The following is a 67,216-nucleotide window of genomic DNA, read 5'->3' as shown; positions in this document are numbered from 1 at the left end:
AAAGTGTTTGAGAGGGAAAAAATACCAACCTGGAATACTGTATTCTGCAAAATTATCCTTCACAAGTGAACAAGAGGGCTTCCCTGGTGGCTCAGTGGTAAAGAATCTGCCTGCCAATGCAGGAGACACCGGTTCAATCCCTGATCCAAAAATATTCCCCATTCCAAGGAGCAACTAAGCCTGCGCACCGCAACTATTGAGCCTGTGCTCTAGAGCCCGGAAACCGTGACTACTGAGCCCATGCGCCCTGGAGTCTGTGCTCGGCAACAAGAGAAGCCACTGCAATGAGAAGCCTGCACGCTGCAATCAGAGAGTAGCCCCAACTCGCCACAACTACGGAAAAGCCTGAGCAGCCATGAAGACCCAGCACAGCCAAAAATAAATAAATAAAATTATTTTTTAAAAGCGAACAAGAAATAAAGATTTTCTCGGACAAACAAAAAGGGGGGGAATTTGTTGTTAGTAGACCTATCTTGTAAGACGTGTTAAAAGAAGTTCAGCAGAGAAAAGGAAAATGGTAACTCAGAAATTCAGATCTACGTAAAGAAAGGAAGAGGACTGGAGAAGAAATAAGTGAATGTAAAAGGAAAACATTTATTTTTCTTATTTTTTTTAGAAAAATTATTTTTCTCATTCTTAAATAACCTAACAGTTTGTTCAAAATAATAATAGAAACAATGTATTTGACTATGTATGCTTGTGTGTGTGTGTGTTAGTCGCTAAGTCCTGTCTGACTCTTTGCGACTCCACGGACAGTAGCCCACCAGGCTTCTCTGGCTGTGGAATTCTCTAGGCAAGAATACTGGTGTGGGTTGCCATTCCCTCCTTCAAGGGATCTTCCCACCTGGGGATTGAACCCCGGTCGTATGCTTATATACATATATATGTATGCCTATGTATCAGTGAAATGAATGACATCTATGATAGGAGGGGCAGGAAGAGGCAGGGAGGAATTAGGAATAGTTTGTTATTATGAAGTATTTGTACAACCCATGAAGTGTTATAGTGTTTTTGAAAGTTGTAAATATATAGTGCAAAGTGTAGGGCAACCAACTAAAAACCATAGGGGCAGAAAAGCATAATGATATGCCAAGAAAGGAGAGAAAATGAATTCATATAAAATACTTAAAACCACAAAAGGCAGAAAATGTGTGGAAGAAACAAAGGAACAGAGAACAAAGGTAACAAATAGAAGATAATAACAAATATGAGCACAACTATGTCAATAATCCCCTTAAAGATAAAGATGGTCAGAGAGGGTAAAAAAACAAGACCCAATTATATATTATCTACAAGAATCTCACTTTAAATATTATAAGTACCCATATAGATTCACAGCAAAGGGACGGAGAAAGATATATCATGCTAACACTAATCAACAGAAAAGTGGAGGGAGTTCCTGGTGGTCTAGTGGTTAGGATTCAGTGCTTTCACTTCTGTTGCCCAGGTTCAATCCCTGATTGGGGAACTAAGATCCCACATGCTGCAAAGCATGGCCAAAAAAAAAAGTGAGGATAGATATATTAATTTCAGACAAAGCCAATGTCAGAGCAAGCAAAGTTATCAGGGATAAAAAGGGCATTCAGTTCAGTTCAGTCACTCAGTCGTGCCTGACTCTTTGCGACCCCCTGAACTGCAGCATGCCAGGCCTCCCTGTCCATCACCAACTCCCAGAGTCCACCCAAACCCATGTCCATTGAGTCGATGATGCTATCCAACCATCTCATCCTCTGTCGTCCCCTTCTCCTGCCCTCAATCTTTCCCAGCATCAGGGTCTTTTCAAATGAGTTATCTCTTTGTATCAGGTGCCCAAAGTACTGGAGTTTCAGCTTCAACATCACGCTTTCCAATGAACACCCAGGATTGATCTCTTTTAGGATGGACTGGTTGGATCTCCTTGCAGTCCAAGGGACTCTCAAGAGTCTTCTCCAACACCGTTCTTCTCCAAACACAGTTTAAAAGCATCAATTCTTCTGCACTCAGCTTTCTTTATAGTCCAACTCTTACATCCATACATGACCACTGGAAAAACCATAGCCTTGACTAGATGGACCTTTGTTGGCAAAGTAATGTCTCTGCTTTTTAATATGCTGTCTAGGTTGGTCATAACTTTCCTTCCAAGGAGTAAGCATCTTTTAATTTCATGGCTGCAATCACCATCTGCAGTGATTTTGGAGCCCAGAAAAATAAAGTCAGCCACTGTTTCCACTGTTTCCCCATCTATTTGCCATGAAGTGATGGGACCAGATGCCATGATCTTAGTTTTCTGGATGTTGAGCTTTCAGCCAACTTTTTCACTCTCCTTTTTCACTTTCATCAAGAGGCTCTTTAGTTCTTCTTCACTTTCTGCCATAAGGGTGGTGTCATCTGCATAGCTGAGGTTATGATATTTCTCCCGGCAATCTTGATTCCAGCTTGTGCTTCCTCCAGCCCAGCGTTTCTCATGATGTACTCTGCCTATAAGTTAAATAAGCAGGGTGACAATATACAGCCTTGACGTATTCCTTTTCCTATTTGGAACCAGTCTGTTGTCCCATGTCCAGTTCTAACTGTTGCTTAATACTCCAAGAAGATGTTTTTTAAAAAAAAAAAAAAAACACTTATTTAGCTGTAGCAGGTCTTAGTTGCCAAGTTGCCCCATGGCATATGGGATCTTAGTTCCCCGACCAGGGATTGAACCTGCGTCCCCTGCGTTGCAAGGTAGATTCTTAACCACTGGACCACCAGGGAAGTACCCAACCATCCTTCACTTGTATGGGCCTAGCAACAGTGTCAAAATACATGCGGCAAAAACTGATAGATCTGCAAAGAGAAATAGATGACTCCACTGTAACAGTTGGAGACTCTAACACTTCTCTATCAGAAATGGACAGATCCAGCAGGCAGTAAGGACATAGTTGAACTCAACCACACTGTAAATAAACTGTATATGATTGACATCTATAGACTACTTATCCAACAACACATTGGTCTCAAACTCACACATGGAACAATCACCAAGGTATACCATATTTGGGGCCATAAAGCACACTTTAGTAAGTTTAGAGGATTAGAAATCATACAATGTCTACCCTTAGACCACAATGGAATGAAACTCGAAATCAACAACAGAAAGATAGCTGGAAAATTCCCAACTACTTGGAGACAGAGCAGCATATTTCTAGTAATACATGGGACAAAGGAGAAATTTCAAGAGAAATTTTCAAATATTTTGAAATAAATGAAAACAAAAACAACTTATCCAAATTTGTAGGATTTAGCAAAACCATTGCTCAAATTTATATTAACAAATGAAGATAGTATTAGAAAGAAGAAAGATCTAAAATCAATAATCTAAATTTCCACTTTAGGAAACAAGAACAAAAAGGGCAAACTAAATCCAAATTCAACAAAAGAAAAGAAACAGTAGAAAAGAATAGGAGCCAAAATCAATGACGTTGAAAATAGGAAGTCAACAGAGAAAATCAACAAAACCAAAAGCTGGTTCTTTGAAAAAGATCCATAAAATTGATAAACGTCTAGCCAGAGTAACTAAGGAAAAAAAGAGAAGAGAAGACACAAATTACTAATATCAGGACTTGTCTGGTGGTACAGCAGATAGGAGTCTGCCTGCCAATCCAGGGGACACAGGGGCTTCGATCCCTGGTCTGGAAAGATTCCACATGCCGCACAGAAACTAAAGCCCGTGGGCCACAAATACCAAGCTCACGTGCTGTAACTGCGGAAGCCCCTACACCTAGAGCCTGTGCTTCGGAACAAGAGACGCCACCAAATGAGAAGCCTATGTATCGCAACGAAGAGCAACCCATACTCATCACAACCAGAGACCGCCCACCTGCAGCAATGGAGACGCCACTGACAATAAATAACTTCTTAAAAACTGCTAATACCAGAAATGAAAGAGGGGACAACAGTACAGCTCCCATGAACATTAAAAGGATAATACAAGAACATCATAAATGGCTTTATGCCCACAAATTTGATAACCTAGATGAAATAGACCAATTCCTTAAAAGATACAATCTGCCAAAATTCACACAAGAAGAAATCTGAATAGGTCTTTTATCTGTGAACGAAATTGAATCAATCGTTAGTAACCTTCCAAAACAACAAGCAACAACCTTCCAAAACAACAAGGCCCAGATGGGTTCATTACTGATGTCTACCAAATGTTGAAAAAAGAAATTTTAACAATTCTCTGGTCTCTTCGAGAAGATAGAAGTGGAGGGAATACAGTCAGCTCTCTGTATCCCCAGGTTCCACACCTACAGATTTCAATTAACTGTGAATTGAAAATAATCCAAAAAATAATTTTCCAGAAATCTCCAAAAATCAAAATTTGAATTTGCCGTGTGCCAGCAACTATTTCTATTGCATTTACAATGCATTTTCAACCATTTCCATAGCATCTACATTGTATTAGGTATTATAAGCAATCTACAGGTGATTTAAAGTATGTTGTTGTGGAGAAGGCAATGGCAACCCACTCCAGTACTCTTGCCTGGAAAACCCCATGGACGGAGGGGCCTGGTAGGCCATAGCCCACGGCGTCGCAAAGAGTTGGACACGACTGGGCGACTTTGCTTGCTTGCTTGTTGTTTAATCAGTAAGTCGTGTCCCACTCTTTTGTGACCCCATGGACTGTAGCCCGCCAGGCTCCTCTGTCCATGGGATTTCCCAGGCAAGAATACTGGAGTGGGTTGCCATTTCCTTCTCCAGGGCATCTTCCCGACCCAGGGGTTGAACTCAAGTCTCCTGCATTGGCAGGTGAATTCTTTACACCAAGCCATCAGGAAAGCTCATTTTAAAGTATATTGGAGGGTATATTCATACATAGGTTTTATACAAATACTAAGCCATTTTATACAAGGGACTTGGGCATCTGTGGACTTTTATATCTGTGGGGGTCTTGGAACCAATCCCCTGTGGATACCAAGGGACAACGTACTTCCTAACTCAGTCTATGAGATCCTAATACCAAAACCAAAGACATTACAAGAAAGAAAGAAAAAACCCTACAGATCAATATCTCTCATGAATATAGATGCAAAAATTCTCAACAAAATATTAGCTAATCAAATTCAACAATGTATAGAGCTTCTCTGGTGGTTCAGTGGTAAAGAATTCATCTGCCAATGCAGGGGACACAGGTTCAATCCTTGCTCCAGGAAGATCCCACCACATGCTACAGAGCAACTAAGCCTGTGCACAACCATTGAGCCTGTCTGTGCTCTAGAGTTTGGGAGCCACAACTACCAAGCCCACGCACTGCAACGACTGAATCTCAAGCACTCTAGAGCCCATGCTCCACAATAAGAGAAGCCACCACAATGCGAAGCCTGCACACCGCAACTAGAGAATAGCTCTCCACTTGCTGCAACTAGAGAAAATCAACGAAGACCCAGCACAGCCAAAAAAAAAAAAAGAATTCAGCAATGTATAAAAGAACTATACACACAACCAAGTGGGATTTATTGCAGATATGCAAGGATGGTTCAACATTTGAAAATCAATTAATGTAATTCATCACATTAATGGGCAAAAATCACATGGTAACATCAATAGAGGCAGAAAAAGCATTTGACAAAATTCAATACCCATGCATCATAAAAACTCTCAGCTTACTAGGAATAGAGTGTACTCCTCAATTTGATAAAGAACATCAACAAAAAAGGTACAGCTAACATACTTAATGGTCAGTATCTTGACGCTTTCCCATTTAGATTAGGAACAAGGTAGGTATGTCCCTTCTCACTACTGCCTTTCAACATCATACATAGAAATCCTCAAAAAGGAGAAGAGAAAAAGAAAAGGAAAAGAAAGATTAGGAAGTAAGAAACACAGATTAGGAGGGAGGAAGTAAAACTATCTCTGTTTGCAGATGACACAATCATCTATGTAAACAATCTGAAAGAACCAACAAAAAACACTCCTGGAATTGATAAATGATTATAGAAAGGTTGCAGGATACAAGGTTAATATACAGAGGTCAATTGCTTTCCTATATACCAGTAATGAACAAGAGGAACTGTAAATAAAAATCAGTGTTATTTATATTAGCACTCAAAAAGAATGAAATACATTAAGTATTCATATAAATCTAACAAAATATGTATAAGAACTATATGAGGAAAACTGCAAAACTCTGATGAAAGATATCAAAGAACTAAATAAATGGAGAAATACCCATGTTCGTGACTAGGAAAACTTAATATTGTTAAGATATCAATTCTTGCTATTTTCATCTATAGATTCAAAGCAATCCGAACCAAAATCCCATCAAGTTATTTTGTGGATATGCGTGTATGTGTGTGTGCTGTGCTATGCTCAGTCATGTTAGACTCTTTGCGACCCCATGGACTATAGCCTGCCAGGCTTCTCCATCCACGGAATTTTCCAGGCAAGAATAGTGGAGTGGGTTGCCATTTCCTACTCCAGGAGATCTTCCCAGCCCAGGGATCGAACCCATGTCTCTTGCATCTCCTGCATTGGCAGGTAGATCTTTACCACTGCACCATCTGGGTCAACAAACTATTCTAAAGTTTATATGGAGAGACAAAATACCCAGAATAACCAATACAATATTGAAGAAGAAGAAGAAAGTTCAAGGACAGATAGTACTCCAGTTTAAGATGTATATAAAGTTACAGTAATCAAGACAATGTGGTATGGTTGAAAGAATAGACAAATAGATCAATGGAATATAATACAGACACCAGAAATAGACCCACATATATATAAATCAACTGATTTTAGACAAAGGAGCAAGGCAATACAAAATGGCAAAGATTGTCTTTTCAACAAATGGTGTGTGGAATTCCCTGGTGGTCCAGTGGTGGTTAGGCCGGGTGCTTTCATTGCTGCGTGCAGGGGGTTCAATCCCTGATTTGGGGACTAAGATCCCACAAGCTGCATGGAAAAGCCTCTCCTGCAAAAAAAAAAAAAAAAAAAAATGGCGCTGAAACAACTGGACATCAACATGCAAAAACTTCAAAAATCAATCTAGACATGGATCTTATATCCTTTACAAAAAAACTAACCCCAAATGGATCACAGACCTAAATCTAAATCACAAAACCATAAAACTATATATCTTCTATGTGTAGAAGATAACATAGGAGAAAACCTAGGTGACCCTGGGTATACTGGTGGTTTTTTAGGTATTGTATAACACCAAGGGCATGAAAAGACATCATTAATAAACTGGAATTTATTAAAGTAAAAAACTTCTGAGAAAGACAAGGTCAGAATGAGAAGACAAGCCACAAACTGGGAGAAAATACTTGCAAAAGACACATCTGATAAAGAACTGTTAGCCAAAATATATAAAGAACTCTTAAAATTCAACAATGAGAAAACAAACAGGGCAGTTCAATCTCTGGTCAGGGAACTAGGGTCCTGCATGCCCTGTGGCACGGTCAAAAAAGAAAATGAAAGGAAAACAAACTGATTTTAAAAATGGGAAAAAGATCTGAACAGACATCTCACCAAAAAAAAATATTCAGAGGGCAACTAGGCATATGAGAAGATATCCAACGTCATGTCATTAAGGAATTTCAAATTAAAACAATGAGATTAAAACAAAGAAAACACTTCTTAAAATGATCAAAATCCAAATAATGACAACATTATTTGGCAATATCTAATAATGTCCAATATATTTATACCCTATGATAAAGGAAATCTACTCCTAGAAATCTACAGGAAAAATGAATTCATATATCTACCAAAAGATATGCACAAGAACATTTGAAACTTTTACTCATAGTAGTCAAAGACTACTAATCATGAAGATTAGAAAGAATAAGTTGTGGTATACTTATACAATGGAATGGGCTTCCCAGGTGGCACTAGGGGTAAAGAATCCATCTGTAAACGCAGGTGACATAAGAGACAAGGGTCGGTCAGGAAGATCCCCTGGAGGAAGGCATGGCAACCCACTCCAGTATTCTTGCCTGGAGAATCCCATGGACAAAGGAGCTTGGTGGACTACAGCCCATGGGGTCACAAAGAATCAGACAGGACAGAAGTGACAGCATGCACGTATGCATACAATCCAATTTTCTGTTGATGGAGGGGGCTGTGTTCCCTCCCTGTTGTTTAACCTGAGGCCAAACCAAGGTGGAGGTAATGAAGATAACGGCGACCTCCTTCAAAAGGTCTCATGCACGCACTGCCGCATCCAGGGCCTCCAACCTTGCAGCAGGCCACCATCGACCCACACCTCCGCCGGAGACTCCTGGACACTCACAGGCAAGCCTGGGTCAGCCTCTTGTGGGGTCACTGCTCCTTTCTCCTGAGTTCTGGAGCGCACAAGGTTCTGTTTGTGCCCTCCCAAGAGTCTTGTTTCCCCAGTCCTGTGTAAGTTCTGGCAGCTCTATGGTGGGGTTAATGGCAACCTCCTCCAAGAGGACTTACGCCATACCCAGGTCTGCTGCACCCAGAGCCCCTGCCCTTGCGGCAGGCCACTGCTGACCTGTACCTCCAAGGAGACTCTCAAACACAGTTCTGGCTCAGTCTCTGTGGGGTCTCCGGGTCCTGGTACGCAGAAGGTTTGTTGGAGCCCCCTGAGCATCTCTGGCTGGTAAGGGGTTTGATTCCAAACATGATTTCGCCCCTCCTACCATCTTGCTGGGGCTTCTCCTTTGCTCTTGGATGTGGGGTATCTTTTTTTGATGGGATCCAACATTCTCCAGTCAACAGTTGTTCAGCAGCGAGTTGTAGTTTGGGAGTTCTCGCAGGAGACTCCTCCATTTTACGCCACACATGCACCTCGTTATCAAAAGTCGCCTTCTCCTTGCTCCTCTTTCCCTCACTGTGATCCGATCTGGAGATGGAGGAGCAGCAGCAGGCAGAGGAACAGCAGCAGCACCAAGGGGCAGGAGACACCAGCGGGGGAAGGGGGGGTCATGGGGGCAGCGGCTCAGGGGCCCCACCATGGTAGATGCCTCACCCGGAACAGTGCCTCCCACAGCCGGAAACCCTGCTGAAACAAAATTCTCCAAGCCAGCCTTCAGCAGTATGTGAATCATGAACTTCCAGATGTTCAAGTTGGATTTAGAAAAGGCAGAGGAACCAGAGATCAAATTGCCAACATCCATCAGATCATTGAAAAAGCAAGAGAGTTCCAGAAAAACATCTACTTCTGCTTTATTGACTACGCCAAAGCCTTTGACTGTGTGGATCACAACAAACCGTGGAAAATTCTTAAAGAGATGGGAATACCAGACCACCTGATCTGCCTCCTGCGAAATCTGTATGCAAGTCAAGAAGCAACAGTTAGAACTTGACATAGAACAGACTGATTCCAAATCAGGAAAGAGTACGTCACGGCTGTATATTGTCACCCTGCTTATTTAACTTATATGCAGAGTACATCATCGAAATGCCAGATTGGATGAAGCACAAGCTGGAATCAAGATTGCTGGGAAAAATATCAATAACCTCAGATATGCAGATGACACCACCCTTATGGCAGAAAGGGAAGAAGAACTAAAGAGCCTCTTGATGAAAGTGAAAGAGGAGAGTGAAAAAGTTGGCTTAAAACTCAACATTCAGAAAACTAAGATCATGGCATCTGGTCCCATCAGTTCAGTTCAGTCGTGTCCGACTCTTGCAACCCCATGAACCTCAGCATGCCAGGCCTCCCTGTCCATCACCAACTTCCGGAGTCCACCCAAACCCACGTCCATCAAGTCGGTGATGCCATCCAACCATCTCATCCTCTGTCGTCCCCTTCTCCTCCTGCCCTCAATCTTTCCCAGCATCAGGGTCTTTTCAAATGAGTCAGCTCTCCGCATCAGGTGGCCAAAGTATTGGAGTTTCAGCTTCAACATCACTCCTTCCAATGAACACCCAGGATTGATCTCCTTTAGGATGGACTGGTTGGATCTCCTTGCAGTCCAAGGGACTCTCAAGAGTCTTCTCCAACACCACAGTTCAAAAGCATCAATTCTTCAGCACTCAGATTTCTTTATGGTCCAACTCTCACATCCATACATGACCACTGGAAAAACCATAGCCTTGACTAGATGGACCTTTGTTGGCAAAGTAAAGTCTCTGCTTTTTAATATGCTGTCTAGGTTGGTCATAACTTTCCTTCCAAGGCATAAGCGTCTTTTAATTTCACGGCTGCAATCACCATCTGCAGTGATTTTGGAGCCCAGAAAAATAAAGTCAGCCACTGTTTCCACTGTTTCCCCATCTATTTGCCATGAAGTGATGGGACTGGATGCCATGATCTTAGTCTTCTGAATGTTGAGCTTTAAGCCAACATCTCCTCTTACACTTTCATCAAGAGGCTCTTTAGTTCTTCTTCACTTTCTGCCATAAGGGTGGTGTCATCTGCATATCTGAGGTTATTGATATTTCTCCTGGCAATCTTGATTCCAGCTTGTGCTTCCTCCAGCCCAGCGTTTCTCATAATGTACTCTGCATATAAGTTAAATAAGCAGGGTGACAATATACAGCCTTGACGTATTCCTTTTCCTATTTGGAATCAGACTGTTGTTCCATGTCCAGTTCTAACTGTTGCTTCCTGACCTGCATACAGGTTTCTCAAGAGGCAGGTCAGGTGATCTGGTATGCCCATCTCTTTCAGAATTTTCCACAGTTTATTGTGATCCACACAGTCAAAGGCTCTGGCATAGTCGATAAAGCAGAAATAGATTTTTTTCTGGAACTCTCTTGCTTTTTCATCTGCTTTTTCAATCCAGCAGATGTCGACAATTTGATCTCTGGTTCCTCTGCCTTTTCTAAAACCAGCTTGAAGATCTGAAAGTTCACGGTTCACATATTGCTGAAGCCTGGCTTGGAGAATTTTGAGCATTACTTTACTAGTGTGTGAGATGAGTGCAATTGTGGGGCAGTTTGAGCATTCTTTGGCATTGCCTTTCTTTGGGATTGGAATGAAAACTGACCTTTTCCAGTCCTGTGGCCACTGCTGAGTTCTCCAAATTTGCTGACATATTGAGTGCAGCACTTTCACAGCATCATCTTTTAGGACTTGAAATAGCTCAATTGGAATTCCATCACCTCTACCTCCAAATCCATCGTAGTGATGCTTCCTAAGGCCCATCTGACTTCAAATTCCAGGATGTCTGGCTCTAGGTGAGTGTGAGTGATCTCACCTTCGTGATTATCTGGGTCCCATCAATTCACTGCAAATAGATGGGGAGACAATGGAAACAGTGACAGACTTTATTTTTTGGGGCTCCAAAATCACTGCAGATGGTAAGTGCAGCCATGAAATTAAAAGAAGCTTGCTCCTTGGAAGAAAAGTTATGACCAACTTAGACAGCATACTAAAAAGTGGAGACATTACTTTGCCAACAAAGGTCCATGTAGTCAAATCTATGGTTTTTCCAGTAGTCATGTACAGATGTGAGATTTGGACTATAAAGAAAGCTGAGTGCCAAAGAATTGATGCTTTTGAACTGTGGTGTTGGAAAAAACTCTTTGAGAGTCCCTTGGACTGCAAGGAGATCCAACCTAAAGGAAATCAGTCCTGAGTATTCATTGGAAGGACTGATGCTGAAGCTGAAACTCCAACACTTTCCTAATGCAAAGAACTGACTCATTGGAAAAGACCCTGATGCTGGGAAAGACTGAAGGCGGGAGGAGAAGGGGATTACAAAGCACGAGATAGTTTGTTGGATGGCATCACCAACTTGATGGACATGAGTTTGAGTAAGCTCTGAGAGTTGGTGATGGACAGGGAAGTCTGGCACGCTGCAGTCCATGGGGTTGCAAAGAGTCGGACATGACTGAGCGACTGAACTGACTGATGCATACAATGGAATACTACTGTATGGCAATGAAAAGGCATGAACCACTACTACGTGCAACATCATAAATTAATCTCAGACACAATGGTGAGTGAAAGAGGCCAGATGTATAAATATATATACTGAATGATTCCATGTATATGAACTCCAAAAACAGACTAAACTTATGGCAATAGCTCAGAGTATTAGTGACATTTGGAGGGGAATACTTACTTTGAGAGAGCTTGCTCAATGCTAGAAATATTCAATATCCTGATCTGGGTGGTAGTTACATTATATATATGTGTGTATGTATGTATATATATATATGTATATGTGCGTATGCATGTGTATATATATACACATGTTACATATATACTATGTATACATATGTAAAAACGCATCAAGTTGTATTCTTTAAGATGTGTGCAGTTTACTATCTGACAGTTATACCTCAATTAAGAAAGAAAAAAATAAAAGAGGACAGTAACTTCCTCACACTCAAATAAGAAGCAGCAGCTTTATGTCACTATCTTTAAAAAAAAAAAAGAAAACAGAACATTTCCAAATACACATTATGATACATAACTTTGAAAACAGTATGTTCATCTGTATACCATCTAAAATTATTCCATGTACACTAGGAATTGAAGTGTCACACTTTGGTTAATGCATTCCAGGCACAGCAGGGATTTTATATGAACTAGTGCTGGGATACTGGCAACCCAGGGAAAGCCTGGGGCCAAGTGGAGAATGTGTAGCTAGGATTATGCCTTGTCACCAGCCTGGCTGGGGCTGTGGAATGCCGAGGCTCTGCTTGGAGGCACAGGGCAGAAAAATGGGAGCAAGGGGGTAATGAATTGGGAGGGGGGGCGTAGGTAGGTTCCCTTATGCTCTGGGCCGATAGCCCATAGCTCTTGGGCCCATAGCCCAAGTCTAGACTCCTGACCTCACCAGAGATGCAGTAGATGTAAAACAAGCCAGTCAGTTTCCAAGTGGGAAGAGTGCCAGCCATGATTTTTGCTGCCCAAGGAACGAAAAATCAATAATAATCATTCTTATGATTCATGTTCACCCTGTTTTATTCCAAAACACTTTACCGAAAGGCTCCCTGGCTTAGCCAAGAAGTTCAGGGCCAGGAGCCAGGACACCTGGACACTAGATCTGTGTGGAAGACTTGGAACTTTCTTGGGGTCTAAGTTTCTCCCATTGTAAATGTTGCAAGTGACATTGTGGAGTATTTTACAGTTTTACATACATCATCTTACTCAACCCTCAAACCCTGGCGAGAAAAGCAGAGAACATAGGACTGCTATTCTAATTTTACAGACAAGAAAACTGGGATCAGATGAAGAGATTTAATCAAACTCACACTGTTTAGGTGGGAAAGCCCAGAGGCTGGGAACCTGGGACTTCTGACTCCAAACTCTTTGCTGTTTTGAAGTCAAAACAGGAAAGTCATTCCCTGCAGGTTTTAAGTTGGAGAAGGAAATGGCAACCCACTCCAGTGTTCTTGCCTGGAGAATCCCAGGGACGAGGAGCCTGGTGGGCTGCCGTCTATGGGGTCGCGTAGAGTCGGACACGACTGAAGCGACTTAGCAGCAGCAGCAGCAGGTTCTAAGTACAGTGTGACACGTCTTGGTACTTCACAAAATGCCCTCTGTAAGGTTTCAAGGGCAGAATTGGGTTTGTGGGGAGGGGGAGGGGGGAATAAAAAATAATACCAAATGATGAATCAAAAGTAAAGACAGGGCTTGCGATGAGAGGCCCTGAAGCTTAAGCTTCATGAGCAACAAGGTAAATCGGCCCCTCCTACCCACTAAAAAATCCAGACACACCAGATCTTGACAAGATTTTCCTCCTGGCTTGTGAAACGTGGCAGATGTGGGCTGTGGAAGTCCTGGGAAAGGACTCTCAGTTCTCCCAGGAAATAAGAGAAATTACAGCTGCAGCGAGGCCGTGGTGTGCGGATGGAGAAGGCTGTGTGACAGGGGAAGAGTCCAAAGGGGTCGGCGGCCCAGCTGGCAGTGCTGCTGTGGTAGACTGGCATCCCTGGAGCCGGGGGCGATGGCGCCGCCCCGGAGCGATGGCCCAAACCGTAGGCTCGCCTGATGGAAGCAGGCGTTCTTCAGACTGTCTTCGGGCTTCCTGCGTCCAGATAAACCTTTCTCGGTGGAGAGGCAGAGACAGACAACCGCAGCCGACGGCAGTGGGAGAGTACACGGTGGTCGCGCCCAGGCCGTTCGATCTCCGGCCCGCAGGATGGTGGAGACCGAAGGCCTACGGGGAGGCTGCCCCGCTGCGGCTCTGGCGGCGAGGCCAGGGTGCCAGGCTCCCCTCGCGGCTCCCCGCCGCCGCCGGGGGGAGGAGGGGCAGGGGGGGCAGCGCCCGCGGCCTGCTTTCCCAGGGCTGGCCAAGCCTTTTTGACAAGCTGATAGCGTGCCGGGGATTGGCTGGTCCGGGCGTGACGCCGGTTAACAACAAAGGTGGAGTTGGAAGAAATTAGATTAAAGGAGAGGGGGGGAAAAAATTAAAGGGGGAGCAGGCTGGGGGACTGGAGGCAGAGACCGAAGGGGAGATGCGCGAAACGCGGTCTCGCGGCTCCGATTCGCCCCGGAATCCCCTTCGCCTAAACCCACCGGGATTTTTGCTCTCAACCCAGACTCCCGCGGCCCAGCTACCGACGCGGGGGTGGGACGGATGGTTACTGCTTCTTGAAAAATGCCCCCAACTCACCCTGACACCCCCTTGCTATGGCCCAGGGGGAGAACTCTTTGCTCGGACTCCTCGGATCCTAAACTCGGAGGAGGTGAGGGGCATTGAGAATAGCGAGAGGTTCGCTCTAAAACCCGGAAGGCCCTCGCGGGGCACCGAGAACGGACGAGGCGGGGCACTCCCCCGGTTTTCCAATGTGTTGCAAACCTAAGAGCTTTTCTTGCTTGCTTTGTTTTTTTTTTTTTTTTGTAACACCCTTCCCCCCTTTTCTCTCCCCCCCACCCTGCTTTGGCTCCAGGGTTGCAAAAGCAAAGAGCAATAAAAAAAAAAAAAAAAAAGAAAGAAAGAAAGAAACCCGCGCATACACTCAGACACACACCAGTGGCGACAGGGGAGAGTTGGAAAGACGCAGGAGAGAAGCAGGAGGCAGCGGGGAGGGAGCAATGGGAGCGGGAAGCCGGCAGGTTCCCTCGCAAATCCCCCTCCGGCCCCACGTCGCCTCGCCGGCCCCGGCAGGGGAGCGAGGAGCCGGGCGAGCAGATGGAGGAGTGGAGCTCGCTCTAGGCAGCAGGCTTGGCCGGAGAATGGAGGAGCCGCCAAGCGATCGGCTGATTGGAAGAGAAACGCAGAGCGATGGAGGCGGGGGTAGGAGGACGATTTCTCTGCGGGGACTGGCGGCGGCGTATACGCCCGGGTCGGGCGCTGCAGAGCTTGGCTAGCTTTCAACCCGCGCTCGCCGGCTCCAGCCCCGCGCGCCCCCACCCCCAGCCCTCCCGGCGGCTCCGCAGGTGAGTGCGAGCTGGGGGCAAAAAGACTCGAAAGTCTCTACACGCCCGCCCTGCCAAAGGGAGGGGGGAAAAAAAAAAGAAAAGCATTTTTCCTTTTCTTTTTTTTAATTTTCGTGCAGCCCCCAGCGCGGTGGGAGGGAAGGGGTGAGGCTGAGTCGCCCGGAGGAGGCGGAGGGGCCAGGCGAGGCCGGGGTGGCCCGGGAGGCGGCGGCGCCGAGGCGGCTCTGACGGGCGAGCGCTCGGAGCGGCGCTGCGCTGCGCCGAGGCGGGCGGGCGGGCGGGCGGAGCGGGGCGGGCGGAGCGCGGCGCGTGGGGCTCGCCATTAGCCGTCGCTCCGCTTCGCCATCTCGGGCTTTGTCTGGCGGCTTGCTGCCCCGGCGTCGGCTGCGGCGGAGCTGCGGCTCAGCTCTTCGGCCCGCCGCACCCCTAAGGTGCCCTTGGCCCGTGCTCCCATTCACACGCTCGGTAAGTGAGCCCCGGCGCCGCGGATTTCGGGGGAGAGGGGTTGCTGCGAGTGGCGGCGGCGCCGATCTCCATGCGCCCGGGCAGGCCTGGGGAGCCATGCCGGGCTGGATTGAACCAGCTCCCACAGCGGCTCCTCCGCCGGAGCCCGCCGCTTTCTCGCCGTTTGCGGGATTTAAAGAGCAAAGAAGATTTTTTTTTTTTTCTGTTTTAATTTGCAAAGAGGACATTTTTTTAGGGATTTCTTTTTTTTAAGTTTCGTGTGTGTGCTGCTAAGCAGCGAGTCAGGCTCCGAAGCCTGGCACGGCGATTGGCTTGCGTGCGCCCCAAGCCGGTGGCTACGCTCCGGGGATAAGGGTGGGCGCGAACTGCCCGCTCCAAGAGGCGGGCGAGTGAGCGGGTGAGGGCTGGAGTGGAAGCCCGAATCTGAGCTGGGGGAGAGAGCTCTGGAGCCGGGCTGCAGACACCCCCGGAGCCTCTCCAGCTGCCGGGGGGCCCTCCGGGCACCCTCTCTGCGGTCGCGCCTCGCGCCCTCCCTCCCGCGCCGGCCGAGCCTGCTAGTTCCCCCGCGGGTCTGGCGAGGTCGCTCTCGGCGCCCGCCCGTCCGCCTCGGCTCCGAGCCCCGCCGCCATCCGGGCGGCTGCGTGTCTCCCTGCCCCGACCCCCCCCTCCCCGGCGGCAGCAGCAGCCGCCGCCGCCGCCGCCGCCACCACCACTACCCCCCTCCCCTCCTTCCTTCCCTCCGCCTCGGCCGCCCGGGTCCCCCCAGCTCCCGCCCCTCCTCCCAGCTGCCCCCCGCGGAGCCCGCCCGGGCAGGCTGTGGGAGGGAGCGGAGCCGGCGAGGCGGGCGGGCTGGCGCTCGCTCCCCGGGGGTCGGTGTGCGCTCTACGGGGAAGGACGCGCTCGCTGCCCCGCTTCTCCCGCCCCCCCTCCCGCTCCTCCTCCTCCCTTCTCCCTCCTCCTCCCCGCTCCGGCGGCGGAGGCTGCGGCGGCGGCGGGGGGTGTGCGAGCTGAGGCCGGGGCCGGCGGGCGGGCGGCGGGCGGGCTGCCTGCAGGCGGAGGGCGCTGTGCTTTGTGCTTTTCGCCGCGAGGAGCAGCAGGCAGCAGCCACAGCCGCAGCCGCCGCCGCCACAGCAGCAGCCGCCGCCCCAGCGCCGCCGCCGCCGCGCCCGGAGGAGGAGCCGCTGCCGCCGCGGGAGGGAGCTGCGGCTGTGCCCGGCCGAGCGGGGGAGGGCGCCGCCGCTCAGAGCCGGGGAGGGAGCCGCCGGAGCGGGAAGCCCGGAGGCCGCGCTGCGCCGGGTAACCGAGGCGGCTGAGGACGCGCGCAGGGTCGGGGCCGGGGCCAGGCGGCGGGGAGCGAGCCGTGGGTGCGGTGGACGCCCGGAAGAGACCCGGGGCGACCTCCAGGCAGAGAACTGGGCGAGAGAGGACCAGGGCAAATGGAAAGGACGCCGAGAGCCGGGGGAGGGGAGGGCAGGAAGCGAGGCCCAAGCCGAGCCCCGGCCGCGGGCGGAGGAGCCCGCGCTTCTCCGAGCCGGCAGGCGCAGTTCTCGCCGGCCGCCGGAGGGGGCGGCGGGGCCGGTGAGCGCTGCTCCCCCGCCTCCCGGCCGCCGTCCTCCCGCCCTCTCCTTGGCTCGGCTCCCCGGAGGCCCGGGCGGGGGCGCCGGCGGGGCTGGGCCGCAGGCTCGGGGGAGGAGGCGGCGGTTCCCGCCGTGGTCGCGCCTCTGCGCCGGGCTCCTCCGTGCGCGTCGGGGTGGCTGGGCGGTGGCGGCGCCTCTGGCCGGGGTGGGTGGCTCGGGGGCGGGGGGCAGGCCAGGCCGCTTCTCTCCGGCTGCTTGCCCGCTCAGGCGGGCGGGGACGGCGTCGGGTGCCCGAGGGGGAGGGCGTCGGGAATCCGGATCCGGTCCCCGGGGGCGGTGCGGCCGCTGCGCTCCGGGGCTGGCGGCGGCTGCGCTGCGTCCGGGTCCCCGCCGGGTTGCGGAGGCGGGGGGAACCGGCCGGGGGGAGCGGGAGGAGGAGACTGCGGCGCGTGCCCGCTTTCGCGGCCGCGCGCGCCCTTTACCCGCCCTTCCTCCTCCCCCGCCCTCCAGCCTGGGGCCTCCCCGGGGCGGGGCGCACAGAAGAGGAGGAGTTTTTTTTTTTTTTTTTTTTGGCCGGGGTGGGGGAAGGAGGGCGGAGGGCGGGCGCTCGCTGCGCGCTGGAGCGCGAAGCAGTGTCTCGCGTGGGCAGCGGAGGGCGCACGCCCAGGAGCGGGGCTGTAGAGGCTGTAGGGGCTGGGGGTGGGGTTAGGAGCTAGAGGAGTGCACTCTTACCCCCCACCAACTCATCAAGTCTTCTGAAGTCTTGGCTGGGTCTCTCTGAGAGTGTGGGGTTATGTCCCCCTCCCCTTTCGGGGAGGGAATGATAGACAGTCCCCCACCTCTCAGCCCGCCTGAGTGGGGACTGGTGTCTCTTCTAAAGGGTGAGGTGGCTTTGACCCCGGCTTGCCTGGCCAGCACGACCGAGGAGGTGGCTGGACGGCTGGAGAATGAACGGAGAAGCCGACTGCCCCACAGACCTGGAAATGGCCGCCCCTAAAGGCCAAGGTAGGAGCCCCACCCTCAGCCCTCTTTAACTTAAAAGCTCCATTCTCATATAGGTCTGCGAGGCCCACTCCCCTTCTAAAGGTTTTCTCCTATCCGGGTTCTCTGAACTGAAATGGGAGGAAGCCGCTTGACTGTCAGACACCCCTCACACTGGGTGTTTGGCTAAACTGAAATTATTCGGCTTTCAACCTACAAACTGTATTTTTCACACTCCATTTCCCCCCCAGGTTAGAGAGGGAGGAGGAGGAGGCCTGTTCAAGTCTTCCTTCTGGGATCCCCAGTCACCTCGAGTGTGTCCTCAGCAGTGTCCTGGAATGAGAGGAGAGACAAGGGATATGGGAGGAAGGGGGAGATAGAGGGATTGGGAAGGCTTTTCAGGGTTTTGTTTTGTTTTTTTTAATTGTTATTAAGAGGGCATAGTTTTTGGTGAGGCAGGTTGGAGAGAAAGAGTGTTTTGATGGCTGGAGACCTCAATCATACTAACTAACAAACATACTAACTCTACCCCATCCAGTGAGGATCCAGTTGTAGGGTGGCTGGGTGGGTAGGATGAATCTGAGCATCTGGCAATGCCTATGGGGCACTGAGGGGAGAGAGGATTATGGGTTCATGTGACCCTCCTGCAAAAACCCTGACCCAGGTGACCAGATGTGAATGCAAGTCAAGAGCCCTTTTGACTCCTAGCCGTGGATAGCTATCATCCTAGCTCACCTTCCCCAGTCGCCCCCTCCAGAGAGCCCTCAATGGAGCTGCATTTCAGTGGCTGGAAATAGCTGGTCCAGACTCCTTTTTTTTTTTTTTTGCTTCCATGGGGGATTGGGCTGAGAAGGCAACTCAGAATTCTAGGGGTGGGGGTGGCCCTGGAGCAGGGCCCACCTTTTGCCCACCTGCTGGCTTTGCCTCATAGCTGCCTTGTATGGCTCTACCATTGTTTTACTTGCCCCAAAGTCTCCTTTGGTCCTTTCTGAGAGAGAGGATAGGATGGTGGAATACTCACATCTCTAATGGTAGTCTCCAGCTATGCTAGAGCAAAACATTGGCGTGGGTTCTCCTTACAGCCCACACCCCTGCCTCAGTCTGCACATTTAGGGTAGCCATGTAGAACTGGGACTGAATTTAGCTTCACGTTTAGGTGTGTGGCCTCCTTGTTTCCCTTTCTTCTGCAGTAAGCTAGCTGTTCTCCAACTGGGTCCCAAATCACCGTGGCTTCCTTTCCCTCCCCTCTTCCCTATGATAAATTGTAACCTATGGCAGGCTGGCACGTTAGAAATGATAATAGCTTTGAGGTAAGCCAGACTTGAGTTCAAGTCTGGTTTTCTAGGCATGATGTTGTCTGGACTGGAGTCCCTGCTCTAATCTGTATGGCCACAGCTTTTCCTTAGGGCCAGGCCATGTGTTTTCTGTGCCTTCAGATGGGAGATAACCATCTGAAGGGTCTGAGATGCTCTGAGAAGGAAGGGTTGAGTGCTTAAGGACTGGGGAACGGATGGGGGCTGGCATGAGCCAGGCATAATGGCCTTTCTTACCCTTCCCCAGACCGCTGGTCCCAGGAAGACATGTTGACTTTGCTGGAATGCATGAAGAACAACATTCCATCCAATGACAGCTCCAAGTTCAAAACCACCGAGTCACATATGGACTGGGAAAAAGTAGCATTTAAAGACTTTTCTGGAGACATGTGCAAGCTGAAATGGGTGGAGATTTCTAACGAGGTAACGGATTCCCCCTCCCTCCCCAACACATTCGAACACACATCTCCACCTACCCTTGCTTCAACCTTCTTGGTTGGGGAGATGAAACAGAAGTCTATAAACAGGAAGGAAAGAGACCCAGCAAGGTGCTCGTGTGGTCGCCTTTGTGCATTTTGGGAGTTGGCACGGTTGACAGCACTGGCCAAGACCTCTCAGTTCTGCTACTTTCTAAGCTATGTGGTCTTGAATACTTACCGTCTTAGAGCATCTTAGAGCATCTGTCACCTGAGCTGTTCTGGGGATTGAATGAGGTGCTGACATGGACAACCATTTCGAGGTCAGGTGGTCACTTTGTTGCTCTCCTACGATGTGTACCGACTGCCCGGATCTCTACAGTAAACATGGGCCAGTACCTGGGTATCAGCGCAGCCTGAGCTGTGTCGCTGTTGACCCCAGCCCTTCTCCTTTGATAAACTTCAGTCTAGTGGAAAATAGAGAAGGCCTATTGGAAAACGAGGCTACGCTCCTGGGTGGCATTCCCCTCTTCGGTGCTTCCCCTTACCCTCACCTTCTTTCTTCCTCCAGGTGAGAAAGTTCCGTACATTGACAGAATTGATCCTCGATGCTCAGGAACACGTTAAAAATCCTTACAAAGGCAAAAAACTCAAGGTGAGTTTCCAGGTGGAGGAGCACGAGAGTTCAGAGAAGCAAGGCCCAAAGAACAGTGTCTCACCTAGACTGTGTCCTTGTCCCTCCTTCCAGAAACACCCGGACTTCCCAAAGAAGCCCCTGACCCCTTATTTTCGCTTCTTCATGGAGAAGCGGGCCAAGTATGCTAAACTCCACCCGGAGATGAGTAACCTGGACCTGACCAAGATTCTGTCCAAGAAATACAAGGAACTGCCGGAAAAGAAGAAGGTGGGGGGCGGGGGGCTAAGGTGTGGAGGGAAGAGGTGGGGAGAAGCTGGAATGGTGTAGGTTATCTGGCCGGGGGGAGGGGGCGGCAAGGGCTTAGACTGAGGGATCTGGCGTCAGGGGCGTGGGTGGGTCAGCAGAATAGAGTAGGGCCATGGGGAGCCCACCTGATCATCGCCTCCCGGGCCCACATACCCTCAGGTGTGGGCACTGCTACAGATGTAACCATGACCAAGACAGACACCCGTAACATTCTTTCACACACATGTCCTCACTGTTAGGCCTGCACAGCCGTTCACTTGTGACGTTTCCCCACATGGTCTCATTTGATACTCATAGAGGTGACTCCAGGAGACAGAGTGGTCCGGATTTTGCGGTCAGAGGAACTGGGGTGCGGGAGGGCGTCGTGTCCCAGGACCATGGTTTAGTGCACAGGCTCTCTACCTAGCCGTCTTCTCTGGGCAGGTAACAGGAGCATCCCCAGGTTACATGGACTTCCTCCCCCTTACACACATTGTCCTTTGTGGCCCCATGCTGTCCCAGATCGTCAAGCCCATTAACCTTGGGCAGAGGCTGCCCCAGCCTCCCAGGCAGGGGTGGACATGGTCAGCACAGTGAGGTCCTGTAGTCCCTGGGAGAAACAGGCAGCACAGCATCGGAGGAGCCTGCAGGTAGGACAAGAGTGAGAGGCGGTGGGCAGAGAGAGACGCACAGAGGAGATACTGTGCGGTGAGATGGAGCCAGGGAGAGATGCTAGTGAGGGACAGCAGAAGAGACAAGAAGGCACACTTGCTGGAGAGGAGACAGTTGTAGGCAGCCGGCTCTCGGGAGGGCACCAGCCCTGGGAATAGCCCTTGTCCCAGTCTGCACACCCTGGCTTTGGGCTCACATGGCTTGGTCCTGTACCCAAAAAAGGAGCTCGCTTGACTGGGTTGATCCAGCTGCCTGCAGCTGCTGCCTGAACCAAGCCGGAGTACAAATCGCTGGAGCTATTCTTGACCCTTCTGATGGGGCCATTGCAGAGCTGACTGTATACATAACACCCAGACGTTCCCACGGGGTGAGAGGGAGAGGCAGAGGGTCTCAGGACCAGGGTGGGACAGAGGAAACTCCGAGGTACAGTGGACAGGGTGCCGGCCTAGGGGACACAGTGGGCCTGTTCCCCTGACTGCCACTGCATCGCCGTGTGTGTGCCCTTCGGTAAGTCATTTTCATCCTCTGGGCCTGGTCTTGATCTGAGGCGTGGAGGGTGAACCTGATCTGGGTGCTGCCTTCTGGCTCTGAAAGCTGCCGTTTCTGTGAGAGGAGAGCTGAGACTGGGGTGAAGGAAGCAGGGCTCTGCTCTCGGTTTTTTTGTGGACACCTCAGAGGGAAGTAGAGCTGCCTAGCTTCTCGCACCTGATGAGAGGCAGAGGTTGGGCTCAAGCAGCATGTGTCCCTGGCTGCCTCCAGCGCTATTCTGGTTGTGAATCTGGGAAGAAGAGGGAGAAAGGAAAGCCGGATGTTGGGCTGGGGCAAGAAGGGGAGGTAGAGGAGGAAGGGAAAGAGACAGGCTGGAAAAAGTCCAAGAGGGAGGGGTGTGGGGAGGCAGGAAGGATGCAGGGATGGAGATGGGATGGTGGGAAGGGAGGACCAGGGTGAGAGAAGGAAGGGAAGGCAGGCCGGAGAGGAGAAGGACTGGGCTGGGGGAGGGAGGGCACAGGGAACCAAGAACCTGGAAGAAGGCATTGGAGGCAGGGAGAGTGGTCATGACAGGGTTGTGGCGGGGATGGTGTCAGGATTGCCAAGGACAACCAGGGACCCAAAGGCAGCGGGTGGGGGAAAAAAATCCAGATTCAGGAGACAAGAATTCACTCTGGGCTGCGGTCAGTTAAGTCTCTCCTCAGTGCCTTAGAAATGGGACTCAGCCTGCCCCTGGCCCCGTGGGCCACCTGAGAGGGCACACTAGTATTAGCTGCCACAGACAGAGAAGGAGCGAGTGACAGGCAAGGCCTACACCCTCCCCTGACTCCCTCGCTGGGGGTTTCCTTGGTGTTGGGGAAAGGCAGAGGTGGGGAGTATCTCGGGGAATCCCAGCGCTGTCACTGCTTAGCAAGTGACTGGGTAATGCCACGTGTCCACCCCCATCCTGGGACTCTCCCTTTCTTAAAGGGAAGGGATGGGATGTGTTCTGGGAGACCCCTGTAGCTCCTAGTGTCTGGGCTACAGAATCCCCCCCACCCCCACCCCACCGGAAGGCAGGCCACCACCTTCCCCGCCCCCCCACTCATGACATTCTCCATACACATCACCAACAGGGAGGCAAAATAGCTAGCAAGGAGGACTTGGTGGGGTTTGTGGCTCAGCTCTTGGGTCATGGATGACCCCATCGCCTCCTCCCCCCAGATGAAATATATTCAGGACTTCCAGAGGGAGAAACAGGAGTTCGAGCGAAACCTCGCCCGATTCAGGTAAGGCAGAGGAGGCCACAGGGTGCTGGGTGTGGCAGGAGATGGGGGTCAGAGCCTGGTGCTCACCACCCTTGAGGCATGGAAGATGGATGGGTCACCTGTCGACCGTAGTGGTTCAGGCTCAGGGCCAGGGACTGGCAGCTAACCGCTGGTCCACTCGGCCCCAGCTGATGGGCTAAGGAGCCTTAGCAAGGGGGGCAGCTAGCTGGGCAGGACCCCCTCCCCCACCACTGACTGTCGCTCCCCGTGCCCTGGCTAGGGAGGATCACCCAGATCTAATCCAGAATGCCAAGAAGTCGGACATCCCCGAGAAGCCCAAAACCCCCCAGCAGCTGTGGTACACCCACGAGAAGAAGGTGTATCTCAAAGTGCGGCCAGATGTGAGTGTCCGGCCAAGGGGTGGCGGGGAGGGCGCACGGTGGTGGCAAGGGGGGAGCCGCGCCGGGTCGGCCGGGCACGGTGCCGGGGAGCAGGAGAGGAGGCCCCTCCCCAGGGGTGGGCTGCATGGACAGGGCCTGGGCCAGCTGGCGTGTGAGTGCGTGTGTGTGCGTGTGCGAGCCTGTCCCCTTGCACCCAGGCGGGACCCTCCGCCTCTCTGCCTTCCCCTCCTGGCCCGTGGGGGACACTCGCGTGACCTCCTGTGGCCTGAGGGGGCGGGGGCCTCTGTGTCCCCCTCCCCTTCCCCTCCCCCCTCCCCCTGGCTGCCTGCGTGTGTCTGACGGCTTTTGGTTTGCAGGCCACTACGAAGGAGGTGAAGGACTCCCTGGGGAAGCAGTGGTCTCAGCTCTCGGACAAAAAGAGGCTGAAATGGATTCATAAGGCCCTGGAGCAGCGGAAGGAGTACGAGGTTAGGCTTCCGCTGCGCTCCTCCCCGTCCGGCTCTTCACGAGCCTCTGCCCTCTGACTCTGCGGCCTCCGCACTCTGCGGGAGGCGGTCACTGCCCCTCTCGTCACTGAGGGAGGGGCCTTCTGGGCCCCTCACCTCTGCCCCTACCTTCCCCGCCCCCCCCCACCCCCCCCATGAGATCTCAGGCTAGGGCAGGGCAGGGCACCACGTCTCGTGTGACACAGCAGATGCACGGCCACCCCCCAGCTTGGCTCCCTGCCTCCCTTCCCCAGCGGCTCTCCCCCACCCCCCCGGCCCCGGCTAACCCCACACCCCGTTGCCCTCCGTCCCCCTCCCACCTCACTCTGCAGGAGATTATGCGTGACTATATCCAGAAGCACCCCGAACTCAACATCAGTGAGGAGGGCATCACCAAGTCCACCCTCACCAAGGCCGAACGCCAGCTCAAGGACAAGTTTGATGGGCGACCCACCAAGCCACCTCCGTGAGCGCTGCCCTGGGGTTGGGGGGTGGGGTGGGGAGCCGGCCGGCAGCTAGGGAGCCGGGCTGATGGAGGACCTTGGCCCAGGCTCTGCAAGTCAGGAGGCCGCTGCCCTGGGCCTCCCCCGTCACTCACAGGCACGCTCTTCCCTTGCTGCTGGTTGTGACAGGAACAGCTACTCGCTGTACTGCGCAGAGCTGATGGCCAACATGAAGGACGTGCCCAGCACAGAGCGCATGGTGCTATGCAGCCAACAGTGGAAACTGCTCTCCCAGAAGGAGAAGGACGCCTACCACAAGAAGTGCGACCAGGTGCGCCGGGGCAGCAGCCAGCCCTGGGGCGGCGGGACTCCCAGAGAACCTTGGAGTTGTGCAGCACGAAGTCTGCCCCTGGGCCCTTGCGTTCCATGCGGTGTTGTGCTCGGTTTAGTGTCTGCTGATTAAGGCAGGGTCTCGGGCCTCATGCCTGCCAGCTGTGGAGGGAGACTGGGCCTGGCCGGGCTCTGGATGTTTTGCTGAGAGGCTGCTGTTTGTCCCTGGAGCATAGGAGGTCTCCAGCGAGGCTGCCCCCTGACTGACCTTGACTCCCCTTCCTTCCCCAGAAAAAGAAGGATTATGAGGTGGACCTGCTCCGTTTTCTAGAGGTGAGTGTTCCTTCGGGGAGGGCAGTGGACAGAGAGAGGGCAGGGAGTGGTTGGCGAGCAAGGCCCCTAGGACAACACAGACACGGCCTGGGGACTACACATTCAACCCCATGCTGCCTCCTCTTTTTCCCTGATCAGAGCCTGCCCGAAGAGGAGCAGCAGCGGGTCCTGGGGGAGGAGAAGATGTTGAACATCAACAAGAAGCAAGCCACCAGCCCAGCCTCCAAGAAGCCCTCCCAGGAAGCGGGCAAGGTGGGCAGGGGACATGACCAAGCAGCAGGTGGGGTGGAGGGGAAGAGGCGGGGCTCCCCGTGAGCACCCCGTGGACCCCGACCCTCTTTGCACATCTACAAGGGCGGCTCGGAGAAGCCCAAGAGGCCCGTGTCAGCCATGTTCATCTTCTCGGAAGAGAAGCGGCGGCAGCTGCAGGAGGAGCGGCCCGAGCTCTCAGAGAGCGAGCTGACCCGCCTGCTGGCCCGCATGTGGAATGACCTGTCGGAGAAGAAAAAGGTCAGGCTCGCCAGACCAGAAGGGGCTGCCAGGCAGAGTCTGGGCCGCTTCTCCCCCGGGGGCTAGCTGCACTTCCTCACCCTGCCCCGGGTGTGTGTGTGAGGTGTGAGCCACACAGCGGCCTGAGCGCAGATGGTGGGGCTGGGAACCCAGCGAGCCGGAAGGCGGGAAGCTGTCAGCTGTGGGCTGTGGGCTCCCTGGGGAGCAGGGCCGCTGGCGGCTTGAGCCCCTGGCTGGAGACATCTGCACCAGCCCACGCCTCCGCTCGCCCCACCCCACCCCACCCCACCCTTGCCGTTGGTGGCGGCTGCTGGTGGCGGCTGCGGGGACAACCTTCCATTGCAGGACGGGCCGTGCGCGCCCCCTGGGGGTGGTCGGAAGGCTGACGCCTCTGCTGTCCCTCCACAGGCCAAGTACAAGGCCCGGGAGGCGGCGCTGAAGGCCCAGTCGGAGAGGAAGCCGGGCAAGTTGCCGGAGTCGCCCAAGAGAGCCGAGGAGATCTGGCAACAGAGTGTCATCGGCGACTACCTGGCCCGCTTCAAGGTAGCAGGCAGTGGGAAAGGGGTCTTCTTCCTTTTCTTTCTTTCTGGATCAGTAGTTGCTTTACCATTAATCTCTTCAGAAAGGGGTTGTTCTGCCACTGCCCACACCGTGAGCCGCCCCAGGTGACCCCTCCCACTTCTGACACCGTTCTCTGTCCCCAGAATGACCGGGAGAAGGCCTTGAAAGCCATGGAGATGACTTGGAACAACATGGAAAAGAAGGAGAAACTGATGTGGATTAAGAAGGCAGCCGAAGACCAAAAGCGATATGAGGTGGGAAAGGGGCTTCTGGTTAGCTCAGTGGGGCAGGATGGAGCTGGGGCCACCGCCCCCCACTTAAAATCTCAGGAGCACCCTCTCGGGTGGGCGGCTTTCCTTACTGTGTGGGACTTGGAGCCAGAAGTCCCGGCTTGGGTTGTGTGACCCTGAGTAAGTCTCTTAACTTCCTTCTCTGAGCCTCAGTCTTGTATCAGTAAAATGAGAGTGAGGATACCAATCACGTGAGTGCAATTATGAAAGCACTTTCAGACGGCAGGACCTGCCCGACGAAGGCGTGAGTTGTTAGGAAGTTGCTCCCTAGCTGTGCCGCAGTTTCTCTTTCTTCCTGGCACTTAAAAGGAGAGTCAGCTAGGGACTGCAGGTATGAGGCAGGAGAGATGATAAGTGACCTTTCTGGATGTACTCATAGAGAGAGCTGAGTGAGAGGCGGGCACCCCCGGCTGCTGCAAACTCCTCCAAGAAGATGAAATTCCAGGGAGAACCCAAGAAACCTCCCATGTGAGTCTGGAGGCTAGAGTCCATCCTCAGGGTGGGGAGGGTCAGGGTGGAGGGGCTGCTTGGTTGATGTCCTGACCCTCCCTGTGACACCCACACCTCCCAGGAATGGTTATCAGAAGTTCTCCCAGGAGCTGCTGTCCAACGGGCAACTGAACCACCTGCCGCTGAAGGAGCGTATGGTGGAGATTGGCAGCCGCTGGCACCGCATCTCCCAGAGCCAGAAGGAGCACTACAAGAAGCAGGCCGAGGAACAGCAGAAACAGTACAAAGTGAACCTGGATCTCTGGGTCAAGGTGAGAGGGCAGGGGACCCTAGGAAGCATCATGCTGGCTGGTCTGCATTCATGATTTCATTCAGCGTCCCAGCAGTCCTTCAGGGTAATGATTGCTATCAGAGATAAGGAAACTGAGGCTCAGAGAGGTGAAGTAACTTAGCCCAGGTCACACAGCCAGGGAGTAGGAAGATCCAAATCAGACTGCCTTTTCCACCCTCCAGCTGGGACCAGGGGATGTCTCCAAGACTCTGGCTCAGCCCCTAGCCTCTGAGCTCCCCTTCTGTGCCTTGCTTAAGCAGTCAGATCTGTAAAGTGGGGAGAGTCACCAATGTCCTCCCCAGTCACCCAGCTGGGTTGGCCAAGGACCCAGGGGAAATAGCAGGGTTTAAGGGTTCCAGACATTTGGTGAGCCCCAGATTGCCTTGGCAGTGGCTCTGGGCTTGGCTTCTGGGGAGAAGTGATTAAGCCAGTCATCCGGGGGCGCTTCTCTGAGTTGAGGAAGGTCCTGACTCTGGAGCCTCTATTTGGGTGAAGCACAGGACAGACATGAAAGCAAACAGTCTTGGGATGGGATAGCTTAGAAAAGGCTTTGGAGCATCTTAAGCAGGAATACTGAGCTGTGTTCTCAGGTCCTTAGGGTTCTCTGCAGAGACCCAAGGAGACTGGGACGGGCGCAGGTGGCATGATGGTCAGAGCTGAGCCCACTGCCTGGCGCTTGACCAGTGTGCTCCGTCAGCAGTAGTTTGGGTCATGTTCCCGCCCTCACCTCCTCCTCTGTCTCCCCCAGAGTCTGTCTCCCCAGGAACGTGCAGCATATAAAGAGTACATCTCTAATGTGAGTCTGGGAGCAGGGTGCTGTTGGGATAAGGAGGGAATTTGTGGCGGGGGTGGGGGCTAGGGGGTTGCTTCCTGGTGGCTCAGATGGTAAAGAATCCGCCTGCAATGCTCCGCCTGCAATTTGGGAGGTCTGGGTTTGATCCCTGGATTGGGAAGATCCCCTGAAGAAGGCAATGGCTACCCACTCCATTATTCTGGACTGGAGAATCCCATGGACAGAGGAGCCCAAGTCCATGGGGTCACAAAGAGTCGGACACGACTTTCACTTTCTGGGGGGAGCAGCACAGAACTCCTGGCTACTCCCTTTGCCCATGTCCCCCGTCCCCTCCTACAGAAACGTAAGAACATGACCAAGCTGCGAGGCCCGAACCCCAAGTCTAGCCGGACTGCCCTGCAGTCTAAGTCGGTAAGGAGCCCCTCCCAGGAGGGGCTGGGGTGGGGGTGTTCGAGGTGCCTGGAGTGGCAGAGCAGGGACCACTGATGTGCTTCCATCCCTCCCAGGAGTCTGAGGATGAAGATGAAGAGGATGAGGATGAAGACGAAGAGGATGATGAGGAGGAAGATGATGAGAACGGGGACTCCTCTGAGGATGGTGGGGACTCCTCCGAGTCCAGCAGCGAGGATGAGAGCGAGGATGGGGATGAGGTGGGGTGGAAGGGGCATGGCAGGGGGGGTGGGGGGGTGTGCTGCCAGGACGGCCCCCTGGTGACTGCACTTTCCTTGTCTCCCAGAACGAGGAGGACGATGAGGATGAGGATGACGACGAGGACGACGACGAGGATGAGGACAACGAATCCGAGGGCAGCAGCTCCAGCTCCTCCTCCTCGGGGGACTCCTCGGACTCTGACTCCAACTGAGGCTCAGCCCTACCTGGGGCTCCCCTCCCCGACTGATCACCTTTGTTTCTCCCCCATGTTCTGTCCCCTGCCCCTTGGCCTCCCCCACTTTCTTTCTTTCTTTCTTTTTTTTTTTAAAAAAAAAAAAAACAAAACACGGTGGGGGGTGGGTAGGCGCTGGAGGCGCCCAGGCCAGAACTCTGCGGCCTCAGAGACATCAGCCCTGGGGGGCCCTCCAGGGAGCGTACCCATCAGACTGAGCCACCACCGGACTGGCCCAGCCCACCCCCTCTTCTGCACTTGCGGTTTCCGGCATGGACAATGGACCCGGGAGTGGGACGGGGGTCCCAAAGAGTTCAGTGAGGCCCCCTACACCTGCAGCCCGACTCAAGGCAGGGTGGAAGCTTGAGGAAGACCCCTTTCTTTCCAGAGGGGCTTGCAGCCTGGACCCCTACATTGGAACTGGAGGCAGGGAACATGGGAGAGGAGGGCGGGCGCCTATGAGAAATAGGCCTTGCCCCATGGCCCTCTTCTTCCCTGCCCCCTGCGGGAAGGAGCTGCCTGGACCCACTCACTGGGGCGGGGGGGAGGGGGCAGAAGTGTTTTTTATATATGTGTATATATTTTTTTTTTAAGCTCTGAGCTGTCAACGAGACGTTTCCTACCGATCTCGGCTGCCGTCTCTGTTGTCATTTCTGGGAGAGGGAGGGTTTAGAGGGTAGGTTTGGGGCTTTTTTAAAACGGTCTTGACGTGTATGGAAAAGTGTGTGCGTGCGCGTGCGGGCATGTCTGTGTGCGTGTGGCCTGTACATAGCATGGGTGCACCTGTGGATGTGTGCAAAGGCACGTGTATCTGTGCGTGTAAGAGAATGTAAAAGGGTTTGAGGGTTATGGAGACACTGCCCCTGGTGGGGATGGGTTGGCGTGGCCCTTTTCTCCATATCTTCTGCTTTGCCTGATCTCTGATTCAGTTCGGGGGTACTGAAGCCACTCTGGTGCTTCCTCTGCTGGTTTCCCTCAGCCAGGGCCACTGGCGCTACTGCTAGTCTCCAGCATCCATCAGGACAGTGGGGAGGGGGACAGGCCAGGTGAACCTTAAATATTTGATTTGGTGGGAAAGGCCTCTCCAGCTCATCTGAGGGGTCACCCAGCCACTGTCGGCTCTGAACCTGGGCTTCAAGAGATGTGTTGGAAGCTCTTAACTTATACACCCCTCCTGCCTCCCCCGCATATCCTCCAGCTACCCCACCCCCATTTCCTTTGATTTCTCAGGTCAGCTCCCTTCCCCACCCCATCTCTCCAAACCCACAGCTGAGGGAGAGGTCTGCAAAAGCTGCTTTGACAGCTGTTCTAACCCTTCCCAGCCATCCCCCAGATTTTGGAACCCTGATTCCTACTCTCAAAAAGCCAAGCCACCTCGTCTCTGTGGGTTTAATTTTTGTTGTTGCTTTTGATCAAAAAAAATTTTAAACAATCATGTCAGTGACCTATTTAATTGGGGGTTTGTGCTTTTCCACCACCACCCCCCCCCCACCCCCCCACCCCCCTCCCCGAACGAAAGGCAAGAGGAAGAACTCTTGTCTGGGAGGTGTGGTGGGAAAGGTGGGTCCTGCTCACAGAGGAAGGCAGATAGATAATCTGCTTTGCCTCCAATGTGGTGCTGGGGGTGGGAGGAGCTAGTGGGGGATACTCCCTACTCCCCACTCCCCTTTCTTTGTCCTGCTCCTGGAATTAGGTACAGGGGTTCATAGGTTCTATTTCTTCCCAAGAGCCCCTGCAGAGAGCCCCATTTCCCTGTTCCTGCAGAGTGCCCCTGCGCTGTTTTAGTGGAATGTGTTTTTCATTTAAAAACAACTTTGAATGGGGCACTTTTTTTCCCCGTTTTAAAAATTGAAAAATTCTTACAGTACAAACAGGGCTGTGGGGGTGGGGGTGTGGGTGCTGTAAGAGGTCACTCTGAGTGCATTTTGGCACTGGGGTGGGAGGACCCCTGCTCTTCCCCCCACCACCCCGTTTTTTTCTAATATTTAAGAAGTGTTTTTGTAGGTTTCAACAACAACCACAACTTGAATTTGTATCATGGGAGGTGGGAGGGAATGGCTTAGAGGTGTCTGCCTAAGCTTAAGGCCAACTGTGGAAGTTTTGTTTTCCCTTTTTTTGTACAATAAAGTAAAAATACAAAGATTTGACTGCTGTCTGATCAATGGACTCAGTGAAGTGGGAGTGGTGGCAGAGGTGACCCAACAGGCTCAGTGTGGTAAGACCCTTGAAGGCAACTTGTTTGCCTCTTCTTTCTAGAACCATCTTCCTCATTCCTGAAGGCTCCATAGCAACCTACTTTCACATTGTTTTGTGCTACTGTTCTTGCACTTTCTCACTTCACTTTGTTAACTTAGGTGGTTAGACCACTAAGGACTGAGAATTTGGAAAACAAATTTTCTCCCAGCATGCACTGCCTTGAAAAATGGAGGTGATGAACCATTAGGGTCAGGGGTTCACCCTGGTCATGCAAGGGCTTATCATTGAGCCCTCAGCCTCACCAGGGTGAGGAAAGACTTTCCTAAATGACCCAGACCTCTGATGGGAAGTGGGCTGGGCCAAGATGACTCACTCTCTGAGGTTAAGGAAGACAGCCTTCCCTCCACAGGCCTTGGCTGGATTCCCAGAACCACCAAGGGCTAAAGACCCAGGCCCATTGAAGACCTCTCCCTTTACCCCACACCCCTCTCTCACTCTGCCAAACTTCTGAAAAGCTCCTTGCCCCTCATGGCCTTCTATTTCCTCACCTTCCATTCACTATTCTCCTGATTACACCCAGTGGACACTTATGGGTCTCTTGACTTCTTGGTCTAGTCTGCTGGCATTGGCTCCTCCTCCTCATTGTATCATAGGTGTTCAAGTCACTCTATGAATTTCCAGTTATCACCCATAGTAACCATTCCAAAAAGTGGCCTCTATAGAGATGTCTCTTCAAAGCTGCAGACCAGTACAGACTTCAGTGTATCCTCTGGGATATCTTGCAGGTACCTCAAGACCCCAGATGAGCACTAAACATCTACTCATTAGTATCAGCCTTAACTCTTCTCCCTATTTCATCTCTCAGTGAAGGGAGGTGAAATTTGCTCACCGAGACCTGTTTGTTCCACTTCTTGTCTCTCTCAAATCTGTCAACCTGCTTACATCCCATCCTATTCAAGGCCATCACCATTGCTCATCCTCTGCAAAAACCTAAAACTCATCTTCCTGCTTGCACTCTTGCCCCCTACAGTCCATTCTGCACACAGCAACCAGAGCTATCATTTAAAAACAAATCTGCTAACTTCTGCACTTCCAACTTGCCTTGTCTTACCATGACCCTACAAGGCCTGGCCTCTGTTTTCCCTCTCCCTTCCCTCACTCCACTCTCCCTAATCACTCACAAGGATCCAACCAAGGGATATGTCTTTCGCTCCTCAAACATACCTACAAGACCTTTGGACTTGCTCTCTCTGCCCAAAATGCCATTCCCCCAACACTACAGATAGCTTGTTTTTTTCATCCTTCAGACTTAGGCTCAAATGTCACCTCACAAGCCTTTCCTGACCACCCTCTCTAGAGAGGCCTTCTCCTACATCCCCTTGTTTCTGTATTTGTTTACCTGTTCATTGTCTATCTCCCCAAACCAACACATTCAGTTTGAGATATGTTGTAGTTATGGTGGGATTAGCTGGTGGAGACAACTTATGTGTTCGTTCATTATAGTAATCCCAGAACCTATTCCCAGGTAGTTCAGTGGTTTAAAAAAAAAAAAATCTGCCTGCCAATACAAGAGATGCAGCAGATACAGGTTTGATCCTTGGGTCAGGATGATCACCTGGAGGACGAAATGGCAACCCACTCCAGTATTCTTGCCTGGACAGAGGACCATGGCAGGCTACAGTCTGTGGGGTCACAAAGAGTCGGACACAACTGAGCGACTGAGCATACATAGCATACATTTGACAAATCAAGAAATATTCATTAGGGGACTTTCCTAGAGGTCCAGTGGTTAAGACTTCCAACACAGGGGGCCTGGTTCAATCCCTGATCAGGGAACTAGATCCCACATGCTGCAACAAAGATTTCAAATGCTGCAACTAAAAGCTCCCACATGCCACAATTAAGACCTAGTGTAGGCAAATAAATAAAAATATTTTTTAAAAGATCCCGCATGCTGTGCAATACAGCCAAGGGAATAAGAATGGCCCATAATAATGTCATATATATATGTATTGTATATTATATATAGCCTCTTTTTGCCCAAGTCTAATTGCACAAACCATCCCAGACTCAAACACACCACACTCTTCTCAGGCCTCTACACATTCTGCCTATATACATAACTGTTCCCTAGAATGCTCCTCTTAACCTCTCTTTCTAGTTAATTCAAGGCTCCACTTGAAAGATCACTTCCTCTAGGGAGCCTGCCCTGAAGTCCTGACAAAAAGATTTCTACCCGTTTGTTTCTTTGGCTGCCTGAATGCCTCCACATTCAACCTTTTTTCCACATCAGGCTTTGCTGGGTGGTAAGCTCCACTAAGACAAGGTCTGTGTGTCTCTCTGGCTTGCTGCTGTAACCCCAAGGCCTCACCCAGAGCGTGGACCAGTGTAGTCCTTAGTGTTTATTGACTGGTGCTAACTGTGGAGACCGGGCACGTGCCCAAAGAGGTCACCACCACAGAACCACTCAGGCCAAGTGCCAAATGAAGAGTACAATCCAGTTTTAAAGGAGTTTGTTGTGAGGGTGGCCTGGGTGGAGAAGTGAGGAAGGATTTAGGTAAACAGGGAAGAGACAGGAAGGCTTCCTGGGCATACGTAAATTCCTTACGGCAGGGTATATTGGACATATTCTGAGACCAAGAAACAGATCAGTATCGTCGGAGTGGAGGATTTCTGATTCACACTAAGACACTTGAAGTACTGGCCTCCTACTTGGCTCTAGACGCAAATTCAAATACCTTCTGAGAGTCTCCACCAGCTAATCCCACAGTATAACTTCCAACGAATCTCAAACAGTGAGAACTCATCCTTCTCCTTTATCCTCACATTGCCCTTCCAGAGTTCCCCATCTTGGTTAACAATGTCTTCAGGCTCTCTCTCTCCTTCATCCCACACATCTCAAGCTATGACAAAAACCTACTACTTTTAAGCTATCCAGACTCCCCACTCCAGAGCATCTGCTCTAAGTCTGGTCAAACAGTTCCCCTTGAGGACTTCTGACAGCCTGTAGGGTTAAATCCCACTAACTTCTCAGCACACCCTTAGTCCTGTGTGGTCTGTTCTGCTTACTTCCTCACCAATTCCTATGTTTCAGCCAGTGCAAGAAACCTTTCCTAAGAAACTCTTTTACATCGTTTGATTCCTCCTCCTAGCCACCTCTGTCCCCTATGGTGTTTTTTTTTTTTTTTTGGCCATGCCACACAGTGTATTTGATCTTAGTTCCCCAACCAGGGAGGGATCAAACCTGTGGCCCCTGCATTGGAAGCATAGTCTTAACCACTGGTTGGTCAGGGAAGTCCCTAGCTCTCTTATTTTTATCACACTGTTGGGCAATTACTTTCCTACAGGTCTGTCTACCCCACAAATTGTGAATTTCTTGAGGAAGTGTGTCTTATCTTTGCATTAACACACAAAAACAGCTAAGATTCACCAAACACTTACATTGAACTAAGTTTCTCATGTACTGATCTGTCAATTCCCACAACCTAATAAGTACTGTCATCATACTCAGTGACAAGAGAGGAAAGCGAGGCAACAGAGAGCTCATTTGCTCAAGTTCATTTGTCACGTCCACAGATTTGAATTCAGATGATTCCTGGTCTTAACCACTTAGGACTAGGGCCTCAATAAATGCTTGCCGAAGATTAAAGAGTCAATGATGGTCCCAAAGCAAAGATTTAACGCTTTCTTCATTTAAACTCATCTTCTGCGGGAAGAGGGCTGTCATACACCCGTTCCAGGACTCCAGACATAGAGTAACCGAAACGGCAGCGCCGGTCTAGGCATCTACTGCGGCTGGGAAAGGCTCTTTGCTCCAGAAGAGGGACTGTGAGAGCGCGCGGATATGGGTACACATAGGGGAGAAGAACTGGGTCTGAGGAAGGGTCTGGCCACTGCCTGGCAGGCTAAGGAGAGGAGAGGTGGGGGGGGTCCAGCGTGGGTTCCGGAAGCAGGAAAGGCGAGCAGGTGTGGGATCTAAATTAGGATGAGGGCGGGGAGGGCACTCCGCTCAGAATGGCACAGTTCAGCCTCCGCCCTCAGCGGAGGACCCTCATCTAGGGCGTCTGTTGGTTCTGAGGCCCGGAGTGGGCTGAGATCAGCCCAGAAACACGGAGAACCGAGGCGCGGACGAGGCCCCTCGGTTTTCCGCCCTGAGGTGATAACTGCGTCCCACTTCAACTCTGGCTTCTCCACATAAGTAAACTCCGGGGTGGTGGCGCTGGGGGTAAAAGAGCCGGGAGCCCGGAGGGAAGGGCGGGGGAGCCTAGGCCGGAAGGCGTCCCAGGCGCGGCTGGAAGCCGGCGCTCTCTTTCGACGCCACCCGCTGCCCCCGCCCCGGAGCCGGCCGGGACGGCACAACGTCTCCGCCCCCAGCGCACCGCGCACCTCACCTTGAACGCCGCTCCACCCACCGAAATCCTATTGGGCCGGCCGGGCCTAGGCAAGACGGCGATTGGCCGAGGTGGCTCCCGAAGGCCCCGCCCATATCCCCGCCCCCGTCCCCGTCCGCCGGTACTTTGGACGGCGGCGTGGCGCCCCTCCTCCCCGCCCGGTCCCCGCCCCCTGGAGCAAATGCTGCCGAGCTGCGGCCGCCGGGCAGATGCACGCGCTCGGGCCCTTCTAGCAGGCGCGAGCAGTCGCTGGGCGCGCGAAAGCGAAAGAAGGAAGAGGAAGGGAGGGCGGGGGCGGGGTGTTGAGGAGGGGCGGGAGGAGGAAGAGGAGGAGGTTGGAGCGCGCTCGCGCTTGGCCTCGCGCCCGCGCGAAGGGAGGGGGAGAGGGGCGCGCGCGCGCACGCTCGCGTTCTCGCTCGCTCCATCCATCCATCCTCCGGTCGCGGCACGCGCGCGCGCTCCGGGCTCGCGCCGCACCCCCCGCCCGGGAGAGGCGGGCTGGAGTGGGGGGCGGGGGGAGGGGCGCGCGGACGGCGCGCGGACTGCGCGCGGGCGGGGTGAGGTGAGGAGGAGGAGGCGGCGACGGGACGAGAAGGGAGGGGAAGGGGCCATGGCCGCCCGGTGAGGCGGCGAGGCGGGGGGGCGGCCCGACCCCCCGGCCCCGGGCCCTGGGCCCCGGGGAGAGGCGAGGACGGACCGACGGACATGGGGCTCCGGAGCAGCCGCCGCCGCCGCCGCCGCCGGAGGACGCGGCCCTGAGAGGCCGCCGGGCCCCGGCGCGGCCCCCCGGGCGGGGTGAGTACGGGACGGAGACGGGGACGGGGGAGGGGCCTGTGGGGGGCGGGGGGCGGGGCCCGAGGCGGGGCTTGGGCCCCCTCCCCCCAGGTCTGGGTCAGCGCCCCTTCCCCTCCCCCCGGGCCGACGCGGAAACGCCCGGCTTCCCCCGGCTTCCCGGCCCGGCCGGGGCCCCTAGCTCTCCCCCTGTCTGGGTCCCCCCTGGGCGGGGCAGGGCCGGCCGGGGAGGGGGCGCGGGGCCTTTGTTAGGGAGCCAGGCCCCAGCCCCCGGGACAATAGAGACACCCTCCCGGACTCCTCTCCCCGGCCGGCCGGGGCTGTCGGCGGGCGGGGAAGAAGAGGGGCCGGGACGTGTCCCACTCTGCCCACTCTCTAGGGGTCGGTCTGTCCCGGACCGGCGCCGGCCTCCGGCGACTCGGCTCTCCTCCCCCCAGTCGGTATGATGCAGCAGCAGTGCCGCAGGGACGGGGGAAGAGCCGAGGCCCGGCCTCCTACCCTCCCCAGTGCCCCCGGCTCGTTTGTCAGTCCCCACCCCACTCTAGGCCGGCAGCTCCTTAAACTCGTACCCACCGTTCAGAGGGGCCCCGGACTGTGTGCTCTGTTTCTGAATCCTTTGGTGGGGATTCCTGGACTTTGGGGCTCTTGGAGAGACTTCCGGGCTGGTCCTGAGGGAGGGAGGGTGGTTATCTCAAAGAAGAACAGGTAAGGGGAGTGCCCACTCCTGGCATGCCATCCCACCGGATTCTACCTCCTCTTTCTTGCTCATGGTGGCTAGGATGCCCTTTTAGCTCTAGGTTTCTGTGGGCTCTGCTCTCCGTCTGCAGTGGCAGGCTTATTTCAAGGGAAGACAGAGTGGGGTGAAGGTTGTAGGGTCCTAGGGCCATTCCTACTTCTGGTAGCAGTACCCCCCCAAGTGGACATCCTGGCTGAAAGCAGAGGTGACTCTGAGGAGAGCCTGGAAGGGGGGGGGGAGTGTATTTAGGAGTCTGTGCAGTTCTTTGCCACACCCTGTGGGTTTGCTTTGAGGCCTTAGAGTTCCTTCTCCTCCCCCTGCTGCATTGCACCATGGGTATGGAAGAGGGGTTTGAGTTTTGGGAACCTGGGGTGAGCTGCTGCCTCCTGTAGACCCAGACTCTGATTGGCAGTAAGAGTCCAGGGCCTGAGTTCAGGCCTGGGAAGGACTAGGCCGCCCTTGGGTTTCAGGCCCTGCAGGACCATGCAGACTTAACCGAGGCCCTAGGGAGAGGTAGATCCTGATGCCACCATTAAAGCTCTGGGCAGCGAGGTGCGATGGGGAGGTGGCAGCCATTGGAGGTGCCTTGGACTCACACCAACATCCCCCCCCCCCCCCATGTGTGCAGCCGTGTTGCCGCCCGCTGTGCTATGAGCAGTCAGAGCACCGTCTCCACAAGAGTTCACAAATGAAAATGGAGGAAATGTCTTTGTCTGGCCTGGATAACAGCAAACTAGAGGTGAGGGCTCCCCCACGTGTGCCTCCAGTTCTTTCTCTTGATGTCTCTTCTTCGCTATATCTGGCATCCACACCAGAGAGGAATTTGGGTAGTCAGCCTTGTTCTGTAAAGGGAAGAGCCAGCTAAGAAGGCCCAAGGATCCAGAAGAAGAAAGAACTCAAAGTCAAGATGGGGAAAAATGGCAAAGGAAGCTTTATTTTTGGCCAGAGCGAATTGGCAGGAGATTTGGTTGGTGAGAGTTGCCCTCTGTCCATGGGACTGTGACTCTTGTGACCCTGGATGTTCTCCCCTGGGCCCAGGCCATCGCTCAGGAGATATACGCGGACCTGGTCGAGGATTCTTGTTTGGGATTCTGCTTTGAGGTACACCGGGCTGTCAAGTGTGGCTACTTCTTCCTGGACGACACGGACCCTGAGAGCATGAAGGATTTTGGTGAGCGTCAGGGTTGAAGGAGAGCAGCCTAGCCCTGCCCTGGGAGTGCTTTGGAGGGTCCTCCTTCAGCAGCCACACCAGAGGTAGAACCTGGAGCTCCTGGGAGCTTAGGCAGGGGCTCTGAAGAGGCCACAGGGCTGTGGGTGGGAATGAGAGGTAAGCGTCCCTTGCCTGCCCTGATCGCTACGTCTCTCCTGTCCCCAGAGATCGTGGACCAGCCGGGTTTGGACATCTTTGGACAGGTTTTCAACCAGTGGAAGAGCAAGGAGTGTGTTTGCCCCAATTGCAGCCGCAGCATTGCCGCCTCCCGTTTTGCTCCCCACCTGGAGAAGTGCCTAGGAATGGGTCGGAACAGCAGCCGAATCGCCAACCGCCGGTGAGGGCTTCTCCCTCTGCTAGAACCAGAGTGCCCATCTTTCACAGCCCATCCCATGGTGGAGATCCCCCCCGCCCCGGGACATTTGGAGGGTATAGAGGGTGGGTCGTGCCTGGCCCCAGACGCTCCCCTGTACGTCTGAAGTCAGGGGCAGAGAGAGATGGCAGCCTTGACCCTTCCTTTTCCCTCTTCTCGGCAGGATTGCCAATAGCAACAACATGAACAAGTCAGAGAGTGACCAAGAGGATAATGATGACATCAATGACAACGACTGGTCCTATGGCTCAGAGAAGAAAGGTGTTTGGGCATCTGGGGAATTGGGAGGGCCATTGGGGTGAGGCAGGCAGACGGGAATTGGGTGTGTAACAGTCACAAGTTGTTATCCTGAATGAGGGAGGAGAGTGTAGCTTTGTAACTTTTCTTTAGGTGCCCTTAGATTGGGAACTTAAAGTGACCCTGCCCTTTACCCTTTTGTCCTACACAGCCAAGAAGAGAAAATCAGACAAGGTGAGAGCCGGGGCAAGCATGAGGGAGATTTGGGCCAAGGACAGATACCCTCCCCTTTGGGCAGGGAGTCCTCGGGTGTCTTGACTCAAGTCTGAGGTCACTGGGTACCTCTCTGGGTTCAGGGCTAAGGGTGTCTGGTGGGCAGGAGGGCAGCAGAGGCCCGGGGTGGGGGGGGTGGGTGGGAGGAGGGAGTATGGGTGAAGGGCCTCTTACTGGTGGGGAAGAGTAGGAATTTGAGGATGTTTCTTTGTCAAATCTTTTTTCCTTCCCTGGGTTCTCGGCTCCCCCTTATCGTTACCCTTTCCCCAAAGCTATGGTATCTCCCATTCCAGAACCCCAATTCCCCTCGAAGATCCAAGTCTTTAAAACACAAAAATGGTAAGTGGGGCTGGAACAATGGGAGTGATTCTAACTATGTCTTCTGGGACTTGTTGCTGGAGGGTGGAGGTGGAGGGGCAGGGGGATCGAGGGAGGGCCTGTGATCCTTCTATCACCCCCACTTCCTCTCTGGTTATTTTCAGGGTTCTCTGTCTGTACCTCTGCATCAAACACCCTTCCCCTTCTTTTTTCTTCTTCAGGGGAACTTAGCAATTCGGATCCTTTTAAGGTGAGTAGGGGCTACCCCTCGTAGATTCCCTCTCAGTATTTGCCTCGTTGTGAGTTGGGTGGGCTTGGACAAGTGGGGATCAGAACACTAACTAGATGGAGTGTTTAGGTCTTGGGTATTCATGTTCTTTGTGGGTCCTAATTCCTTACCCTGGTGCAGTTGGGGTGGAAGAAACTGTTGGAAAACTGCGGGCAATCTTAAGGCCTTGTGACTGAGGGGGGGGTGAGAGGGACTGACTCCACACCCCCACCCTCCCTTCTTTGGCCATCCCTCCTCTAACCTGTACCTCTGGTTCTCACCCAGTATAACAACTCAACTGGGATCAGCTACGAGACCCTGGGGCCAGAGGAGCTGCGCAGCCTGCTCACCACGGTGAGGGATCAGAGAAGGGGGGAAGCCCTTGGGAGCAGGCAGAGCCACAGGCAGTGGTCAAGGCCCTGGAAGAGGCTGGTGACACAGCAGTGAGGGCATCTAGGTCTCTCTCTTGAATTAGGTTTCCTAGCTAGTGTGGTCTGGGACTGTCTGCCATGGACGCCCTGGGGCCATTTCTGAGCACACAGTCTAGCATTTGTACAGAAGAGAGTGTCTAGTGGCTATAGAATAGGCTTCCCCTGTCCCTCCTTTCAGCTTATATTCCTCTTCCAGCAATGTGGGGTGATTTCTGAACACACCAAGAAGATGTGCACAAGGTGAGCTCAGAACCTAGGAAGGGGGCCAGGGGGCCCTCCGGCGCCCTCACCCTGGGCACGGGTCGGGAGTACCTTGGACTTGAGCAACGGGACTCCCACCCTCCCCCTCCCCTCCTCTAGGCCTTAGGCCACAATCTGGGGCCTCTTCATTCATCCCTTCCCTGTCTGTCCATCCCTCCCGCCTCTGCTGAGGGGAGGGGCTCCGCCTGTGTTCCTCAGACCCTCCCTGCCTTGTCAGGGTCTGATCACTCTCTCCCTGCCAGGTCCCTACGCTGCCCTCAGCATACAGATGAGCAGCGGCGAGCTGTGCGGATTTATTTCCTTGGACCCTCAGCGTGAGTGACCCTCCAGGAAGGGTGGTGGGTTGGGGAAGGTGAGGGTGATGGCTAGCATCCCTGAAGCGCTTCTCTGACCTCTTCCTCCCCAGTGTCCTTCCAGAGGTGGAGAGTTCCCTGGATAATGACAGCTTCGACATGACTGACAGCCAGGCCCTGATCAGCCGGCTTCAGTGGGACGGCTCCTCTGATCTCTCACCCTCTGATTCAGGCTCCTCCAAGACGAGTGAGAATCAGGGGTGGGGTCTAGGTAAGTGAGACAGCCAGGCCCCAGGGGCTCTCTGCCTGAAGCGGCGTGCGGGGGGACCTTGCGTTCCCCTGCCACAACCCTCCTCTCAACCCTTTTGCTGCTTTCCTCTTCAGGTACCAACAGTTCCGAGTCACGGAAAACCAAGAAAAAGAAATCCCATCTGAGCCTGGTAGGGACTGCCTCCAGCCTGGGCTCCAACAAGAAGAAAAAGCCAAAGCCACCGGCGCCCCCGACGCCCAGCATCTACGATGACATCAACTGACTTGGGTACAAGGGGATAGCCTTTGGCTGAGCAGAGCCGTCTCTCCCGACCCCCACCCAGGCGGCACAGCCTGGCAAATGGACGGCTGCTGGGGGTTTGGGCTTGGGAAGCTTGGTGGGCGAGGCAGGCAGAGGATCCAATTATGCACCCCTGGGGGGTGTCAGGGTCTTCTGCGATGGAGCACGAGCCCTCAGCGTGCAGGACTCAGACCTGGACATATTATGCCTTGGACATAAGTTTGGTGGGGAGGCGGTTTTCCTATTTATTCTGTGAGTTACTGGATGTCCAGCTAGGCCAGGGGCCTGACCTGGGCACTGTGCCAGGGCACTGCCGCCCCCCCACCCCAGGAACTGGACTAAGCCCTGCCGAGGAGCATCGTGGCTACCCGGGAGGCCGTGGGTTGGAAGCTGAGCCTGGAGGGGGCCTCCCCCAGCTGCCCTCAGCAATGTGAATGGGTCCGGTGCTTGGAGCTGAGGGACAGGGCTGGGCGTGTCCTGTCTGTGTGCAGAATCTTATCAAAAGCCCCCATCCCAGGGGGAGGCAGGCATGGCGAGCTGTCTGCTGAGGTAGGCGTCCTAAACTAGCGCCGCCTTCCCTGCCCCTCACAGGGGCAGCCCTTTCCCCTCAGTCCCCGGGGGCCTCCTTGGCAGCAGGAGCTGTCCTTTTGTTGTTGGGTGCCAGGAAAGGGCCTCCAGCCTCTACAGCTTCAAGGAACGGGCACGGGGAGGGTAGGAAGAGGGAGCTGTGTATCAGGATGACTCCCCCCCTACCTCTCCTCCCTGACCCAGGGCTGGCGAGGAGTGGGGCCCCAAGGTGAGGTGCTGCTTTATTTGAAATGTTTTCTTACCTCATTCCCTGCCCCAGGAAGGGGCCCAGCCTCACCCTCCTGGGGTGGCCCCATGTTCCTCCTGCCTACCCTGCCCCACTGCCCTCCCGGGGCAGCCCAAGTTCCCAACTGCTGCTTGCCACCCCCCCTCTTTCACCTTGACCAGCTCCAGTTCCTCTCTCGATGCTCCTGCCTCCAAAGCCTGCCCTGTCTCCCCTTCCTTTTGCCGCTTTTAAGTTATTTATTCTGTACTTGTGGTTTGGGGCTCTGAGGAAAATCCTGATCTTTTACCTCTCCCCCCTTGCGAGGAGTGGGGCGGGAAGAGAGGGTGGTCTCCGTGTTCTTGGCTGTCAGCGGAGGGGGTGGGGTGCCATGCCTGGGCAGTGCCCCCCTGCGGGACTGTCGTGCCAGTGTGCCCACCTGCCTGGTCTACATCCTGAAGAGATGTATCATTCAACCTCCACGCGGGCACCATCGCTCCCAGGAACCGAGCTGGAGGACTGCAGTCCAGGTTGGGAGCAGAACTGATGGCCCCAGGGATGGAGCTGACCCTGAACCGTGTTCTCTGGCACTCGCTGGACGTGACCCCTGCCCTCCTTCCAGAAGGAGCCATCCCACATTTGGGTAGTTAGTACCCAGGACTGACCGGACTGATCTGGGTTAGGGACCCTAGAGGGTTAAGGGAACAAGAGATGGGGCTGCAGTACCCTGTCTGGAACCCCAATCTCCCCCTGGGGTGGCTCTGATTGTGGCTGACGCCTGGTTACAAATTGATTTTTAACCCAAGAATTATGATTATTTTTTAAAAAGCCAAACAGATTTTGGCAGGAGTTAGAATAAAGCCTGGGGCCTGGACTCCTCCGTTCTCACCCCTCCACAGCCTTCTCCCTCCACGGGGAGGCCAGAGGGCAAGGAGGATCTCAGTCAGCCTCCAGCCCGCTCCCAGATGAAGACCTGGGAGCGGGCTGGAGGTGGAGGGAGGAAGGCCGCAGGCCACTCTCCCTTCTGAGAGGCAGTTGCAGCTCAGGCCCTAATACACCCTTTCCCCTCTGGCCTCTCCGTTTCCCCCTTCTGGTTGGAGGAGGGAGAAGTGGGAAGTAGTTTGGGAACTGGTTTGTCCACATCCACTTCCCTATTGTTCCTTGGCCCGCCCTCAGGGCAGAGCCCCCTGCCCAGGCTGGGTTAGAGATGGGCTTGGTCCAGCAGGGACCCTGAGGGAGCAAACCCCCTTCCTTCTGGGGAGAGTGTGCCCCCCTACCATGTAGTTGAACAGGGGCTAGGAGCTCCCCACTCCCTTCCCTCTAACAGCAGGCTGTGTGGGTTTCAATTCCCATCCTTCCCACCCCGGCTAGGTGTCGTCCACCCTGTATCCTATCATGTGTCTGAGTGTGTGGGGGGGTTCTGTACTAATTTCCATGGCCGGTGGCTTTTCCTTCCATGCATCACTCCCCCCCGCATGCCCAGGGGCCACCCGCCTGGCATTACCGCATGCTGGGGTCATTGGGGGAGGGGGGTGGGGCTCACGCTGTCCTGTGGTCTTGAGATTTTTATTTTTGCATATGTAATCCATCCTGTACAGGTAGCTAACTTTGTAAACGCTGTGTATTCCCCCTGCCCCCATGGCTGCTGGTGTAAATAAACTGCATCTCCCGTTGGTAGCCCGGCCTGCCCACCCTCATTCCCATGTTGCTGGGGGCAGAGCAACCAGCGTTTTCTTCATGTCACAGCAGACTCCACAGCCACAGAATGGAACTTTATTCAGTCACAGATACTGACCCTCCATCCAAGAGCCCCAGAGCAAGAGCCTGGGGCCCAGTGCTCCCTACCCAGAGCTGTCCTTGGGGCTGGGCAGGGTAGGACACTGGCTGGCAGCCAGAACTGCCTCTTGCTTACAGCCTTAGGCCTAGGGTAGCAGCAGCTGTGGCCTGGCCTCTCCCGGTGCTGGGGGCTTGGCTTTGTGCCCCAGTCCCCTTCCTGACTGAGCTCTATAAAGGACTATTTAAAGAAAAAAAAAAGAATATAAGCAAAGTGCTTTGAGAAAAAGGGAGAACACTGGAAACTGTCCAGAACACAGAGAACACCCTATTCCTGCTAAGGGGTGGAGGGAGAAGGTAGAGGCGGCCAGGTGCCCACAGGGAAAGCTGACACAAACTTCACTCCTGCCTGTATTTTAGGCTCAAAAGAAGGATGTTCCACTAGGAAACCCAGAGAGACTCCAGGTTTCCTACAGAAATGCTGGGGCCATGCTGAGCTGCCCTGGCAGGCAGCCCTGGGGGCAGAGGAGCAGACATGCAGGATAATGGAAAGAGCTAGGGCCACGGCTGGGAGGGAATCCTCAGAGCCCTGGCTCCCTGTTGAGCTGGGCCACCAGCTCAGTTCTGAACTTTAGGACCTTAGTAGTGAAGGAAGATGACATTCTCATTTCTACCTGAGTTGTGCTTGCACAGAGGGAATGTCTGTCCCCTCATGGACGTGAGGGGAATGCCCATGCCTGGCTCCTGAGTCCTGTGGAGGAGGGCCCACCACATCCTTTCCACCCCTCCCTCCCAGGCCCTTGGGCCCAGCTCTGGCCAGGAATGGGGGGAGGCCATAAAGGAGGAAAACCATGCCTTTCATTTTCTCCCTGTGGTCCTTATCGTCCATACATCCCAAATACTAGGAAGCTGAAGAAGACAGTGACCCCCACGAGGGAGACTGTGGCAGGTGCTGTGAAGAACTGGCGGTAATTGATACGGAAGTACCAGACCACACCCAGCAGCACCACAAACACAGGCACCATGAGGCTGCCCACACTGACGCCGAGGCTGGGTGGCTCAGTGGCCGAGGGGGCCAGGGAGCTTGAGGGGCCTGCAACAGCTGACCCAGGGGGTGAGCGGTGACAGTGAATCACACAGTTGTCGGTAATGTTCAGGGAACGCAGTGTGCGGGCTGGGTCCTGCAGCAGGCGGCCCTGGTAGATCAGTTTCATCTGGCTCTCCTGTCCAGGGAAGTATTTACTGTGAGGGTGAGACACAAGGAAAGACAGAGGGCGAGGAATGAGAAGGCCAAAAGACAAGGTGCTGGGGGGGTGGGGGAAAATTGCAGGGTGGGTTTCTAAGGAAGGATTCCCCCGCCTGCCCCATAGGGGCTGCACTTGACACTTCCCAGCCCACGTACCTCTTCAGAGCACCCACGGTATCCTCTGGCCTGGCCACAGCCAGCTCCTCCGTGTCATTGAGGAATTTGAGCCGCACGCTGATGAGGCTGGGGCTGGGAGGCAAGCAGGTGCTATCCTCTGATCTCACAGGTGCCTCCAGACTGCTGTTTCCTGGGCCTGCTTGTCTTTTGGGCAGGCCTTGGATGTCAAGCAGATGCTCGAGGCTGGGCTCAACACCGCCCCCAGCTCCAGGTTCCCCTGTGGGGTCTCCCCCTCCTTCGCCAGCCTCTTCAGCCTTCTCATCATTACCCTCTGATGGATGGGGGAGTTCAGTTGGCTCTGGGGTGCCTTGGCCCGCTACCAGATGGTCCACATGCCCCAGGTGAAGGACGGATGTGTCGCCAGCTGACACAATAGTGCCCAGGAGCTGGTTGCTACCGCTGTCTGCTACGTAGGTAGAGAGCCAAGCTAGGACCAAGGCTAGAATCAGCACCACCACACCTGCCACCACAGTCACCTCATTACCCACACCCTCAATAAGGGTGACATCAGAGAGCTCCATGGCCTGGGTGCTGACTGGGTCCACACTGCAGAAACAAAGGGGGACAGTATCAGCAGGGCATGAGAGACTGCAACCAGCTTTCTTGTTTGTTTAGGTTCTAACTGCCCTGGCCCTGAAAGAAAATGCAGTTCAGTATCCCAGAGACACAAACCTAACTCTGGACCCCAAATCTATAGCTAAGGATTTACTCTTTGCCTCTACTGTGAAATGCTGGCTTTCAGGTTCCACACCCTTCCTCTCTCACATTCCAACCCCCCAATAAGCATGGATCATCAGGAAAACATTACAGCTTCGTTGCTGCTGCTGTTACTGTCTGTTGCTTTTTTGGGAGATGGGGAAAAACATTTGCTGCTTTGAGCCCTGAGTTTCTCTAGGATTTCTCTCTCTTGGTAAAGCAACTGTGCTCCCCTGAGATGCCTCTAAGGTGGCCTCAGAGGGACCAAAAAAGCCTGGAGTATTTTATTTGGGAGTTCCTTAGGAGGCACAGTAGAGCCACTCTTGCCAGATTGTGTCATTTGAACCCACTCTCATTGAATCATGGATCGAAATCCAGATGTCAAGAGCCAAAGAAAATCAACTTATCAAGAGCAAAGTCAGACCACCCCAAAGGGACACCTCTGTAGGGACCATCAGCAGACACTGTGTGTGTCTCCTCTGAAATTCTTCTGGCAGCAAAGCAGGACAGACACCAGAAACACCACCCTCCTAGGTGACCATAGGCTCACAACTACAAAACCACTACTTGCATGAAACTGGTTTAGAAGATTCCAAAATGGCTCCCACAGCCCATATTGCAATCTCCCTTCCTGCAATGTGTTCTTCCTTGACAGTTCCTTAGAAAGGTAGGAAGGATCTCTGTTTGCTCTTTGGAGCACCTCCTTCCCTTGGAGAATCTGCTGCTTTCACAGCTGTCCTTGGGCAAATGCAGTCTGATGATTATCATAAACTGATTGTTCTCACAGTGACTTATCTACCCGCCCATCTCTCCACTAAACTCCTGAAAGATCACATGTATTTCTCTATGAACCACAGTGCCCAGCATAATCCCGTAACAGTTGCTCAAAAAATATTTGTGGAACATACCAACATGTGAATAGTTTTTCACCTCCTAATTTGATACGTGGGCCCTGGAGTCAGGAAAACAAAAACAGAAACCCCAAAACTAATTATAACCTTCGTCTTGCCTCTTACTAGCTCTATAACCTCAATTTTCTTAGAGCCTCAGCTTTCTCATCAGTAAAATGGGGTTAAAAATAGTACCTACCTCATAAGGTTGTTTTGAAGATGACGGGAGATCATCGAAGCAAAATACTTAGAACAGTGCCTGGCACATTGCAATTGTTTAGTAAACAAATAGTACCAATTATTTATCACTCCCACAACTAACCCCTGATGGTAAGAAGGTTGTCATTAACCCTGATTTACAGAAAAGGAAACTGCCGCGAACAGAGGCAAAAACGACTGGCACAGGCACGGGGAACTTTTGAGGAGAGGGACCGGTTAGGACCCCAGGTTTCCCTTCTCAGAGGCCTTTGCTCTCCTCAACCTGTGAGCGACCCTGATGGCACGGTGAGGAGGGGTCTCCGATCTTGCCTTTCCTGACGCGAAGGCTCCGCGTTTGGGCGATCCTATTCCCGCGGCGCTGGAGAGGGGTCCGTGGCGCCACTCGAGCCAAAAGGCTGCCTAGTTCCTACTGCTGTACCCAAACCCGTTTCTTCCAGCCAGCGAGGGGTAGAATCGAGTGAGGGGGTCACAAACCATCCACACCCCTCAAACTTCGGGGCGGGGCTGGGACACTGGGGGCGGGGCTTGAGTACGCAGAGGAACATGGGAAATTAAAGGGGGCCTGGACGGGTAATACGCCTGGATAAGGAAGGAAGGCCTCACCTGAAACGGCCAGAATAAGTGTTTTGATTTCGCCAAGACGACCTGTGGACTCACCTTTCCGTAGAGGCCGGGGGAGGGGCTGGCTAGCCCCGTTTCTACCCAGGGTACGGTCTCTTCCGGCTTCTCCCGGAAGCTGTTAGAACCAGAGACAGGAAGTTCCGCCCCCTGCCTTACAATGATGACGAAAATCTACGTAAAGCGGGCTTACGTAAACGTATTCTTTAAATAAAAGGGACAGGTCTCTTCGCGGAAGGAGGGGCGGAGTTATGGTTGGCGGGATCCTGGTCCTCCCAGGGCAGAGCCACGCCTAGTGGGCGGGGTTTACGGAATCAAGGGTTAAGGGGTGGGGCCAGGAGGAAATTAGGGGAGGTGTTGGGGGAAGGGGTGTGGCTTCGCATCTGGAAGTTCAAGCAGGTTGGCACCGCTGGGCAGAGTAGAGCGTCTTTTTCCTCTGCGCAACTTTCTTCTTCCGGCCTTGCTCCAAGCCTCCCGGGCTAATTGGTTTTATTACTGGTCTGCAACTGGTCTGCGCATTGAGCTCTGGGTTAGCGGAATCAGCCGAGACTGATCTTTCTGACCTCCAAGAGTTCAACTCGGGGCTAGACGAGATGACAATTTAATCACCGTCCGGTTCTCGCAGAATGCGGCCCCAGGTAGTGTGGAACCTTGGTAAATAAGGCAAGAAACCATTTCAAAGAAGGCACAGATTCATTGCAGGCTTAGGGCACGGGAAAAGCAGGAGCCCCAAGAAAGGGGAAAATGGTTCAGCTTACAAGAGGGTTTTTGCAATTAAAATTTGTTCTAAAGACGTTCTGTGGCGGGGTGGGGGGGGATGCTGTTGTTTTCCGGTGAACTATTGATTGAAGTATAAATAATACAGACGGGCAAACTCAAAAGCGAAGAGCTCGGTAGTTTTCACCAACTGAACACATCGGTGGAACCGGAACTCAGATCAAGAAACAGAAAATGACCACAGAACGGCCCTTCAGTCCTCTTCCAGCCACTAAGTTCCAAAGAGTGGTCACTATTCTGATTTCTGCCACCATACGTTAGTTTTCTGGCTTTGTATTTTGTACGAGTGGAATCAAACAGTATGTACCTTTGGTGTGTGGCTTCTTTTTTTCTTTTTCAGTCTTTTTTATTGTGGTAAAATATAAATAAAACTTACCATTCTTAACTATTTAAAGTAACTAATTTAGTGGTATTAATTCACAGTCTTGTTTACCCATCATTACTATCTATTTTCTTGTATCCATGTTTCCTCCTCCCCACTTTATTCTACTGTCTTCTGTGAATTTGCTTATTCTAGGTAACTCATGTAAGTGGAATCATACAATATCTATCCTTTTTGTCTGGTTTATTTCACTTAGGATGTTTTCAAGGATTATCTATGTTGTAGACCATATCAAAATTTCACTCCTTTTTAAGGCTGAGCAATATTCCATTGTATGTATATATCACATTTTTAATCCAATCATCTATCAGTGGACATTTGTGTTGTTTCCACCTTTGGGGTATTATAAATAATGTTTCTATGAACACATTATTAATGTACGAGTATTAGTTTTAGTCCCTGTTGCACTTTTGTCTGAGGGTTTTTTTTCTTTCTTTTTGGCTGTGCTGGGTCTTAGTTGCTGCATGGGCTACTCTCTCGTTGTGGCGAGCGGGAGCTACCTGATAGTACCTGATAGTTGAACTGCACCAGCTTCTTATTGCAGTGCCTTCTCTTCTTGCGGAGCACGGGCTTTAGGGTGGTCGGACTTAAGTAGATGCGACTCCTGGGCTGTAGAGCACAGGCTCAGTAGTTGTGGCCATGGGTTTAGTTGCTCTATGGCATGTGGGATCTTCCTGGATCAGGTATCTGACTTGTGTTTCCTGCACTGGCAGGCAAATTCTTTACCACTGAACCACCAGGGAAGCCCCTGTCTGACTTTTTTGATCAATATTATGATTGTAAGGTACTGTTTTAATTTCTCCATAACTCAGTGCTTTCAGTGCTGTGGCCTGGGTTCGATCCCTGGTTGGGGAACTAAGTAAGATCCCACAAGCAGTATGCCATGGCCAAAAACAAAATTTTGAAGACTGAGTACTGAGATTTACCAAGTGAAGTTCCAAACAGTATAGCAGGTTCAAGGGCTCTCAATAAATATTTGAGGGAATGAAAAAGCACTGAGTTGAACCACTTCATGTTTTGAGAGTTTATTGTGTGCCAGGCTCTGTACTAAGCACTTCACATACATTATCTCAGGGAACCCTATCAAGTATATCATATTGTATCCACTTCACAGATTTGGAAACTGAGGCTCAGAAAGATCAAATAACTGCCCAAATTATACAGTTAGTGGTATAGCTAAAATCATCCATCTCACTCACTCCTCGCTAAATATATATATAGGGCTTCCTTGATAGCTCAGTTGGTAAAGAATCCGCCTGCAATGCAGGAGACCTGGGTTCGATTCCTGGGTTGGGAAGATTCCCTGGAGAAGGGAAAGGCTACCCATTCCAGTATTCTGGCCTGGAGAATACTGGTATCACAGAGTTGGACACGACTGAGCAACTTTCAAGAAAGAAAATTATATATATATGATGTTATTGTCAATATTTGGTTTCCTGTTCTTTAGCTTTTACCATAAATAGCATGTGGGGTATAATTTCATCCTATGAAAGAAAAAATATTTGTGTGGCTATATATCCAGAGGAAAAGTTGCATTAGCATATAACTTTGTTTCTATATGGCCTTCCCAGGTGGTACTAGTGCTAAGAACCCATTTGCCAATGCAGGAGACATGGGAGACATGGGTTGGATCCTGGGTCGGGAAGATCTCCTGAAGAAGGGCATGGCAACCCCCTTCAGTATTCATGCCTGGAGAAACCCATGGACAGAGGAGAACTGGTGGGCTATGGTGCACAGGGTCGCAAAGAGTCAGACACAACTGAAGCAACTTATATATTGTATTACCATAAAACATTTCATAGACAGAAAAACAAATATCACATGATATTGCTTATATGTGGAGTCTAAAGAAATGGTACAAATGAACTTATTTCCAAAACAGAAGTTGAGTCACAGATGGAAAAAACAAAACTTGGGGTTACCAGCAGGGGGGAGGGGAAGGGATAAATTGGCAGGTTGGGATTGACATATACGTACTACTATATATAAAATAATTAATAAGAACTTACTGAACAATACTGGGAACTCTATTTAATACTCTGTAATAACCTATATGGGAATAGAATCTAAAAAAGAGTGGATATATGTGTTATGCATAACTGATTCACTTCTCTATACAGCAGAAACTAACACAGCATTGTAAATCAACTATATTCCCATAAAATATTAATTTAAGAAAGGATTCCACTTGTCAACAAGTATTTTTAGAGCATCAGAAAATAGTTTAAGTAGATATTCAACAGTATTACCTTCCATGTTGCACTGTAATTTTTAAATTCATTGTCTCATTTGGATAGACATTCAGATTGTTTTCAGTACTTGGCTGCTTTTTGTTTTGTTTGTTTGGCCATGCTGCATAGCATGTAGGATCTTAGCTCAGGGATAGAACCCACATTCCCAGCGTGGGATAAGTGGTGTCTTAACCACTGGACCGCCAGGGAAGTCCACTACTTTTTTGTTGTTGTTATTTATTTTTGTTTGGGCTGGGTCTTTGTTGCTGTGCAGGCTTTTCTTTAGTTGGGGTAAGCAGGGGCTATCCTTTGCAGTGCTCGGGCTTCTCGTTGCAGTTGCTTTTCCTGTTGTGGGGCGCTGGCTCTAGGGCACGTGGGCTTCAGTAGTTACAGCAGGCACGAATACTGGAGTGGGTAACCATTCCCTTCTTCAGAGGATCTTCCCGACCCAGGGATCAAACTCCAGTCTCCTGCATTGCAGGTGGATTCTTTACCATCCGAGCCATCAGGAAAGCCCACTACTTTGTTTTTAAACTGCACTTTGATAAACATCTTTGATGACGGTTATTTGTACACATCCATGATTTCTTTTTCCCTAGGATAAATTCCTGGAAATAGAATTGCTGGATCAAAGGATGTTCACATTTTTAAGATTTTTGATACATGGTGTTGCGTCGTTCTCTGGAAGGTTGTACCTATTTTCATGCCCATCAACAGTGTGAGGAGAGCCCTAATAATGTTCTTGTCCCCCCAAACAGTGTAGAGGCTAGAGAGGAACAGGGAATAGATGGGGGAGGTTTAGAGAAATGTGAGAATCCTGAAGATGTTTATAAGCCACGAGAAAAGAGCAGAGGAGAAGGAGAGAAGTGAAGATAAATGCAATCTGAGAAGGGAATCAATGACTGAGCAGTGGCCTCTGAAGCCAGGAAGGGCTGAGCCAGCAACTAGGGCTTGCCCTGCAGAGGATGTGGGAAATCTGTCTTGCCTACAGCCCCAGATACCTGATCCATCTATCCGGGATTAGGGATATACACCCTGTGTTATATAGCATTCCCCACGCTACATGTCATTTTTCATTTTTCTGTCTTACCAAATTCTTTGAAGGCAGGAACTATGTTCTGTTATTATTCCAGTATTCTCAAAGTCTATCCAGTGCCTGCATGCAGCGAATACTTGATAAAAATTTATTAAGCAAATGATAGATGCAATTCAGAGAAGATGGGGGAAGAGCTAGGGATGCATTTTGTGAATGTGTACAGCAAAGAACAGGATGCAGTTAAGGGTGTTTTGAGTCCTGCTATGCTAAGTCACTCTGACTCTTTGCAACCCCATGACTGGTAGCCCGCAGGCTCCTCTGTCCATGGGATTCTCCAGGCAAGAATATGGAATAGGTTGCCATGGCCTCCTCCAGGGGATTTTCCTGACCCAGGGATCAAACCCGCATCTTGTGTCTTGCGTCTTCTGCACTGGGAGATGGGTTCTTTACCACTAGGGCCACGTTTTGAGAGAGGGACTTTTGGGATTAGGGTTTTTGAAGATTTATTATACATATATGTATATACATATACATATATATATTTGGCTGTGGTGGAGCTTTGTTGCTGCATGCAGGCTTTCTCTATTTGCAGTGAGCGGGGGCTACTCTTCATTACCATACATGGGCTTGTTATTATGGTAGATTCTCTTGTCTCAGAGCACAGGCTTTAGTGCTCAGGTTCAGTAGTTGCAGCTCATGGGCTTTAGAGTGGAGATTCAGTGATTGTGGTGGATGGGCTTAGTTGTTCCGTGGCATGTGAGATTTTTCCAGAGCAGGGACTGAACCTATATAACCTGCATTGGCGGACAGATTCTTAAATCACTGGACCACCAAAAAAGCCCCGGGGTTAGGTTTTTGACGGTGGAGGAATTATGAGGGGAAAAGAAAGGAAAGAATGAAGACTTCAGTTGGAACTATATCACTATCTATAGCTGGCCTCTTATATGTAATAATCATTTAAAATTAACACAATATTTTAATGGGTCTTAGGTCCTTATTGGTTTATTTTTCCTAAAATATTGAACTTGGGTATTTTTATACCTTTATGTCAAATTATGATGGCTATGGAGAGATGAATGTATCTGTGAATCCTGGATGTTGCCTTCAGTCAGCCAGTCAGTTCAGTCGCTCAGTCATGTCTGACTCTTTGCAACCCCATGAATCGCAGCACGCCAGGCCTCCCTGTCCATCACCAACTCCCGGAGTTTACTCAAACTCATGTCCATCGGTGATGCCAGCCAGCCATCTCACCCTCTGTCGTCCCCTTCTCCTGCCCCCAATCCCTCCCAGCATCAGGGTCTTTTCCAATGAGTCAACTCTTCGCATGAGGTGGCCAAAGTATTGGAGTTTCAGCTTCAGCATCAGTCCTTCCAATGAACACCCAGGACTGGGTGGACTGGTTGGGTCTCCTTGCAGTCCAAGGGACACTCAAGAGTCTTCTCCAACACCACAGTTCAAAAGCATCAGTTCTTCTGCTCTCAGCTTTCTTCACAGTCCAACTCTCACTACGTTTATAGTAAATCCATTTTATAAAAAAATCAGAAAGTACTCCTTCCCTAACCACTAGATAAGTTGTTTCATGTTTGCCCATTTGCTAGGCAGAGGGGTGTCTGTTCCTTTAATTTACATTCACTGGATTGCTAGTGAGCTAGCACATTTGTCATGTTTCTTCAACCACCTTGTAAATTAACAGTTTAGGCTTTTTGCCTTTTCTTCCCTTCAATTTTTCTTTAAATTTCACAAGAATCCATGGGTACACCCCTTTGTCAAAAATTCAAATGCAGACCATAAAAAGCCCCACTGGCACAGTTCCTCTCTCCTCCTCAGAGGAAATTCTTGGGCACCTGCCTTTCAATCCTTTTTCTATTCATCTCCAATCATGAGCTTTGGTTTTCCTTGCTGTACATGTTCTATTTCAACCTTGGTAATAGTCTTGGTAATCTTTCCCAAGGCAGTACATGTTCTCGTCACTTGGACTCTATGCCCAGATACCTCCTGCTGTGGGTATACCCTTTGTAAGGACTGAATTGTATTCCACAGTGTGGATTTGTTTACCATTTCCCACATGTTGAGTTGTTGCAAGCAAGGCTGGGATGAATACTGCCGTGTGTACCAGCCTTTGGTGTAACTGGGGAGCAACTGAAGGGCATTGCTTAATTGCCCGTCAAAGAGGCAGTTTCCTTTCTGACCCCCCAGGATGAGCAAGAACTTGTGTCTCCAAATCTTCACAGGTACTACGTATTAGTCTTTAAAATGTACCCCCCCCCAAAAAAATTAAATGTATCCCCCGAAGGAATTCCCTGGTGGTCCAGTGGTTAGGTTCTTTCACCACAATGGCCCGATTCAATCCCTGATCAGGGAACTAAGATCCTGCAAACTGTGTGGCACAGACAGAAAAAAAACAGTCCCTCAATCTAGTAAGAGAATTATATCTTATTGTTGTTTTAATTTGCATTTCCTTAATTACTGGTGAGGTTGAGCATGACCATTCATTACTTTGACAGATATTTGCATGTCCACTCTCTGCAAGACACTGTACAAGCACCAAGTCAGCAACGGTAAATAAAACAGATGTCATTCCTGCCCTTAGAAATCAAGAAAATGAAATCTTTTAGTGGCAGATAATTTTGTCAACATTTTGCCTTTTACTTGTGTTTATGATTCAGTGCTTTTATAACCAAATTTAAATTTTCTTCTATATCCAGAGAGATGAGTCTTTTTTCTTTAATGCTTTTACATGGAAAAATCTCATCCCCAAATCAGATACATAATCACATGTGTCTTTGGGGCTTTTTAAATTGGGTATCTTATCATTGTAAGTATAACAGAAAAAGCCAAGCTCACTGGGGTCTGCCTGCTCTAAAGGAGGAGACAGCTTAGCATCCTCCCCTGGGAGTGAGGCTCCTGGCAGTTTCCTTTCCTGGGGCAGTTCAGCCCCAGGACTAGAGGGTATTTCTCTCTCTTCACTTGGCCTTTTGGATCTGTGAAATTGAAGCAAAAATTTCACCCAGAAAGGAGAGGTTGCTACTCTGTATACCGAGGTCAAAGACTGTCCTCCAGTTGTTGAAAGGAAATACCTACAGATGCTACTCTCTGCAGAGGAGGGGAGGCTGGGCAGCAGCTGCAAGAGGCTGACCCAGGACTCCTGATGCATCTCTACCGTGTGACCCCACATGGCAGTGACAGTGGAGAGCCCAAAGTTCCTCACCTCAGCAAACGGACAGGGGAAGAGGCTGCTGACAGCCACCTCCTCCAGTGGGTGCTGCAAGTTCAGGGTCTGGAAAGGTTCCTGTTGTACGTTTTTTAAAAAAACACAATTTTAAAATTAAGTAATTAATTATTTTTGGTTGTGCTGGGTCTTCATTGCTGCACACTGGCTTTTTCTAGTTGTGGCAAGCGGAGGCTGCTCTCTAGTTGCAGTGTGTGGGCTTCTCATTGCGGTGGCTTCTGTAGTTGCAGAGCATGGGCTCTTGGTGCATGGGCTCAGTAGTTGTGGCACATGGGCTTAGTTGTCCCTAGGCACATGGGATCTTCCCTGACCAGGGATCAAACCGTTGTTCCCTGCATTGGCTGGTGGATTCTTAACCATTGGACCACCAGGGAAGTCCTCCTGTGTTGTTCTTACACCCTTTTTCCTATCACAAGAGTAACAACTGATCTGTGCAGAAAATTTGGGAATCACAGAAGAGTACAAAGGATGGGGAATAAACATGGAGCGATAGGTATTTCAGGCATATTTCAACCTAACAACAGCCACGCTTTGGTCTGAGCACAAATCATTTATTTGCATTCATAAAAACTGGCTTAGCTTAAAAAGCTTCCTCTTAAGGATGAATAGTGGTAATTTTGACTCTGGGACCAAAGGAGGAAATGAGAGAGAGTAGGGGAAAGCTGATGGCTGGTTCTCCTGTCACAGATCCTCAAAGACCACAAAGACCATAGTTTAAGACACTGTGCATCTCGGGTGGGTGGGGAACACAACCATAAATGGGTCGCAGGCATCATGCATTTCTTTCTCCCTCAACAGCCACTTCCTGAAAGGCCTGTTTAAGGAATATAGTCCAGTCTCAGTGTCATTGAGGCAGATACAGGTTCCTAAATAAATAAGTACAATACCAAGGAAGGCTACTTACTGGAGTTGTCGAAATAGGCTCTGCAGAGAGAGGGCTATTGGGCTGAGTCTTGAGGATCATATCAGCTTCAACCAGGGCAAAAAATATGTGGGAAGGGTAGACCAAATAGAGGGAACAGCACAAGTAGATCCGTGGAAGCTAACAGGAGCAGCTCACATCTGACAATCCGGTAACTCATTTGCTAAGGCTGGGCTACAGGAGCCTTAGAAGGGGAAAGGGGGATCAGGAGGCCGGAGAGCTTGGTGGAGGCAGGGACTAAATACTTATTCTGCCTTGTTGAGTTTTGATATTAGCCTGAAGGTAGTGTAGAGCCACTGAAGGTCATGATCAGAGCTCTGATTCCCAAAGGTCATTCCAGCATCCTTGCATGGGGATTTCAAGACCAGTCAGTGAGGTCCTCCCTCAAGGTGACAAAGGTAGATCGGGCATTGGCAGTTCAGCTAGAGGCAGAGTCTGTCCCTCTTTAGGAAGCTGAACGGGTACATGGGGAGCAGGGGAGAGGGGATGACAAGATCACTTCCTCCTGGCTTGGGGTTGGCCTGGATGGAGGGGCCATCATCTACTTAGGCAAAGGAGGAGGATGCAGGCAAAGGTTGAATCTGCAGACCTTCCCATTGTAGACAGGAGCTGAAGTTCAGGTCAGGCTGGAGGTCAGCAGGTGGCTCAAGAAGCAAATAAATGGATGAGCTGGCCCCGGAGGACATGTGGACGAGAGTGTAGACAAGAAGGTCAGGGACTGGTCCTCCAGAGTTGGGAGGAATAACTGATGGAGGCGGCAGGACAAGCTCTGGGAGCAGCTGGGCATGGGGCTCACTGGATACGCCCCTCCACACGCAGCAGCAAGTAGTCCTTGAGGAGCGGGGGCAGTGGGAGGCAGGAGGCAGCCTGTCGGCAACGGCCACCCAGCTGAGCACGCACAGCCAGCCGGGCCAGGTGCTGCAGCCGTCTTGGCTGGTTCACCATGCTCAGGGCCGAGCTGTAGAAGGCTTCGTGCTCCTAGGCCAGGAGTGGAACAGGGTCAGATGGCCCAACACCCTTCCCTCTGGGGGTGACCTAGTGGTGGGGCCCTGAGATTCTACAACATGGATCCACCTGGGCATGTAGTATATCTCACAGGACTCAGATTCAGAACCAAAGGCCCTGCAGGGGTCACGGGAGTTGAGACCACACTGCAGGGCAGGGTCTCAGCCATGTCTACACCCACCTCCCCCCACTCCAACAGTGCTGTCTACTGAGTCAGAGATGCCTGATAAATGTCTATACTGATGCAGGTAAGAGAGAGGCTAGAGAGGTGTGTGTAATTAAAGGTTGTTCTAGAGGTTTCACTCTGCCCATCCTCCTCCAGCCCAGGGTTCCCCTTGCTCCTACTTCCAGGAAGCCCATCCTGGGGGTATAGGCCTAGGGTTCACCCTTCTTCTCTACCTCCCCCAGAGCCCAGGAAGGAGCTGTGCCGGTAGGGTGGACATACCTGCCACAACTCCGGGAGCACGGCCTCCACCCAGGTATCACAGGATGGGACACAAGGGTAGGCATTAAGCAGGACTTCTAGGGCCCGAGGGAAGTTGGCACAGTGTCTCAGCATCTAGAAAGCAAAAGAGATTCTTAAGGGCACCATGCTTCTACCAACCAGCCTGGGCCACTATAGTTACATCCAAATTTGAGATGCCAAGATCTGAGTCCCTCCTAATCCTTCTCTAGCCTCAGTTTATCCCACATTTCAAGTGTGTTCCAATCTCCTTGGGGGCTTTTTTCTCTGTTGAGACTCTCCTCCATAACTCTCGCTGGTCCTTCCCAAGATGGGGACCGACCTCTGGCACAGACGATGGGCTCTCTATCTTTTGGCCTCTCTTCCCCGGTGGCTGGGCAATTCCAGTTCCAGGCACCCCCTGCCCGCCAGGAGCCTCTCACCTCTGGGCGCACAGGCTGGGCCCCATAGTCCAGCAGCGCGGCAAAGAGGACCTCGGGCTCCCAGTTGGGGGCGTCCTGGACAGCCTGCAGTGCGCAGTCCATGGGTGTGTGGCCCGCCCCGTTCGGGGCCGCCGCGCAGGCCCCGTGATGCAGCAGCAGCTCGGCCAGGCCCCCGCAGCCGTTGGCACAGGCGTTGTGCAGCGGCGTGTGGCGCTTGCGTCCGGCAGCCCGGGCATCGGCCCCAGCCTCCAGAAGCCGGCGCGCGGCGGCCTGGTGGCGTCGGCTGCTGCTCGGCCCCTCCGCCCCGGCGCACGCCGCGTTCAGGGCCGTCTCGCCCTGGCTGGTGCGCAGGTTCACGTCGGCGCCGTGCTGCAGGTAGAGAGCCACATGCTCCTCCAGGCCGCGCGCCGCCGCCACGTGCAAGGGGGTCACCTCGCTGTCTCGCGCGGCCAAGTTCACAGTCGCTCCCGCCTCCAGCAGCAGCTTGGCGCACCTGGGGACAGGGTACAAGACCCGCGAGGCAAATCCTGTCATCCCTGACCGCTTCTTCCCAACCCTCTTGGCCCAGGCGAGCCTGGTGACCACCGCCAGACTCATAGAGGCCCCATGACTAGACAGAGGAGGACGGCCCAACCAAGCCACCTGGAGCATTTCGGTTTTCAGCCCAGAAAGGTTGTAGTGCAACCCAGGACACACAGCAAATTAGTGACTGCAGGGGAATTAATACTGCCTGAGACTGTCCCTCCCAGAATCTAACCTGACTCCCCTATCAGATTGGGACCCCAAGGCCTAGTTCTGAATCACTTGTGAGTGGTCTTTCCTAACATTTTGATAGCCACTTTTCAAAAAGAGTTTTGAAAACCCACTAATCTGTACACTATGAAGCATAGAAAAGCGAGTGTAGCCCTTCCCCCACTACCACCAAAGAAAATAGAAATAGAAGTCCTAATAAGTTAAAGGACAAAAAAAAGTCCAAGGTCATAATTAGTATTTTCTTCCTGCCTCCAAACATGAAGGGTTTCCCAAATATGAAGACCACCCTTCTTGGCCAGCCACACCCACTCCAGCAAAGGAAAGTCATTTGGGTGTCCCCGTTACTCCTCTCCCTCTAGAGAAAACAACCAAACCCGAACAACCAAAACCAGATTTTAGGGAGCACAGTCCATAGTGAGCACAGCTTTAGGGAACACTGGTTCAGTCTTCTAGTTCCTGGAAAAATTATAGGTCAAACACTGTTGAGGCAAATACGTATCGTTAAACCACCATGGGGTAAACCAAACATGCTTGCAAACTAAATTAATGATGACACTAAACTAACGGTAATTTTAAAAGCCAGAACAGTAGCCACTGGAAACTCAGGAGCAGATCCGTCAGACTCCAGTGAAACCCTGATGACCAAGTGTCATTCCCCAAAACAGAGTTCCAGCTCCCTTCAGTGCATGCTCGGGACCAAGAGTTGAGCAGCATCCAGCCAGCCACAAACTACGTAATTTATTTTCTTGGTAAATTCTAATCATAGACTAATTTTTGTTTCTATTGTATATATTAAATTTAAATAACTCCAAGCAGCTCACTCAGTCAGGTTCCATTCTCATTTCACTTAAAAGGATTAAGTCTGGACTTCCCTGGTGGTCCAGTGGTTGGAATTTACCTGCCAATGCAGGGGACATGGGTTTGATTCCTGATCCCGGAAGATTCCACATGCCACGGAGCAACTAAGCCCATCTGCCACAACTACTGAGCCCACATGCCACAGCTACTGAAGCCTGCATGCCTAGAGCCCGTGCTCTTCAACAAGAGAAGCCACCCCAATGAGAAGGCCAAGTGCTGCAACTAGAGGGTAGCCCCTACTGACCACAACTAGAGAAAGCCGTTAGGCAGCAAGGGAGACCCAGTGCAGCCAGAAATAAATAAAATAAAATACTGGGGGAGAAAAAGGATCAAGTCTGCTAGAAAGTGCACCACGTGCCCATAAAAACTCAAGAAAGGACTGGAAATTTTGGATCGTTTCTGGGTCCATCACTGATCTAGATCTACATGGGGAGAGGGCCCCAGCACTGGGGCTGTGGAATGTCTTCCAGGAGCCTTTGACTCCTTATCCCCGCCAGCCCTATCTATGGGCCTGACTTGTAAAAGTGCAAATACCATCATGTAGAGGGTCCAAGAAATTGTTGACCTTAAAAAGGTGGGAAGAGGAGGTGTGCCTCATATTAAGATGGAAAAACACTGGGTCAGATCTTTCTTGATGCCAACCTCTAAACAACTAGGAATGTGGCTGCAAAGAGTTCCCAGGCAATAGGAAACTGCAGTTGAAAAGAGTTTTCCGTCAAAGCAACAAAGGCTTCTGCTTCCTGGGCTTAGCTGATGTGACCTTGGAGAGGTCACTAAACCTTTCTGAGTCTGTTTTATCCTCATGGAATGAGACCTGTCTCCCAAGCTGCTTTGAGGAGATGTCTTCTGTTAGGTGAGCTGGAGACACATACACACATGCACACACATGCACACACTCCGCCTCCCGAAACCGTCTCAGCCCCTGGGCACCTACTGTAAGGACTCGGGGACTGTGCAGAGGTGCAAGGGGGTGGTGCCCTCCTCGGACAACACGTTGACCTTGGCGCCAAAGGTCACCAGCAACTGCACACAGTCGAACTGGGCCCGGGCACAGGCCTCGTGCAAGGCTGCCCGGCCACCAACCCGTGCATCCAGCTCAGCTCCCTGCCGGATCAGGTAGCGGGCGCAGTTGGTGTAGCCTCGGGCAGCAGCGATGGTGAGAGGTGCAGTGTGCTTGGCCTTGGGGGTCAGCACCCAGAACCCTGGAGAGAGCAGGCAGTTTTAGGAGGGATGGGTATGAGGCCAGCGGGCAGGGCGTGCTGTCGTGTACAACTCTGCACGTTGGGCTGAGCAAAAACCCTGTGCCCATCTGTACCTGTGCAGAGGGGCTCCCTCAAGCCCCTGTTTGGGAGTGTAATCTGGAACAGCCTTTTAGAACAGTTTGTCAGTCTGTGAAAAATATATGTGTCATAGAAAGAAACATTTAATTGCTCTTTTTTTTTTTTTTGGCCCTACTGAGCAGCGTGTGGGATCTTAGTTCCCTGAGCAGGGATTGAACCTGGGCCCTGGCAGTAAGAGTGCTGAGTCCTAACCACTAGACTGCCAGCAAATTCCCTTAACTGCTCTTTAAAACTACAAGGGCAGCTAAGGAGGTGAATCCTATTAAGGAAACTTCTGGGTCTTTGAGCTGCTGGTGGAGTCCTTGGCTCTTTTTGTTAACTTGGGTGCTCTAATATTTGGGAGGGGAAGGAGTCAGGCACAGGAGGGCCTGGAACTGACTTGGGGAGTAGCCAGAGGAAAGCTGAAGAAGTCCTAGGGTATTCCTGGGGTGGGGAGGGTGGGGTGAAAGTGTGGGGAAGGGTGGAGGGCGGGGGATAAGAGGCGGGGATGGGGAAAGGAAGGGTAGGAGGAGGGGTTGATCATGGGACTGGTGTTGGATCCAAGTTGTAGAAATAGCCAAGGTCTTGTTCGAAGGACATAGATGCCTAATATCCGACTGTCAGTTGTTTGCATTGTAGTGAAGTGAATCCCTGGGTTTCCTAAATCTTGGGTAAAATATGTTTTGTTTTTTATTAAGGTTGAAATTAAGGCTGAATTAAGGTTGAAATCAAGTTCCATTTGGGAGATGGGGGATGTGCTACAGAATGAGACCGAGATGCCCTGGGTGGGGTCACATCTCTAACAGCTGAAGGACTTTGGAGCCAGTGGTGACTAACAGCATAAATTCTTCAAGGATTTTGAACCCCCAAATCCATAGATGGGGGTTGAGGCAATTTCCTGTTAATCAGTTTTTCTTTTGTGTGTGTGTGTTGGGTTTTTCTTCCTCTTTTTTTTTGTCTTTGGTCTTCTTTTTTTCTTCTTTTCTCCTGTCAATCTTAAGAATGGCGCGATCTTTTTTTAAATTAGTTTTTATTGGCAGATAGTTGATTTATTATCATTTGGTTTACATGGACAAACACTCTGATCAGAATAGATCCTAAGGATACAAAGATGTTGGTCATATTGTTATTTAAAGTAGATTTTTTAAAAGGAACCTAATCTAACCAATCTATTGGGTTTCCCTGGGTGGCTCAGATGGTAAAGAATCTAGCTGCAATGCAGAAGACCCATGTTTGACTCTTGGGTCGGGAAGATCCCCTGGAGAAGGAAATGGCAACCTACTCCAGTATTCTTGCCTGGAAAATCCCATGCACAGAGGAGCCTGGTGGGGTACAGTCCATGGGGTCTCAAAGAGTTGGACATGACTGAGAGACTAACACTGTATAAATTATGGGCCAACCATACAATAGAATTTATGCATCCATTTAAAATATTATATGGACTTATGCTTATTGCCACAGAAGCATGTTACATGAAAAAAATCAGGCTATAAATAGCATCTGGTGTATAATTTCATTCTATGAGAGAAAAAATATTCGTGTGGATATACATCCATAGAAAAAAATTGCATTAGAATATAACTGTATTTCTATGTGGGCTTCCCAGGTGGCACAAGTGGTAAAGAACCCTCCTGCCAATACAAGAGACTCAAGAAACACGGGTTTGATCCCTGGGTCTTGAAGATCCCCTGGAGAAGGAAATAGCAACCCACCCCAGTATTCTTGCCTGGAGAATCCCATGGATAGGGGAACCTGGCGGACTACAGTCCATAGAGTCAGACTTGGCACACATACATGTATTTCTATGTAATTCTATGTATTTCTATGTAACATGTTAAAGTGCTTTAAGTCGCTCAGTTGTGTTCGACTCTTTGTGACCCCATGGACTGTAGCCTACCAGGCTCCTCTGTCCATGGGATTTTCCAGGCAATAGTACTGGAGTGGATTGCCATTTCCTTCTCCAGGGGATCTTCCCGACCCAGGGATCAAACCTGGGTCTCCCACATTGTAGACAGACGCTTTACCATCTGAGCCACCAGGCAAGTCCTCAAGCAGGATACATTGTTGTTATATAATCCTTAGTATGGGCTTCCCTCATAATACAACTTTAATTCTGAAAAGACATCAAACCATTAGGTATGCATCAGCTCTGTTTAGGAGGGATCTAAAATGGGCAGTGGGAGGGGATGGTCTATTCTCTGGTCTGGAGAGGGGAGATTTGGCCCAGGCTCTCTCCCATCCCCACCCCTACCTTCCTCCCTACCCCCTCTCTCCTGCTCCCAGCGGGTGCTCCTTACCCTGTTCAGCTGACCAGGCCAGCTGGTTGCTCACAGTCTCCACAATCATGTTGGCAGCGTCTTCATCTTGGAACAGGGCTTGGATCTGCTGCAGGTCACCGGAGAACAGGGCATTGTGCACAGCTGGGTCCCGGCAGGAGCGGCGTGGCCTAGTGAGCCGGGCCTGGGAACTTGGGGGGCATCTTTGGCTCCGGCACTGCTGGGCTGCTGCCCGCCGCCGGTCCTCCCATTCCAGCCACTCCCGCTGCAGGCGGAGAGAGCGCAGGGTGGAGGAGGTGAAGGGGAAGGTCTCCTCCGCCATGGCGGGGGGCCCAGGGTGAGGGATCCAGGAGTCTGGGTGGCAGCAGCTGGGCAGGGCTGGTTCCCTCGCCTGACTGCCACCCTTGCTCTGAGAAGCTACCCTGCCCCCTCACCCGTGACCCAGAGAAAGGAGCAGCTGAGGCTATAAATAGGCCCTTCGCTGCTCTGGTAAACAGGGTTTGCCCAGAGTCATGATCTTAGTGCAGAGAAAGTGTTGGGCCAACCCCCAGCCCAGGGTTGGGATGGCCCCAGTGGATACCCTCTGACTGGGGAGCCGGCCCCCAGTTGAACCCCAGGTCTGCATTCTCCCACTTCTCTGGAGTGAGTATCTTGGGTCGGCCAGGTCCGAGGTGAGTGAATCAATCAGGGAAATGGACTCGACAGGCCTCTCTGATGTTGGCTGGAGACCAGACCCCAGCCCAGGAAATACTGGCAGGTCACATCAGAGTTCCAGCAGCTCTGCTCAGCATCTGCATTAACAATACTAACTCCGCACATGGCTTTAAAATACTCAGATTGTTTTTATATCCACCTTTACTCAGGTCACCATACAGATTTCCTGGCTCCCCCTGGGTAAACAGCAACATTGGTTTTGACAATAAATTATAAGATCAGGCTGATTATCACAGCTTGAACACCTCTGAGATGGGTGGTCTTATGTCTGTTTCATGGATGAGGCACTTAAGGCTTAGCGAGGTGAAACCACTTGCTCAAGGTCACAGCTTGTGAGGGGGAGCCAGGCTGGGATCCTGTGCGTCTAACTCCAGAGATGGAGTGATTCAGTAAGAGCGCCTCTCCCCACCTTGCAAGCAGGACAGCATTGTCCCTAATGCTGCCTTCAGTGAATCTTGGTTAGGGTTTTCTTGTTTGATTTCCCTTAGCTCCTAAAAGGGCTCACATGCCTGCCTGAGGAGGACCAAGGGCTTGACCTCACAACTCTGGGGACCATGGAGACCTTCAAGCTGCAAAACCACTCACCCAAAGTGGCTCTGCTTTCAGGAGCCTCTAGGGGGAGGAATGAGGCCGTGAAACAGCACTAGCTGCTGTGGGTTCCAAGCAGTGAAGGCGAGGGCGGGAGGGAGGCTAGCCGATCCTGGCCCCAGAAGCTCTCAGCTCCTGGGTGGAGGGTGGCCCCTCGGGGTCAGCCTGTCCCCATCCTGCCCCGACTGCAGGTGCACGCCCTGGATGTCCCAGTCCACACACACACACACACACACACACACGCACGCACACACGTGCTCTCCACCTCATTCTCACATTCTGAGTTACCATCTCAAGACACACACACACACACACACACACACACAAACACACACGCTCCACATCATTCTCACATGTTCAGTTACCATCTCAAGACCCTTAACCCGGACCAGCCTTGCCTCCTACCTGGTGTCCCCGCTTCTGCTCCATGGCCCATAGGGAAGGATCTGTCTGCAATGGTTCATTTCCCAGCTTAAAAACATTTGCTGACTTCTGTCCTCTCCCACTAACCCCCGTGCCCTGGTTTGGCTCCGAGTCAGGAACCATTCCCCTCGCATTTCCTCACCCTTCCCTGCCATTCCCTCCGCTTGGAAGTCCCTTCTGACTCATCCCTCAAAGTCCACCTCAAAGGTCACTTGCCCTGGGAGACACCTGCTCAGGTCTCCCACCCCTGAGGTTCCAGCCCCTCCCCCATCCATGCTCCTGGCTGACCTTGTGTACTGTGGCCCACGGCTTGCTGCCTTGGATATGGGCTCCAGAGCAGGACCTGAATGGGTTCAGTTGGGTTTCTGGTCCCGCAGGACATGGCGCACAGTAGGTCTTGTCGCAGGCTGGCCTCCTATGCGCAGCACATTGACTGAAGGCCCCCGTTCTCCACCAGAGCGGACATGCATTTGCGTGCCCATGTGTGTGGCAGCAGCCTGGGCCATTTCTGGCTCTGCCTTTACCCTGCTGTTCACCCACTCTGGCCCCAGCTTTTTGGTGGTATTCCAGAGTGGGGGATCCCAGAGGAGCAATGAGATCATGCCCAGCGAGGGCTTGGAGATCCTCAGAGAAAGGCGCCTCTATAAATGCAGGTGTGATTAACCCTGTTGGCACCCATTTGGTGTTTTAATTGCCCCGCCAACGGCCCGGCTGAGCACCCACAGCTGGGTTCCCAGGGTTGGGAGCTGGCAAGGTGGGTGGGGCCAAGAGGGGCCTTCTCCAAGGTTCACAGTAGTCATTGTGAGCGGGGCCTGAGGCTGCGCTGACCTCCCCAGCCTCTCTGCAGCCTTCTTGCCACAGGCCTGAAGGTGCTGACTACAGCTCAGTCCCCAAAGACACTATAAGTTGTGTGTCCTGTCCTTAGCCTTGACTTCCTGAGGGCAGAAAAACTATGCGCAACATTAACTTCCAGAGGCCTTTACTTCAACCCACACATGAACCTACAGGGAGCCCAGTTTTACTGGCAGAAACAGGGCCAGGTGACTGGATGCCCAGCCTGCCTTCTGGGAGCTCAGAGCCTGTGGGGTGATGGAGTACCCAAGAAACCAGGACATCTGTTAGGATGGTTAAGAGTGAAGAACAGAGCTCCAAGGGGCTGACGGGGGATGGGTACACAGGCCGGGGGAATGGGTGGTGTAGGTGCACGAAGACCACTGGAGTAGAAGGGCTCTGGCCCAGATCTAAGCTAGAGAGGCAGAGCTGGGGAGTTAGCAGTGGGGGAAGAGAAGGCAGTACGTGGTGTGCTCAGGTGTTATTCAGTCATCAAGTCATGTCTGACTCTTTCTGAACCCATGGACTACAGCCCTCTAGGCTTCCTGGTCCCTCACCATTTCCTGGAGTTTGCCCAAATTCATGTCCATTGAATCGGTGAAGCCATCCAACCACCTCAGGTAGGTGTTCAAGCAAGAAGACTTAGTGAGAGTGTGAAAGGGCAGAGCTGGTGAATTGGCTCCTGCCTGTTCCTGGGCTTGGGCCACAACAGCCTTCTAGAACAGAGTCCCACTGCCACCAGCCGCCAGGTGAACATGGAGCTCCTAAGGCACTTGCTCCCTTCAGCTTTGAGACTGGGATCCATGGGATCTCTGGAAACAGGGAGAATAACGCCTTCCCCAGAGCCATGCCAAGTCCATTGGAGGCCCTGACTCGCAGCTGCCTGGTGAAAGCCGAGGCATGCAAAGCTGGCCATCAAACTGGGCTCACATCCCCTCAACCATATGTTGAGAGCATCTTCCTCTTTTCCCTTCATTCCATAAAGGAAAACAAAGTTGGCTGGTTACTTGGTGTAATTAGATCTTTTATACCCCACCTATGACCGTTGTCCAATTCTTGCCTTCAAGGTGGTACAGAGAATCTACAGTG

At 51.9% G+C, this 67,216-nt stretch overlaps 4 protein-coding genes and 2 long non-coding RNA genes across 23 annotated transcripts; 2 read left to right on the top strand and 4 right to left on the bottom strand.

Annotated features, from left to right (window-relative positions):
* Window positions 1-2,081: 2,081 nt before the first annotated feature.
* On the bottom strand, window positions 2,082-14,741 carry LOC133057563 (uncharacterized). Its single transcript, XR_009693047.1, has 3 exons — window positions 13,138-14,741; window positions 10,920-11,159; window positions 2,082-6,928 (listed from the first exon to the last, which is right to left on the bottom strand). It is a non-coding gene; the product is annotated as an uncharacterized LOC133057563 (long non-coding RNA).
* A 180-nt stretch (window positions 14,742-14,921) lies between these two features.
* Window positions 14,922-29,786, top strand: UBTF (upstream binding transcription factor). Of its 5 annotated transcripts, none has more exons than XM_061144187.1 (21): window positions 14,922-15,268; window positions 18,191-18,315; window positions 19,852-20,027; window positions 20,592-20,675; window positions 20,769-20,924; window positions 23,307-23,371; window positions 23,631-23,751; window positions 24,108-24,218; window positions 24,569-24,702; window positions 24,869-25,010; window positions 25,301-25,342; window positions 25,481-25,594; window positions 25,697-25,852; window positions 26,261-26,395; window positions 26,557-26,667; window positions 27,083-27,171; window positions 27,275-27,464; window positions 28,233-28,280; window positions 28,617-28,688; window positions 28,784-28,927; window positions 29,014-29,786. In XM_061144187.1, the coding sequence occupies exons 2-21, from the start codon at window positions 18,258-18,260 to the stop codon at window positions 29,137-29,139; spliced, it is 2,274 nt and encodes a 757-aa protein (XP_061000170.1). In that variant the 5' UTR covers window positions 14,922-15,268; window positions 18,191-18,257; the 3' UTR covers window positions 29,140-29,786. The 5 variants fall into 5 exon arrangements, with proteins under 5 accessions (XP_061000170.1, XP_061000168.1, XP_061000172.1 ...); XM_061144185.1 differs by lacking the exon at window positions 14,922-15,268 and adding an exon at window positions 15,581-15,733; XM_061144186.1 differs by lacking the exon at window positions 14,922-15,268 and adding an exon at window positions 16,929-17,029.
* Window positions 29,787-34,877: 5,091 nt separating this feature from the next.
* On the bottom strand, window positions 34,878-37,423 carry LOC133057572 (uncharacterized). 2 transcript variants are annotated; one of them, XR_009693048.1, is made up of 3 exons: window positions 37,291-37,423; window positions 37,113-37,207; window positions 34,878-35,182 (listed from the first exon to the last, which is right to left on the bottom strand). It is a non-coding gene; the product is annotated as an uncharacterized LOC133057572 (long non-coding RNA). The 2 variants fall into 2 exon arrangements; XR_009693049.1 differs by lacking the exon at window positions 34,878-35,182 and adding an exon at window positions 35,198-35,331.
* Window positions 36,471-43,956, top strand: ATXN7L3 (ataxin 7 like 3). Of its 7 annotated transcripts, none has more exons than XM_061144206.1 (13): window positions 36,471-36,542; window positions 37,904-38,014; window positions 38,314-38,446; window positions 38,651-38,822; window positions 39,022-39,119; window positions 39,307-39,329; window positions 39,641-39,707; window positions 39,908-39,936; window positions 40,240-40,308; window positions 40,564-40,625; window positions 40,889-40,960; window positions 41,053-41,210; window positions 41,324-43,956. In XM_061144206.1, exons 2-13 carry the CDS (start codon window positions 37,964-37,966, stop codon window positions 41,470-41,472), a joined length of 1,083 nt encoding a protein of 360 aa, XP_061000189.1. In that variant the 5' UTR covers window positions 36,471-36,542; window positions 37,904-37,963; the 3' UTR covers window positions 41,473-43,956. The 7 variants fall into 7 exon arrangements, with proteins under 7 accessions (XP_061000189.1, XP_061000191.1, XP_061000194.1 ...); XM_061144208.1 differs by lacking the exon at window positions 36,471-36,542 and adding an exon at window positions 36,676-36,979; XM_061144211.1 differs by lacking the exon at window positions 36,471-36,542 and adding an exon at window positions 37,110-37,244 and having other exon boundaries at window positions 39,662-39,707; window positions 40,582-40,625.
* An 80-nt stretch (window positions 43,957-44,036) lies between these two features.
* TMUB2 (transmembrane and ubiquitin like domain containing 2) lies at window positions 44,037-48,081 on the bottom strand. Of its 7 annotated transcripts, none has more exons than XM_061144219.1 (4): window positions 47,938-48,016; window positions 47,080-47,123; window positions 45,455-46,021; window positions 44,037-45,294 (listed from the first exon to the last, which is right to left on the bottom strand). In XM_061144219.1, the coding sequence occupies exons 3-4, from the start codon at window positions 45,994-45,996 to the stop codon at window positions 44,931-44,933; spliced, it is 906 nt and encodes a 301-aa protein (XP_061000202.1). In that variant the 5' UTR covers window positions 45,997-46,021; window positions 47,080-47,123; window positions 47,938-48,016; the 3' UTR covers window positions 44,037-44,930. The 7 variants fall into 7 exon arrangements, with proteins under 7 accessions (XP_061000202.1, XP_061000196.1, XP_061000197.1 ...); XM_061144213.1 differs by lacking the exon at window positions 47,080-47,123 and adding an exon at window positions 47,261-47,320 and having other exon boundaries at window positions 47,938-47,978; XM_061144214.1 differs by lacking the exons at window positions 47,080-47,123; window positions 47,938-48,016 and adding exons at window positions 47,261-47,320; window positions 47,884-47,902.
* An 8,048-nt stretch (window positions 48,082-56,129) lies between these two features.
* On the bottom strand, window positions 56,130-64,046 carry ASB16 (ankyrin repeat and SOCS box containing 16). The gene is made up of 5 exons (XM_061144184.1): window positions 63,593-64,046; window positions 60,911-61,178; window positions 58,366-58,858; window positions 57,926-58,039; window positions 56,130-57,453 (listed from the first exon to the last, which is right to left on the bottom strand). Exons 1-5 carry the CDS (start codon window positions 63,891-63,893, stop codon window positions 57,268-57,270), a joined length of 1,362 nt encoding a protein of 453 aa, XP_061000167.1. The 5' UTR covers window positions 63,894-64,046; the 3' UTR covers window positions 56,130-57,267.
* Window positions 64,047-67,216: the final 3,170 nt, after the last annotated feature.

Source organism: Dama dama, chromosome 5 (assembly GCF_033118175.1).
Source record: "Dama dama isolate Ldn47 chromosome 5, ASM3311817v1, whole genome shotgun sequence".
Lineage (NCBI taxonomy): Eukaryota > Metazoa > Chordata > Mammalia > Artiodactyla > Cervidae > Dama > Dama dama.
The sequence above is the reverse complement of the archived record's forward strand: the minus strand, read 5'-3'. Positions and strand labels throughout refer to the sequence as shown.

Bases quoted from the DNA above. Each gene is read 5' to 3' on its own strand.
- UBTF (XM_061144187.1), top strand. From the start codon at position 18,258: ATGAACGGAGAAGCCGACTGCCCCACAGACCTGGAAATGGCCGCCCCT. The intron at 28,281-28,616 runs GTGAGTCTGGGA...CCCCTCCTACAG, and splicing joins ATAAAGAGTACATCTCTAAT to AAACGTAAGAACATGACCAA. The intron at 28,928-29,013 runs GTGGGGTGGAAG...CTTGTCTCCCAG, and splicing joins AGAGCGAGGATGGGGATGAG to AACGAGGAGGACGATGAGGA.
- ATXN7L3 (XM_061144206.1), top strand. From the start codon at position 37,964: ATGAAAATGGAGGAAATGTCTTTGTCTGGCCTGGATAACAGCAAACTA. The intron at 40,309-40,563 runs GTGAGGGATCAG...CCCTCCTTTCAG, and splicing joins TGCGCAGCCTGCTCACCACG to CTTATATTCCTCTTCCAGCA. The intron at 41,211-41,323 runs GTAAGTGAGACA...TTTCCTCTTCAG, and splicing joins GAATCAGGGGTGGGGTCTAG to GTACCAACAGTTCCGAGTCA.
- TMUB2 (XM_061144213.1), bottom strand. From the start codon at position 47,295: ATGATCTCCCGTCATCTTCAAAACAACCTTATGAG. The intron at 46,022-47,260 runs GTAGGTACTATT...TTGTTTCTGCAG, and splicing joins CTTCAAAACAACCTTATGAG to TGTGGACCCAGTCAGCACCC. The intron at 45,295-45,454 runs GTACGTGGGCTG...TCACCCTCACAG, and splicing joins ACCGTGGGTGCTCTGAAGAG to TAAATACTTCCCTGGACAGG.
- ASB16 (XM_061144184.1), bottom strand. From the start codon at position 63,893: ATGGCGGAGGAGACCTTCCCCTTCACCTCCTCCACCCTGCGCTCTCTC. The intron at 61,179-63,592 runs GTAAGGAGCACC...TGCTCTCTCCAG, and splicing joins GGCCTGGTCAGCTGAACAGG to GGTTCTGGGTGCTGACCCCC. The intron at 57,454-57,925 runs GTATGTCCACCC...CTCCTGGCCTAG, and splicing joins TGCTCCCGGAGTTGTGGCAG to GAGCACGAAGCCTTCTACAG.